The 72,089-nt window shown below is 35.2% G+C and overlaps 2 protein-coding genes and 1 pseudogene across 3 annotated transcripts; all 3 read left to right on the top strand.

The window, feature by feature from the left end:
* Positions 1-9,876: 9,876 nt before the first annotated feature.
* On the top strand, positions 9,877-11,711 carry LOC143550247 (transcription factor FAMA-like). Its single transcript, XM_077040935.1, has 3 exons — positions 9,877-10,589; positions 10,944-11,384; positions 11,456-11,711. Exons 1-3 carry the CDS (start codon positions 9,924-9,926, stop codon positions 11,543-11,545), a joined length of 1,197 nt encoding a protein of 398 aa, XP_076897050.1. The 5' UTR covers positions 9,877-9,923; the 3' UTR covers positions 11,546-11,711.
* Positions 11,712-31,239: 19,528 nt separating this feature from the next.
* On the top strand, positions 31,240-40,342 carry LOC143550246 (beta-amyrin 28-monooxygenase CYP716A378-like; annotated as a pseudogene). Its single transcript, XR_013138292.1, has 4 exons — positions 31,240-31,566; positions 38,218-38,673; positions 39,115-39,302; positions 39,980-40,342. The product of XR_013138292.1 is annotated as a beta-amyrin 28-monooxygenase CYP716A378-like (transcript).
* Positions 40,343-48,433: 8,091 nt separating this feature from the next.
* Positions 48,434-49,072, top strand: LOC143550245 (non-specific lipid transfer protein GPI-anchored 5-like). The gene is made up of 2 exons (XM_077040934.1): positions 48,434-48,776; positions 48,903-49,072. Exons 1-2 carry the CDS (start codon positions 48,434-48,436, stop codon positions 49,070-49,072), a joined length of 513 nt encoding a protein of 170 aa, XP_076897049.1.
* Positions 49,073-72,089: the final 23,017 nt, after the last annotated feature.

Raw genomic sequence — 72,089 nt, 5'->3', positions numbered from 1 at the left:
TCTGAATCTGAAGCATCTTCAACAAGGAGTACATCGGTTGTATTTCCTGGTTGTGGCATAGGATTGATAGGAGCCACACGAGGATCTGCGGGCAATACATTCCTATTAGAAGGGCCACCAGATAAATCAACATCACCCAAACTGTTTGAAAGAGCTTGAATTAACATAGACTGAGGCACTGCAGCTGAGACATAAGCATGCGACTAGAGGGGCAGAGATAACATGAAACTGGTTGAACAAGTAGTTATAATCAAACTTCCAGTTTGGAAAGGTGCTAGCATCTATTGGGTTAAGCTCTTGCCAGTCAACATTGAAGGATTCCACTATCACTCCTTCTTTCTTGTTGTAAACTTTATAAGCGGTCTTGTTGGAAACATATCTAACAAAATAACACTCATCTGCCTTTCCAACAAACTTGGGACCTGAAGTGGTAGTTGTTTGAAGTAGAGTGCATGGACATCCAAAGGTCTTGAAATAGTTTACTTGTGGCTTGGTTTTGTAGCAGACTTCATATGGAGTCTTCTTTAGATGCTTGTTGAGCAGCACACCGTTTTGAATGAAGCATGCATTATTAATTGCTTCACCCCAGAAAAACAAGGGAAACTTTGAATCTTACAACATCGTTTTTGCAGCTTCGACCAATGTTCGGTTTCGTCTTTCAGCAACCCCATTCTGTTTTGGAGTGTACGGGGCATGGAATTGACGGTCTATCCCTTTGGAGTGGCAAAAATCATTCACCATTATGTTGCAGAATTCCGTTCCATTGTCTCTTCGTATATATTTGATTCTTTTGTCGGTTTGGTTCTCCACAAGTGTCATGAATCTGATCGGGAACAGAGTTGTTTCATCCTCATGACCTAGAAGAAAGGTTCAACTAAAACGAGAATAATCATCAGTAACAACAAGATAATAGGCTTTTTGGCCTATTGCCAAAGGTGAAATGGGTCCAAACAAGTCCATGTGCAGTAGTTGAAGAATGGAATCTATAGAATTAACATTTTTGGGCCTGTGAGGGATTTTGTGTTGCTTGCATTTAGAACAGGAAATACACTTTTCAATGCAAGAGAAAGTTTTAACAGGAAAACGCCTCACATGCTCAGCTTTGAGAAGTCTGTTCAAATTCTTAAAGTTGACATGACTGAGACGTCGATGCCAAAGTGATGAATGGTTCTTTGAGGCGTTGGATATCAGACATGAAGCAGTTTTCATAAATACGAACTTCTCATGTCTAAAATATAAGTGTCATTATGCCTTGGAGTACGCATCAGAATCCGTTCCTCTAGGACTTTCAAACCTGATTTCAAGAGTAAACATTCATGTTCAGTAAAGAGATTAGAGGATTGCTTATCACAGATTTGAGAGACGCTGAGCAGATTGTGATTGAGTTGTTCGACGAGATTGACATCCTTAAAAGTCAAAGTGTCATTTGAGACTTTTCCTCTCTTTGTTATTTTCCCTCCCATGTCACCTACAAAAGAAACAGCACCTTCGAATGGTTGAACGTCAAAGAATAAGGATTCATCTCCCGTCATATGTCGGGAACAACCACTATCTAGGTACCAAATATTATTGACAGGCCTCCTTGACTGAACCTACAAGCATTAGCAATTAATTTGACATGGGCTCCTGAGACCAAGTTGTCTCGGGAAGGTTAACAATAAAACCACCAAATTTTATTTTATTTCTAGAAAATGTTTTTATCCTCGGTGAATCATCACATGAGGAATAGTCCTTCGGAACCCAAACATGTTCCTTGTTTTTAACCGGTTTGGACCTTGTTTTCTTTGTTTTCAACACAAAATGCTTAGATTTTCCAACCTTTGGATTTCTTTTGTTTCTTTTTGGAACATTTTTTCGTGTGTTCTTGGACTCTACAGTCATTGAAACCCTTTTTGCTCTCTTCTTCTTGGTTATCCAAAAAGGCTTTTTTGTTTTCTTGATTTTATCAGTTTTGGATCTCACGTCCATTTCACTGGCTTCACTTACAGTTTGATCAGTCCTTGATCCCGACCTGCTAGCAGTTGGAGATCGGGACTGATTGAACTTCGTTTGCATATCCCTTTGTTGTCTACGCCAGTTCTTACAATGTCTTGCAAGGTGAGATGGGTTTCCACACATATAATAACATTTTCTAATAGAGTTAATAGCCATTTTCGTCCATTTGGTTTGCTACTTTCGCCACTTTAGTCCAAAGTTTGAAATTTTTAGTTAGTTTTAGGGGTATTTTTGTCTTTCTCCTGTTTATTTTTAGTTAATGGTCAGTTTCATCCCTGTGGTTTGATACTTTTTCTACTTCAGTCCAAAGTTTGAAATTTGTCAAGTTTATGTTTAATTTATTCAGTTTTTTTTTTGCTACTTCAGTCCATGATGGAATTCATTGGTAAAGCGGTCATGGTAATTCCCTAAAACCGAACTATACCGAAAAAACTAAAATCGTTTCTCTGATTAATGCATAATAGTTAGGGTTTAGAGATTAACATATCGTAGCAAACATCTGGGTCGAATATCCCGCATTTCCATGTTTGCTAAAGAAATCGATGCACTAAATCGCATGTGTGTTCTTCAAATCGTGGTATTGTTCTTGAATTCGTAGAATTCAACCCTAGAATTGTAGTCGATATGAGGAATTCAAGAACAACACCACGATTTGAAGAACACACATGTGATCTAGTGTATCAATTTCTTGAGCAAACATGGAAATGCGGGATATTCGACCTCCTGATGTTGATTTCGACCAAGATGTTTGCTACGGTATGTTAATTTCTAAACTGTAACTATTATGCATTAACCAAAGAAACGATTTTAGTTTTATCGATATAGTACGGTTTTAAGGAATTACCTTGACCACTTTACCAATGAATTCCATCATAGGGGAGAGTTTTAAAAATGTCTAGAAACTAAATACGAGGGGGGGGGGTATGATTATTGTCATTGACAGAGTAAACGTAAACCTGTTTTGGTCAATGCTCGATGGTTTTAGGCTTGGATTATGCTCTTAAGGGCTATAGACAAAAAAAACCCTGAATAAATTAAACATAAAATTGAAAAAATTTCAAACTTTGGACTGAAGTAGCAAAAGTATCAAACCACAGGGACGAAACCGACCATTAACTAAAATTAAACAGGAGAAAGACAAAAATACCCCTTAAACTAACGGCATAGTTGGATGCCGTTAGACGAGAGGACATAGTTGGCTAATGTTTAAAACTATAAGGACTAAATTGATAAAATTTCATACTTTGGACTGAAGTGGCAAAAGTAGCAAACCATAGGGATGAAAATGGACATTAACTCTTTCTAATATAGACCCCATAATACTCATCAGAGCTATAAGATTGGTGACTATGATGTGTGGTTGATCTTTGGAAGAATGAATCATGATTAGTGTTCTATCACACTTTTGACCACGATAATCAAAACTATTTATGTAATAAGATTCATAATTAGCTTGTGTTCTATGACCATAGTTAAAGGTTATCAGTAAAGTTGAATGGCTAAGGATTTCTCAAAAGATCAGTAGTTTGAGAAAATGAATTTTACATAGGTAAACATATTTACTTGAAGTACTAGCTTGATTCTTATTTTTAGAACCTTTGATTTTTGGTGAATTATCCTAAGGCTTACAACCTGATGATGAACAATTTGATATGTTCACAAGAGCAGGCTCATTCATATTTTCATAATTTTTAACAAAGGACTCATCATACATAATTTCACAATCACTATATGAAGTAACATAAACATTTTCATCCAAAATAATATGAATAATTCCAACATCAGCATTGTCACAATTCACGTTACTATCCGAAGATGAGTTTAATGTATTTTGCATGGAAACAGAAATATTTTCATTACAGACAAAGTTGACAATAGATTTTGTATTCACGTCACACTCAAAAAGTGAATTTAAAACATCATTTTTATCACAACTCATGTCATTCTCCAACGATTCCCAATCCGCTAAACCACCTGCTGGACAAGATGAACTAACATTAGAACTAACTTATTCAAAAATTGGATCAACAGTCTTCGGAACTTCAGGGATGAATATCTTAGGCTTTGGTACATGACCAACTCCATAGACCATTTCGTCATCTGGTGGGGTGTTGAAACTAAAGCAGGGTAGTGATGTATAGTTATCATTAAAAGGTGGTGGAGCTGCAGTAAAATCATATCTAATACCCGTCTTTTGTTTCACCCCCATTTGCGAACCAATGATATCATTTAACTATTCTGAGTCCATTTCAAATTTGTCGACAATTATTTTTCTCTAAGCAAGATCTAATTCAAGTTTCTCAATTTTAGCATTTAAAACAGTTATTCGTTTTTATGAGAATCAACTTGTAGGTTTGCTTCAAATAACTTTCGATGTAAGTTTGCCATGTCGTCATAATGAGTCTTAATTCTAGCGGTAAATATCTTTTCAGCTTTCTTATACTCGTCATTTAGATACTTAATGCCAATATTTTCTCTTATCAAACTAGCATTATGGGTCCTATAGTTCTCTACTTTATCTATACACAACTCAGAGCATAAATGTTTGTGTACCTCGGGAATGTCAGGATTTCCTTGGTTGCTTCCTGCTGCAGTGCTTGATGAAACTTGATCATTCACAAACTCCATTCCAGCTAAGTTCATCGGGTTCATTAGCTCATCCATTTGACCCATCCAATCAGGTTCAGAGGATTTCCCAGACCGTGTAAGTAGAGCTTTATCTTCTTTAGTATTTCCTTGGCCAATTCTATGAACTCCATGACCGGATGAACTACTGTGACCAAACTTCTTACCTCCGGCACCCGAATTCTAATTCCCTTCATTATTAGACACATCCACAATCTTCACATCTCCAATAGGCTTTCTTAGGTTTGTGTACTCTCTTGCAAAGTGTCCCATTTCGTTACAATTGTAGCAACAAAGTTAATCCTTGTCATACCCGATGTTGTTGCTGTTTGAATCACGGAAACTGTTATTCCCGTATTTCTTCATGAAGTTTGTGGCCCTGTGAACTACCATGGCCATTTGTTACCTGATGCTAGGGATGAGATCGGCACCGTACCGGTACCGACCGGTCCTGGTCCCGAAAATCACCCATTTTGGTATCGGTACCGATACCAAAGGTAAAAAAATCGGGAAGTACCGGTACCGGTCCCGGTCCCGATACCGAAACTCAAAACTTTGGTACCGGGATTTCGGTACCGGTACAAACCGGTACCAGTACCGAATTTGCCCATCCCTACTTGATGCCCATCTTTTCAAGATCTTGCTCGTTGATATATAAATCAACTTGATGGAAAGACGGAGGCAACAGTTTTCCTTGCAACAATTCTTCATGACTTGCCATAAAGGCATGGAAGTGTGAGATGCGGGAGTCATTAAATTGAGTGGTGGGGTGGCTAGAATTGCTTGACTTTATGTTTGAAGACAGGTTGATGCCATGAGCCCTTAGAGCTTGATTACAGCTTAGCTTACCATATCCTGAATAGAATTTGATGTTGGTGATTCTGAAGCACCTGTGGATGACCTGAAGGCATTGTTCTAATTAGATTGAGAAACAAACTGAACCACCTTTACCCCATTAACTGGATGAACAGTAGGACGTGATTGAATGAGAAAGTCTAAACTAACTCCCGAACCTGTGGAAACATCAGCATGATTGAGATAACTGACGTGGTTATTCATTCGGAGTTTGTCATCCATCTCAAATTATTTGATGGTAGAGGTCAATTATGTGAGAGGTGTTGTGTCCAGATTCTTGGTTCTCTTGATGGTAGTTACACTGCTGCTCCACATGTAAGGCAATGAATTTAGCAGCTTCTTGTTGATCTCAGGCATCTCTCTGATGATACCAGCACTTTTCATTTTGGTGTTCAGTGCTTCATATCTGTTAATGAGTGATGTGATCTTTTTTCACCTTGAACATGATTGAACATATTGGATTTACCATTTAACATTTCCCTACGGCTTTCCTTCATATCCAGGTTTCCTTCAAATTTCTCCACCAATGCACCCCAAAGTCCTTTTGAGTAGTGCATTCTCTTAAGGTCTGAGTGATTTCAGTAGACAAGCACATAGTATGAAAGCCATATGCCTTTTCATCGTCAAGCATTAGTTTCCAATCATTATCAGTGAGACTTTCAGGTGGAACATCAACAGGTCCATCAGCAGTCATTGTTATAGGTTTATGAGGCCCACTCTCAACGGATCTTAACAGTGCAAAGTCATTTATTCTAACAAAAGTCTTGAACCTCCACTTCCATTCATCAAATTACATTCAATGTTCAAAAGTCTGGGAGGTTTGCTTGCAGTTCCAGCCTCATTCTCAAGAATCATGTAGTTCTTTAACAACTCTGGATCATAAGACATCTTCACAAATTTATAAAAAATCAATAAGTCAAAACAATCCTTGAAATTAGCAGATTATGTGAAAAATTCTAACTACTGGGAATCACAATCGCAAAATTTGATGCGAATGCAATTGGATTTTGGAATGCGAGTGCACTGGATTTACAAATGAGAGTGCGAATGGAATTGCAAATGCGAGTGCGACTGGAATTGTTATGCCAGTTTGATTTAACTGCGATTTCGACTGACAAGCCAATGCGATTGCGATTGGATTTTCAGATGCGATTGTGATTCAATCACAAATGCGATTGCGATTTGGATTCAGGAAAAACAGAATCGCACGAGAAGCTGTTTGTTACGGATGTTCACCCAAACACACCCTTTTTGCCGATTTTGAAGCTAACAACAGCCAAAGTAACTTGAAGTACACTTGAGTACACTTCGACAAACACAAAACAAGACCAAAGTCTAAGGTTGTCACCCAAGAACCTCAACTAGTGGAGCCAAAAGCTCTGATACCAATTGTAGGTCCTCAAAAAATGGATCTCACAACGTGTTCTTGAATCAATCTCGGTTGCAAATTAGCGGAAATCATTTACAACTTAACCAAGATCTCGGATCTTGTATGTGCTTGTTCATTTCCATTTATGGTAAGTTTGAGAGGATAGAGAGAGAGAGAGAGAGAGAGAGAGAGAGAGAGAGTAGGTGAAAGTTGATATTTTGCAAAAAAGTTATGTTGTAAGGGCATGTCTCCACTATTTATAATGGGAGACATGCCATGCTTGTTTCCGTTTATAACAGGCCAAGTGGGCCTTATTTACATAGGCATCAGGCTCAAACATACATGAACTAAGAAACGAAAGCATAAAAACGACAAGATTACAAAATAATACAAAAGACTTTATAGCATTACTGGGACCTACATTAACTCTATATAAACACCACATTACTCATTTTTCTCTCTTTCACTCCATCTCACTCAAATGAAATGGTTTAATCCATTTAACTCAATCTCACTCGTATTAATTGTTAATTTAATATATTGTTTTTTTTTGCCTTTTAACCCGTGAAATGCATAATCTATAACCATTTTTTTAACAAGTTTAACACAAATAGGGAGTGGTTTAATTCATCTTTAAAGTGTCATTTACGTCATCTTAATTTATGTTGGACATTAGAGTATACTAGTATGCCTTATAAGTTATAACTTAAAAAATTATAAAGTCCTATGTGAAATAATTATTATTATTATATAGAATAAAAGACAACTTTGGTGCCGCAAGGACCCTCATTGAACCACTTGGCGGTACCATAGTGGCCGATGGTATTTTTATTTTTTTTTTATTTTTCTTATTTTAGTTCTAGAGTCGTAATGAACATAACGTAAACTGGTCGAATATTAGTTTTTTTTTAGTTCCGCCGGTACCGTAACTAACGTGAAGTAAACCGACCAAATTCGTGTAGACTCGCCGTATTTTGTTTTAGTTCCGGTGCCATAACTAATGTAACGAAAACCAACCGAATTCCAAATTTGTTTCTTTTTAGTTCTGGTACCATAGACGCGAACCGACCGAATATGCATAGACTTACCGCCTTAACACACGAGTTTTACCAACGTACTAGTTTTTCTGACTGACGCCACTCAATTGGTCCACCTCAACTTTAATATATTTTTTGTTTTATTTTTGTTTTAGTTATGATACCATAATGCACTTAACCAAAATCAACCGAATTCGCATCGACTTACCGCATTAACGTCTAGGACTAACAACGCTTGGGTTTTACCAACGCATGTGTTTTAATGATGTACGCGGCGCAACGCGCCGGATGTAACATTAGTTTAATATAATGTACATTTAAACGTCGTGCAAAATACAAATATAACATTAAAAGTTGTTAAACTAAAATTCAAAATTCAAATGTTCAAAAGGCGAGGCTCTTAATGAAATAAGCGTGTCAAGGTGAAAAAAAGGTGATGGTGAGCGTTGTGTGCTTGTGACTCACATTAATTAAAAGGTGGTATAAAAATTGAGAGGTGATCTTGTGACGTGCTTATTAATCCATCCATAGGCTCTCTCATGAAATAGAAAAAAATATATGTATATATTCATAATGTGCGATGAAAAAAGTGTAAATAAAAATGAATATAATAGTTTCTTTATAACGAAATAAACAAAGTATTATTTTCGTTAACTTTTTCCTAAAACTCGCAGTTATTTCAAGTTTCAGGAAAAAGTTCATGTACATTTTAATTTTAACATTAGAACATAGGAAATAATATCAATTTATAAAAAATGAGAACGCAAGAAACGATATCAACTACAATATCAATCTACATAAATAATAATTTATAAAAACAAAGAAAAAAACCTAAAAATTACAACCAAAAAATCAAAATCAAGAACAAAATAATAACAGCAAATACTAATAAATACTTATAACAGCAAAAGAAAAAATCTAATAATAACAACACAATATAAATCTACAAATACTTATAATGTCTCATAATTGAAAATTAGCAAATACGAACAAAAAATAACAGCAAACACCTATAAAAATAAACCTAATTATAACAACGAACTGGTTCTCACTGTTTTCATGTTAAGAATAAAATGTATTTGATCATATTTCTTAAGTTTTAATACTCAGCTTTTTTTTTTAAATAGACAATCGAAATTACATCATAATAAATAACTTTTTTATTTAACATAATCAGATAATATACATGTGCCATTCTAGAAAAATAATAGTATGTAACGAGGCCTCATATGTAATTGGTTTGTTCTAATGGTTTGGAATGGGGATTGAGATTTGAGATTTTTTATGGTCTCAGATAGTTTGAAACCTGATTTAAACGGTGTTTTTTATAGATGTGAATTTCCTCTTTAATAATATACTTAGATGAGTTAGGTTTAGAACGTCAAAATAAGCGTATATCGTTTTTAAAAAGAGAAAAGAAAAATAATAATATAAATTATAACTTATAATTCACTTTTCTCTTTCTCTCTCTATATATATATATATATCTATATATATATATATAAGGTTTGGATCAAATACAAATGAAATTAACGTGCTAAACATGAGAATCAAGTATGATGTAATTATTATTACTCTACTTATTACTCTACTTGATTCTCATATTTAGCACGTCAATTTCATTTGTCCGTTAACTTTCTCATATATATATATATATATATATATATATATATATATATATATATATATATATATATAAAGTCAAAGCCATCTTAGCATACCAACTAGGGCACGTAATTACATAGAGATAAACCATGCCTCATCCTGATGCATATTGCAGACGATATATACCTTTGTCTTCTTACTTTGTCCATATGTTCATGGTGTAACCCCACTCCCCTCTCTCCATGATTTCTAAATGATTAGTGTATTCTGGACCCAATTACATTAGGTTTTGTCTTTTAGTTTTCAATTCTTCAAGTCAAAGTCTTTGTTGGTTTGCATATATATATATATAACCAACCATATATGGAGAAAGATGATAACAACTACTCGGTATGAACATATCAACCCAGAATTTATAACCTTGTTTTTTAGTCACCATGTTGTTTTACACCGAGTTCCAACTCTTGCAGGAAGGCTTTCTTGGTGTGGACTTCAATGGTCATGCTCATGAACATGAACATGACCAAGATGACAACCAACAGCAGCACGGGAATCAAATGGTGGATTACATGCTCAACAATCCGATACAATCGGGTGGTTTTTGTAGCTCGAATTCGTTAGACAAGTTGAGCTTTGCGGATGTGATGCAGTTTGCAGATCTTGGACAAAAGTTGGCTTTGAATAAAAACAAAACATGTCATGATCATGATGAAGATCAAGAAACCGGGATAGATCCTGTTTACTTCTTGAAGTTCCCGGTTTTGAACGAAAGGGTTCAAGAAGATCATCAACACTCTCTATTGGCTCCACTTGGAGACAATGAAAACGAGCATCGGATTGTGATTGAAGGAGGTGCTAGAGAGGAAGAAATTAGGGTTTTAGAAGGAGCATCTGTTGGACTTCAATTTGTTGGTGAAGATGTTCATAAAACCCTAGCTGTAGATGGGAAGAACAAGAGAAAAAGACCGAGAACTATAAAGACTAGTGAAGAAGTTGAGAGCCAAAGAATGACTCATATCGCTGTCGAAAGAAACCGAAGAAAGCAAATGAATGAACATTTGCGTGTTCTACGCTCTCTCATGCCTGGCTCTTATGTTCAAAGGGTATGTATGAGTTTATTGATTTATATATATTTTATGAACTCAAATGGAAAACATGATATAACCTAAATGGTACCATGTGTGTCCCATCAACGCAAAGTTATGAGCTCAAATATAATAAAACAGGTATTATGCATGTTTGTATGTCAATAAATATAAGTTAATTTCAAATATTTAACAACGTTATGAGTTCAAATCTTATAAAACATGCATGTATTATGTTCGTTTGTCACTAAATAGTTTACAAGTTCAAATCTTTAACAAAGTTATGAGTTCAAATATTACAAATCATGTATTGTGTTTGTTTAACAAAAAATATTTATAAGTTCAAATCTTTAACAAAGTTATTAACTTTAGGGTGATCAAGCATCAATTATTGGTGGAGCAATTGAGTTTGTGAGAGAGTTAGAGCAACTCTTGCAGTGCCTTGAGTCACAAAAAAGACGACGACTCTATGGTGACACTCCGAGAGTGGTCGGAGATTCGTCGCCACTACCAATCATGCAACAAGCTCAACAAGGTCCACCGGTAGCAATGTTTTACCCTACGCCTGATGATCCGATGAAGCTGGTGGAATTCGATGGTGGATTAAAGGAAGAGACGGCGGAATGCAAGTCGTGTGTGGCTGATGTTGAAGTGAGGTTATTAGGGTTTGATGCTATGATCAAGATTTTGTGTAGGAGAAGACCTGGTCAACTTATTAAAACAATTGCTGCCCTTGAAGATTTACAATTTGATATCCTTCATACCAACATTACCACCATTGAACAGACTGTGCTCTATTCGTTTAATGTTAAGGTATAACCATTTTGTCATGTTTTTCACTTGTGTTTTTTATTCTCGTAATTGGATGCGATCGATTATTGCAGGTTGCTAGTGAAGCCAGGTTTTCTGCTGAAGATATAGCGAATTCTGTACAACAAATTATTACTTTTGTGGATGCAAACACAAGTACTTGATGCAAATACAGTCTCATCAATATTAGGGTATATAATGTCGTTTGTATAAGTGGTACATGCTCTTCTAAGGCGTAACTTTCTTATGTTTTACATGCAATATTCTATATAGTTAATGTACGAGTTCTTTACACTAGATGTTAAGGTAAAGGGTACACTCTTGTAAGGATTTACAGTACCAACGAGTCCATCTAAGTTCTTATCTATATGGAAATATTATGGTGGTCGAGTCAATTATAATAATAATAGTTAATTCGGGGGTTGTGTTTTGTTTGAGGTTGAGCGGAGACAGAGAAGATAAACAAAGAGATGGGTATCCAAAATTTAGAAACTGCAACTGGTAATTGAATATTGAAATTAAGGACGTAAACAAACACTCTAATCAAGTAAAACAAGCACACACTAGGAATGCAAATATTGGAAGCTGCGAGAAAGGTTTTGGGGGGGGGGGGGGGGGGGGGGGTTAACTTTTTAAGATGGTGGAATTCAGGTTAAAGAGTTGTGTCATGCCAATAACCACTCAACGAAGTTCTTTCAAACCACCCATCTAGGAAATTATGGATCGAGAGTTGTGCCAAACCGCCTATGTGTTTTGTCACATGATCAGGTTGTTGAAACCTTTCCGTTCGTTACTTGAATATGAGTTTTGTAACTCCACCCGTACATAGCTAAAATTAGAATGCTTATATATATTGGGTCTTGTTCAGTCATGTTAGCCGGTTAAACTGATTCAAACAGAACACTAACTTTTATAGCAACTCCTTATCATTCTCTTTTAACAACCCTTATCATTATTAAAATTTTAAAGAATAAAAACAAATATCTATAAACTATACAAAAAAACATAGTCAACCAGTTACATATAGTTTAAAATATCTTAAACTACTATAAACACACTATGTATGTCTAAATAGATGTATATTGAATAATACAATGTTATAATTACATTTCTATAAATTAATTACTTTTAAATTGAAGAAAAAGGACAAACATAATGATTGAATCCAACCCATTTTGAATGAGATATGTGTGGCAATAAAGTCTTCGTTTTCTTGGTAAGAGCATCTCATATTATAATTACATGCATTTGAAGGGGAACTCGAGCCTTTCGATCACTTAAAACACATGTAAACAACTATAGTTATTTTTGTCGACTTGGATACTTATTATCTTAAAATAAAAATGTCAACGGGGCTATTTGGTTATAAGCTAAGATACAAGTTTGACCTGGAAGGGGTTTGACTTGTCAGAATTAATGAATTTGGAGGTATTACCCTCTCCATTTCCAAACATCAGAACCAACCCATATGCCTTGTCCCTCCCTACAATTAAGATTGGGATGCATATGTTTATTTGCTTCTTTCATAGCCAAAAGAAATGTTAAATATCAAAGTCTCAAAATGTACGTGTACCATTATTCATACACATGTATTTAACATTAAAGTAACTTGCAATAAGGTAATGTGACTTTGTGATACGTAAAAGAATCCACTAAAACATGATAAGCATTATTAAGACTTAAAAGTGTACCATTAATCACACTCATGTCTTTATCACTAAAATATCGTTTTATAGTCTAATATGACTTTGTGAAACCCATACGAACCCGCTAACATAGGGTAAGCCCCATTATAACCAAAATGATGACTTGCGACCCAGTGGCGAAGCTTGAGCATAGTCACAACAGCGACTGAAGTTACAGACTTAAAAATTTTCGGTTCAGGTCGGGTGGTGATTCAGCTCGGGTCGCCGATCTGGTTTGGGTCGGGTCAAACAACAATATGATATCTAAATATCTAATTTAATTTTCTTCATTTATACAAATGATTGTTCTTATAATAAAAAATAATAATAATAACAAAAACTAGATGATTTTTTAACCAACAAAGACCTAAAATATTCATGATAATACGAGAGGAATAGTGCGGTCACTCAATGTTGCGGCGTGTGTGGTGTCTCCAAGGTTGAAGGCGTTTGTAACATCTGGCACATCGCACCACCAATATTGTCCGCTTTGCCCACGAAGAGCTCACGGATTTGTTTTTGGTTGCCCAGGTAGAGACTTCCCAGGAGATCACCCATCCTGTTACTATTCCCACCTGAGCACGCTTTACTATGGAGCTCTCATCTCGTCCACTACTATTAAGCCCAGAACCCAACAAACCACATGAAAAAATGCCTACTATTATACTCATCCCATGGTCACTCGTTCCAAATTCGGAAGTTTCAAACCAAAATTACATAGCCGACTTTGCCTCCCTTACTCATGTAAAACCCCGACTAAAGCGAAAACGGCCGAGTGTGACGTACAGATTGTTAAAAACACATGTGACACTATTAAGTGATAATATTATCATTAATTAATTTACAAGTCAAGTACACAAGTTTGAAACAAGAAATACAAGGGAAAAAAATACAACTAAACATTTTGTCCATTTTTTTAAATAACCTAAGTCTAGTGTCTTCTCCAAGTGTCATCCTCTAAACTTTGTACCTGTAGCATATGCATAAAATAATGTCAACTATATGAATAGTTGGTGAGTTCACATAGTTTGATATAATACGTAAAAATCATAAAATTCCATGAAACTTGTGAGAAGTATAACTGCAGTGCATGCAAGGGTTCTTTACACTCGAATCAATGGTCCTGAGTGTAAAGAATAAACGAAGGTCCTTTCCAGTTGGATCAACCAACGTACTCAGATAATGAGGTCCCTTTTCCACTTGAAACAATTGTCATGAGTGCAAAGGGGGGCGTATGATCATACTTATTGAGGCAACCACTTGAAATTGAAATCAACGTAAGTAGGCAAGTAGCACACAAGTCCATGTAACGAATTGTAGTTTGTAAGCAAAATCGTAAATAATTGAATTTTGTAGGATACATATGCTACCCCCAAAAGTAATAAAAGAGTAAAAAGGAGGTGTGAGAAAGTCACTTTAGGATTGAAGATAAACATTACAATGAAAACCGAAAGCATGATAGTGAAACCGAAACAACCGAAAGTGCGTTAAAGAACCCGGAACAATTGGACTTCCCGAACTGTAATTAAAACAAAACAAAAACTCTATCGGGATTGAAAAAGTTATATATATTTGGCTAACGGGATATTGCACTGTTTTAATATATTTTATTAGTATTCTATGGCTTCTTATATTATAATATTATATTTAAACTTTTAACGAAATATTTACGTTTTAAATTAATTAAATAAAATTTTAACTACATTAGAATAATAGTTTAACACTATAATGAGGAATGTGATACTTGCGAATTACGAATTTAGTGATAGCTTTAACTCGAAAAAATGATTATGTTAACGAATAATAACGGTTATCGAAATCGAATTATAAAGTTAACGAAAAGAGATTATAATATTATTTAAATGTTATCTCAGCTAACACTTTATGATATGAGGATTTAATTACATTTACAAAGTACTAACTTTGGCGGAATCTTGAAAATGATTTATTTTAGCGTATTTCACGAAACGAAATTATTAATTAATATTAACAATTTAACGAAATTTAAGGTTGACGAAAATGATTGGTTTTTGTATGGAAATTGGTATAATATATTTATGATAAGTTTATTTAACTAAAATAATTTTATTTTATTGTTTAATAATTTTTATTTTATTTATTTTATTAATATTATAAAAAAGGTTAAAAAGATATATAAAAAAAGTATACCGGGTCTAATGTATATTAGACTTGTGTCTTTACCTGCTGCTCTAGTATAACTTTTGATAAAACGACAGAAACAGAAAACCTTTTGTAAGATCCCGATCCCAGTAACCTTACATTCGGTGTTGGATTTACTCATAAACTCAGTTTAATACAGCGGAAGCATAATCAATTTGCAGCGGAAACTAAAATTTTTTTTTACATAACAACCTTATTCTCTAACTATTCTTCAATATGGATAGCCTCGTATGCGCCTCAAGCTTGCCACGTCATCAATAATAGCTGCATGCATACTAAAAGTCAGCTATACGCTGAGTGAGTTCTAACATTTCTTTCTTTAAATAAATTTTGAATTATAATTTAATCACATTCTTTATTTATACGCGACGTAAAACTCGTCTATAACTGGTCCCGTACATACTTGCTCATAATTGAGCCTTCTATTCTTACTTGTAATCGAACCATATCAAATTAAAGGGATTTTCCATCCTAACTTGCTGCGCGTGCATGAGGCCCGAAGGCTCCACGCACGAACATGCAATCATTCATTCACATCAATATACATATTGTCATTCTATGCAGGTATTTGATAGGACTTGTCCCCTACCTCATTTCTGTTCTATCCACCGACTTTTACATGTACAAATAGTATCCATAGTTGGACCATGCATTCACACAGAACGTATATCTATGCATTTAAAATTGTCATGCCATGCAATCGTACTACATATGCACACATAATTAATAGCTACTGTACTTAGTATCCATAATTGGACCACCTATTCATTGTATCTATAACTGAACCAGCCATTCATTGTATCTATAACTGGACCACCTATTCATTGTATCCATAACTGGACCACCTATTCGTTGTATCCATAACTGGACCACTTATTCGTTGTATTCATAACTGGACCACCTATTCGTTGTATCCATAACTAGACCACCTATTTATTGTATCCATAACTGGACCATCTCACCCTAGTATCCATAACTGGACCATGTTATACATATTATTCTAATCAATCAATTCGTTGTATCTATAATTAGACCACATTGCTATCACAACACGTGCCCGAACACAGTATATGCTTTTAATCCTTTATTGTGTTCGTGCATGTGCTTTTCCGTCCATACACTCTACACAAGTATTAGTAGGGCTTGCTCCCTAACTCTTTCTATTCTATAAACTACCCTTCAAACATTTAAATACATATTAATGAATTAACACGTAATCATGTCCTTATAAGATATATATAATTAATTACAATTACATATATCTATTCTTTCACATAAGAGTATGCATACAGCCCCAAAAACGTTTAAAGGAAAAAAGGGGGCTAGAACTCACCTGTAGACGATTCCTTTCTGAGTTAATCGTAATGCGTTCCTTCAACTGTGCTCGACCAACTGTTAATAACGTACACACATTAATCTCTATATCTATTTGCTATTTATTTTCTTGAGTTAACGGGTTAACTCCTAAGCTAACCGAACCGACATGTATTCTTCTTTAGCCGATTCTTATTAACTCAATGTACTTAGCCTTTGTTTTATTGAGGAACCGTCTTCATTAATTTACATCCTTAATGATATTTATTATTATTATATATACATATATTTATTATTATACTTGTTTTATTATCATAAGTTCACATTCGTAATGCGTTAATAAGTTAATGTTTCTTTAAGCGAGTTCGGGTTCGTGTCAGGGCTACACCTAACTTCCTTAAAGATTTCACTTCTTTAACGGGTGGGTTCATATTCAACTTCCATTCCTTTGCTTGAGGCGGGTCACGGGGCTCTAGACGAGTCGGGTCTCGGGTTCAGGTTTCATTTATATATATCTATTTTTTTTATCATTTACTTTACCATTATTATTATTATTATTATTACTTATTATAAATATTAATAGTATAAAAGGGTTATTTAGTTATTTACTAAAATACCCCTCAAACCTAACTATTTAATCAACCCACCCCAGCCCACCCCCTCGTTTCTTCTTCTCCTTCTTACTTCTGTAACCACCGCCGCCACCATTCGCGCCGGAAACCAGGCGCCGGCCACCGTAGCCGCTAAGTCCCAGTCCCACTAGAACTCGCATCGGGTTCGCGTGGCTGGAGTTTCGCATCGGAGATTCGCGTCAGAAACTCGCATCAGAATGCGAAATCAACATTTCGCATAGGCTGCGAATTCAAGATTTCGCATGGGATACGAAATCCCCAAGTTCGCATGGAGGGTTTTCGCACAACCGGGTTTCGTATGGCCGGAAATTTTGCATGGGTTACGGTTCGCGTAGGGGTTGGGTTCTGGCTCTGGTTCTTCGGTTCTTGCCTCAATCTCAGATTTGGTTCTTGTCTCGGAGCCTCGACCTTCAGATCTGGGTTTCATTTGGTTCCGCTTGCACCTACGGATCGCCGGAGCCGCGCCTTGCCTCGTCGGGGCTCAGATCTAGGTCACGAGTCCGCTGGTGTCGGGTTCTTGTTTAGGCCGAGCTATCGGGATTCGGTTCCGTCGGTCACTGGATTTCGTTTTCATAACCACTCACTGTTATTATTTTTGTATCATTATATTATTGTCTTTATTATTAAATTCCATTGGACTTTGTCTATAACGAGTTTGTTTATGATGGTTTGCCTTGGTTCGTTTCGTGTTTACTTTCAAGCTTGTTCGTTCATTCGTTATAAATTTTAACGAAGGAAAACGAATTAAAAATGAATATAATGTTTACCTCTAGGTGTGATTGAACTAGATCTTGGATAAGGATGGAAAGATGGATTTGTGTATATGGGTGTGATAAGGATTGGATAAGGGTGGTGAAATGATGAGGATAACGATGATTTAGGGTTTTAGGGGTTTAAATAGGCAAAGCCCAAAGGCGTTTAGGCCCGTAATCCCTCTTAGGTCTTTTAACTTTCTATTAATATTATCCATACACTACATATTATTTAATTAATCTAGATGACATCTCTCGACACGATAACTGAAATAAGCCGAGATACTTTATTTATTTATTTATAGAACGAGGACGTTACACCTTTATAATATAACCCAAGTTCATCCTCTTCCCTAAAACCCTAGAATTCAATATGGTTAATCCCCTCCATCTTTGATCAATTAACGTTAAAGGTTTTGTTTATCGGCTCAAAATTAATCAAAACCATATAACACTTACCTGGTATCATTGTGATTTGACGATGAACGAGAGCTTGGTCGGAACGGATTTTGGATGAACAAATTCACGATTTTGAGTGTGTTTTAGTATAATTAGTTATTGTGAAAGAGTTTAGATGAATATTTAGGGTCTGTTTATACTTGTAATTGGAGCGTTTATCGATTTATTGTGCATTATTGCGTTTGAAAATAGGTTGGCCGTTTTGGCTTAGATTACGGCCTAAATAGATTAAATTATACGTTATAATTGATGATTACGAGTTAAATATTAAGGTCTAAAGCCGTTATGACGAGTCAATTGAATTAAATCACGCGTTAATACCTGTTTTGGGCTCGTCGGAGCCGAATTCAGTCGGCCGGAACCTATTTGCTGGAAAAGCGCATCAGGGTAGGGACGGGGGTTGGTTTGGGATTATTTTAATTATAATAATTTGAATAATTTACATTTTGACCCTTGATCTTTAAAGTTATATTATAACAGGATTTAAATATAAATTACCAAATGAACCTTGTACTTTAGAATGTTATTAAAGATTTTTTAAAAAACTATAATTTACAAATTAGATTCCGAACTTTGAAATAATAAGTTATAAAGCTTGGATATTATATTATACCCGTAAAGTTACGAATTTTTTAACTTTATAAACAATTTAAATCCCGGAGTTTTGTGAATTGAATAAAATGAAAAGGAATTAAACGAATGATAAACGTAACTCATCGTGAATATAATATTAATGATAAATAATGAACAAGAATACGCATAAACGATAAATCACGTCTACTTATCGAGTTCAATAAAAAAAATCGATGAATATAAAATACATTAGACAAAACTTGAGATAATACACACACCACACACACACACACACATATATATATCTATATATATATATATATATATATATCTTGATAAACAAACCCAAAAATTTGAAATGGGTCGGGTTTTATGGTTTGAAAAGTAACGAATGTTACACTCATCATTCCTTACATATAGCCTTGTCTTCCATTGTTGAGCCGCGAGGTTTCAAAAGCGCTGCTAAAGATCCGATATGGTTAGCCGCCATGCATGAAGAATTAGATGCTTTACACAACAATCAAACATGGACTTTGGTCCGACGACCTCCTGCGTCAAATGTTGTCGGCTCAAAATGGGTCTATCATGTTAAGTACCATTCAGATGGGTCTATTGTGCGTTACAAAGCTCGTCTAGTGGCTCAAGGATTTACTCAAATACTACTCGATTACTCCCACACATTTAGCCCGATCGTAAAGCATCCTCTGTTTGTATTGTGCTTTCGCTAGCTGTTTTGAATCAGTGGAAATTGCATCAACTTGAAGTTAAAAACACCTTTTTGAATGATTATCTGAATGAAACTGTGGTCATGGAGCAACCACCTGGCATCATTAATCCCAAGTACCCGGATCATGTGTGTAAACTTTCAAAAGCCTTATATGGCTAGAAGCAAGCCCCTCGAGCTTGGTTTCAACGATTGAGCTCTTTTCTTGTTTCTTATGGCTGTGTTTGTAGCCGTGCTGATACTTCATTACTTATGACATTCGTGACAAGACTGGTTACACATTAGCGTTCACACATCGAATAAGCGATTAACTACTTATTGCGTAACAAACAAATGATTAACCGAACGGGTCTAGTTATGACCCAGATTTCCCGAGGGGCCATCTATAAGTAATATATGTCTATTATAAGCCATTATATTGATATTAAGGCCTTAGTATGATAGCAAACCGGTTTAAACGATAAAATGCTCTTTTAACCACCCGCTATGAACGTAAACGCGAAAAAGAGCTACAAAACAAGCATTGTATCATCCGCTAAGCCGAAAATGACTTACAAAACACTTATTGGGAATGTTTTAGGCGATCCGTGAAAATATTTTTGATTTTTACAAATAAATGGTATGTTTTTCTGAATTTACAAGAAATTGGGTGAAAAAGACTCGTTTTCGCACTATTTGGCGTACACGGTACATTTTTCGATCCAAAAACCGAACCCGAAATAAATTTGGACTCGGGATTTCACGTTCGGGCACGTAAATCAAGAAAATTGGGCCAAATGGGCTCCAAATGCGGCCCAACAAGCCCAGCCCCGCCAAAGTTGAAAAAAAAACCTAAATATTATTAGTTATTGTAGTTACTTCCTATTTAAACTACTTAGGATATTTTAACATGATTATTATGAAAAGTTCTGGAGTTAGCAGCTGTTTTCTTCATAAAGACCAAAAACCCTAGGACCTATACTTAGCTTATATAGAAGCACAAGAACCCAGAAATCGGATTAAGAGAGCGAAAATGGGCGAAAACAGCAAAGAGACTAAGTGATAACAAGGGAAACAAACCCCTAGCTGACCTCTCACTGAGTGCCTACAAAACTGTTAGTTTCATGACCCCTCTTTTCAAACTATTTATAAACTTTTTGGGGTGAAAAGCATAGTTAGATACGATATCTATCTGCAAATGGTTCAGGATATAAATCACCTGAACGTTTAGCTACAAAAAGTCCCTACAAACATAACGATTGATTACGTGAGAATGAATGGTGAATAATATTGTTGAATGATAAATTCAGTGGACATGGTACGAATACCAAAACATAATGAAATTTCACATGACAACACGTTTATACAAATACGATGTGTACTGTTAAACATAACAAGCTGGGGAATAACGTGGTCTGTAATGGCCATGGGTGAATAACATGGTCTGTAATGGCCATGGGTGAATAACGTGGTCTATAATGGCCATGGGTGAATAACGTGATCTTTAATGGACATGGGGTGAATAACGTGGTCTGTAATGACCATGAGGAATAATGTGGTCTGTAACGGCCATGGGGATAACGTGGTCTGTAACGGCCATGGAAATAACGTGGGCAGTGGAGGCCACGAGGATATTGTCGGCGGAAGGGGGGCCACAGTGTTTGGTGATACGTGATAAATACTATATATATATGTGTGTGTGTGTGTGTGTGTGTGCTATGTGAATAGACATAGGAAATAATGTGGTGTAGGAAATACTAATTATTTGTATATGCACTCTTTAATGTTGGATTTCACGTGGAACCCTTGTGGGCGGAAGGGGGCACAGTGGTTGATGTTACGTGGAACCATTGTGGGCGGAAGGGGGACCACAGTGGTTGATTTTATATGGAACCGTTGTGGGAGGAAGGGGGTCCATAGTGGTTGATTAAACACGAAAATTGGAAACACGTAGTACGAACAAACAATCACGATTTTATCGTAATTTCAAATTTATATTATAAACTTACATGCATACACACAAAGACACAGCTGTACATATATACAAACGTAAATAAAAATTTTATATACGCGCGTGCATGCAAACTATGACTGTGTGGTACGCATAACTGATTTCGTTAAAACTTATGAAACTCACCAACTATTCATAGTTGACCTTTTTAAGCATGCTTTTCACGTAATCAGAAAGGTAAAATAGATTGATTATATGTTACTTATTGGATTGTGATCGATGCTGTGAGCATGCGAGTATGAAGTGAAGTAGTTAATGGACTAGTTTTGATTGTATGACTTAGTTTGTAAAAGATGTTAGAATGATGTAATGTATTGTAAATTAGTTAGTAGTGTTTCTTTATGAACAATGTATTTGATTCATAACAAAAAATAATCCAAAAGTTAATCCATATTAAAAAATAATACAAAAGCACTCAATTTTAAAAAAACAGTCATAAGGTTTACACGCTTGAATATTAATTGTTGGATTAAAAGTAATTTTGAAAAAATATGGGCCGCAAATATCAAAAATTTCTTGGGCATAAAACCGGTTTGCCGGTAAAAACCGATATTTTAGAAAAAATCGCCGTTACGATGTTCTAGCAAACCGACCAAAAATACCGGGCTCAAAATACAGAGCTGATGTGCGAAATCATGTTTAACCGGTTCGACCGGCCAGTTTGAACCGGTTTTAAAACACTAGGTAAAACTATAACCGTTAAACAAACTGTTCAAAACTACCCTCTCAATCTAAACAACTAGCTATTCACTGTCAATGCACTCCCGGTGAAAGTGAGAAGTTGTTATGTAATAGTCAGTATGGACTAGTTAGTTGAGTTCAAACGGAAGTTGTATATAGAGATAGAACCATTATACTACCTCTTCTAGATAAAGAAGTGATCCAGTACACGAAACAAAACTTAGTACCCTAATGCCTTTCGTATACCTGCTTTAAATAATATATTATAACAGTTACATCAAAGATTCATGTAAACCCCAACGAGTAAACACTTTTCCAGTGTTACCAAAAATTTATCCTCCTAATTCTAAAAGGACTGAGATTATGAATGAAAGTTAAACAAAGTAATAGCATATACCCCCACCCAATGACTAAACACGGATGAGAAAAACTATACTATCCTTAACCGAAATATGAAACGCTTGCTTTTATACCCAAGATCTGGGGGCATTACTTGTATACTACTAACGGTATGAGTTACACAACCGTAAAGACCTACAAGTTATAAGTAATCAAAGCAAGTCAAATAAGAGGCAATGGAGATTAAGTGGAATTGTTAAAACAATCATAACTGTGAAAACCGAAGAAGTTCCTTACTACAATAACCCAAACTTGAAATTCAAGCTTTTATAGCCTCAACAACTGGGTGATGAAAGAAAAAAAGTCAGGCCAGATGTTATATTAAGTATTAGTGTAAAGATGTAAGGGAAATTTATGGACGAACTGGTATGAGAAAGATCATAGGCACATGTGCTGTAAAATTGTACACTATAATAAGTAAGGTGGAATACTAAAAATCCTTGGGGACGTTACAACAGTTTGAAATACCCCATTGGAAGGGGGAACAAACAACAATGGATCTCTTAACACATGCTCCTAAAACATCCTGAGAAAGCAATGCAAGCTGAATGATAAGTTCCCTGACTAATCCACTCTGAATACCTTCTTTTGATTTGTAACAACTACCCAACTGAAAAAACCCGCCTTAACAAAAACTTATCCTTGGTGAGATGTGCATGAAAATTTAAATCCCTAATCGACCTGAACACGGTCTGTAGTCCTCTAACAAACAATCAAACCAAATAAACTATTCAAACATTAGAGGAAAGTGAGATGGTAATTTCAATCCTCGTACACTAACAGCTATCGTAATATTATACAAGCGGGTATATACTACATTACATGAGCAAGAATATAACTCGCCACTTTATTCAATTGAAAATTGGCGACCCTCAAAATACAAAAATCCGTATCGATTTCTGAAACCATAGATAAGGCTCGTAATATTACAAACAAACTGACAGCCGCCTGAGGCTAACGAAAAGACTATACCGATATATGGGAGAAGATGATGATTCTTGAAAGGCATTAGTTGAGTTAATGAAACCGCCGAGTTAACTTGAAAACTGTACCAAATTGCCTCGAAGATTAACCCCGTAACGTATTAAACAAAATTATTTCACTCCCGATATTTTATATATATCGAATAAGAACGAGTGCCTTACTAACAGGGCGGATGTAGTACCACCTGAAAACTTGTATACAACTAAACTCTATAAAGGAACCCATGAAAATGATGAACGGGGAAAATCAAACAGTTACGACTCAATAAAATTTCATTGAATAAGTTCGGTGGAATCCGCATCGGGGAATCAAACGTGTTCGGAAACAAAAAGAATGAATTACGAAACAACTACTTATAAACTATTCCCTAAAAGGGCATAGTTGGCATATTGAATTTTGGGGATGAAATTTTTTAACTGGGGGAGAATGTGACATTGGTGACAAGACCGGTTACACATTAGCTTTCACACATCGAATAAGTGATTAACCGCTTATTGCGTAACAAACAAACGATTAACCGAGTGGGTCTGGTTATGACCCAGATATCCTGAGGGGCCATCTATAAGTAATATATGTCTATTATAAGCCGTCATATTGATATTAAGGCCTTAGTATGATAGCAAACCGGTTAAACGAAAACATGCTCGTTTAACAACCCGCTATGAACGTAAACGTGAAAGAGAGCTACAAAACAAGCATTGTATCATCCGTTAAGCCGTAAAAGACTTAAAAAATACTTATTGGGAATGTTTTAAGCGATCCGTGAAAATATTTTCGATTTTTACAAATAAATGGTATGTTTTTATGAATTTACAAGAAATTGGTGAAAAAGACTCGTTTTCGCACTGTTTGACGTACCCGGTACATTTTTCGCTCCAAAAACCGAATCCAAAATAAATTTGGACTCGGGATTTCACGTTCGGGCAGGTAAATCAAGAAAATTGGGCCAAATGGGCCCTAAAGGGGGCCCAACAAGCCCAGCCCGCCAAAGTTGAAAAAAAACCTAAATATTATTATTTATTTTAGTTACTTCCTATTTAAGCTACTTAGGATATTATAACATGATTATTTTGAGAAGTTCTGGAGTTAGCAGCTGTGTTCTTCATCAAGACCAAAAACCCTAGGACCTGTACTTAGCTTATATAGAAGCACATGAACCCGGAAATTGGATTAAGAGAGCAAAAACGGGCAAAAACCGCAAAGGGACTAAGTGATAGCAAGGGAAACGAACCCTAAGCTGACCTCGCACTGAGTGCCTACAAAACCGTGAGTTTCATGACCCCTATTTTCAAAATGTTTATGAACTTTTTGGGGTGAAAAGCATAGTTACATACGATATCTATCTGCAAATGGTTCAGGATATAAATCACCTGAATGTTTACATACAAAAAGTCCCTACAAACATACCGATTGATTACGTGAGACTGAATGGTGAATAGTATTGTTGAATGATAATTTTAGTGAACATGGTACGAATACCAAAACATAATGAAATTCATGATAACACGTTTATACAAATACGATGTGTACTGTTAAACATAACATGCTGGGGGAATAACATGGTCTGTAATGGCCATGGGTGAATAACATGATCTGTAATGGCCATAGGTGAATAACATGGTCTTTAATGGCCATGGGTGAATAACGTGGTCTGTAACGACCATGGGGAATAACATGGTCTGTAACGGCCATGGGGATAACATGGTCTGTAACGGCCATGGGAATAACGTGGGCAGTGGAGGCAATGAGGATATTGATATATATATATATGTGTGTGTGTGTGTGTCTATATACATGCTATGTGAATTGACGTAGGAAATAATGTGGTGTAGGAAATACTAATTATTTGTGTATACACTGTGTAATGTTGGATTTCACATGGAACCGTTGTGGGCGGAAGGGGGACCACAGTGGTTGATTTTATATGGAACCGTTGTGGGAGGAAGGGGGTCCACATTGGTTGATTAAACACGGAAATTGAAAACACGTAGTACGAACAAAAAATCACGATTTTATCGTAATTTCGAATTTATATTATACACTTACATGCATGCATATTTACACACAGAGACACAGCTGTACATATATACAATCGTAAATAAAAATTTTATATACGCGCGTGCATGCAAACTACGACTGTGTGGTACGCATAAATGATTTCGTTAAAACTTATTAAACTCACCAACTATTCGTAGTTGACCTTTTTAAACATGCTTTTCAGGTAATCAGAAAGGTGGAATAGATTGATTATGTGTTACTTGTTGGATTGTGATCGATGCTGTGAGCATTCGAGTACGAAGTGAAGTAATTAACGGACTAGTTTTGATTGTATCACTTAGTTTGTAAAAGATGTTAGAACAATGTAATATATTGTAAATTAGTTAGTAATGTTTCTTTATGATCAATGTGGTTGATACCAGTTGTATCTGTTACATTTCCGTTTTACGCTCCCGCAAATCGCTTAACAGGGTGTGACATTATTTGTCCATAAAAAGGCCGATTGCACTATGTATCTTTTGGTTTATGCGAATGATTTTATCCTTGCTGGTAACGAAGAAAGAATTATTGGCTCGTTTATCTCGCGGCTTAATGATGAATTTGCTATAAAAGATCTTGGAGATCTAAACTACTTTCTCGGTCTCGAGGTCGCCTACACGGATGAGGGTATATTTTTAACTCAATCTAAATATGCATCTGGCATTCTAAAGCGGGCTAATCTTTATGACTCCAAACCGGTTAGCACTCCATTGGCACCTCATGAGACCTTTGTTACAAACGGTGAGCCCTATACGAATCCCACTTTTTATTATTCTTTAGTTGGGGCATTGCAATATTTGACTATTACTCGACCGGATCTCTCTTATGCTGTTAATCAGGTTTGTCAGTTCCTACACGCACCCATTGTAGATCATGTTCAAGCAGTTAAACGAATTCTTCGTTGTGTTAAAACCACTGTCTCCTTTGGTCTTTCTTTTACTCGCCCACATAAAGCCTCACTGGTTGGTTATTTCTGATGCTGATTGGGCAAGATGCCTAGAAAAAAGACGTTCCACTTATGGTTATTCTATTTTTGGGGGCCCGAAATCTTGTGTCATGGAGTGCTAAGAAACAACATACTGTTTCTCGATCTAGGTGTGAATCTGAATATCGGGCAATGGCAAACACGGTCGCTGAGATTGTTTGGATAACTCATTTATTGCAGGAGTTAAATGCCTTACCACCTGATCGCCCTACTCTTCTTTGTGACAATAAGAGTGCTTTGTTTATGACTCAAAATCTGGTCTCGCATAAACGTGCCAAACACATTGACCTTGATTATCACTTTATACGGGAACTGGTTACTTCGGGAAAATTGTATACACGTTTTGTTCCTATCAATCTTTAGGTGGTTGATATTTTCACCAAAAGTCTTCCACGGGCATCGTTTGAAGCTTTTCGTACTATGTTACGTTTTGGACCACCACCATTCCGATTGAAGGGGGTATTAGATGATAAAATTAGAATATTCGTAAATTAATTTAATTGATTTATTTCTTGTATTTGTTAGTCAACCTCCTATAATCAAAGAGTGATTTGTGTAACCGATTCTATATATATATATATATATATATATATATATATATCATTCAAACCTCAAGAGAATATTGAGGTTGATTTTACCAAACTCTACAAGGTCCCTTTTTGTAGCTGACGAAGGGTATCACGAAGGGTGTGCATCCTTTCAATGGAAGGATGACTGTAGGCATGCTCAAGTGCTTGCCAAATCTGATAGGCGGAGGAAAGGCCGATTGTTTTGGCCATAGATTCTTTCGTGAGGGTTGAATGAAGAAGGAGAAGCACACACTAGTCAAGTTCCTCCAAATAGGATACTCTGGGTTGGGAATGATTTTGTCATTAACGACAAGGTTTTCAGGTGGTGCAACGGACGAGCCATTGACGTGGCCAAGTAGATTGAGATAGGATAGAACAGAGTAGACTTGATATTTCCAAAGGAGGAAATATGTTGACGAGAGTTTGATTGTTATGAAATGTAGTAGAGTATGGAGAGGAGTGGTGTTTGGATCGGAGGAGGTTGAAGAGCTTGTCATGGTGGGAAAGGAAAAAGGTAAAGGATGGATTGAAGGTGAGGATCCCTAGGCGAATGATACCATGTGAGGATAAAATTCTTGATGGTTTCCATTAAACGTAAATGCAAGTTATATACACAAAAGGTAGCATAAAATACGGAGAGAATATATCTTTACAATTATTATGGGAAATATAACAACATAATGACTAGTCAAAGGTATTTAAAATTTCGAATTATGTTAGACGGCTATTAGTGCATGCAGCTGATTTGGCTCCTGTCCGATGTGATGGTGAGTGAATTATCGAGATTTTGATTCGTAATTTTAGCGATCTGAATGGATTCTCATTATCATCAATTACTGATTAATGATTATTGTTCTGAATTTTATAAGATGCGTTTGTTGGATTCCAATCGATTCGTTTACAGTGACACTATTAGAGCTGGATTAGGTATTATGTGTGATTAAATCTGATAATCTGTTTCAAATTGATCTGTAATTGTGGTTGTAAATCACCTGTAGGGCTTAGTTCAAAGCACCGTTTTGCACTCCATAGTATTGACAAAAAACTTTAGGTTATAGATTATGTTTAAATCAGTCAAGTTTTTTGTTGAATTTTTGGGAATAAATGCTAATTTATGTGGATTTGTTTATATATTTATGCATGCAGGCTTCATAGAGACACAGCAGGATATATACAGTTAATGAGGTTTGCTGGGTGACGTAATTAAGAGAATCTCTTGTTGCAAAAGTTGCGTATGCAAGTTCTTTTGGGACTATAACTCACACTGAATCTTTAATGTCCACTTGGCATAGTTTTAGAATTTCAAGACCTGGTGTCTTAAGTATTTAAGTCCACAAATTCTAGTAGGATGCATAGTATTGACAAAATAAAGTAATGCTGTTTTTATTAGACTTTAAACTTTGAGTACTATATATGATGTATTGTTGTTGGCTTGAAGACATAACAACTTTGGATCTGGTGGCTCGAAATATTTCTCCATTTCGAAATAAATATATTGGCACAGCTAAAAGCCCAATTCAAAAATTCAACTCTAACATAGATTAACATTAACCCCAAACTAATTCTATTTAAAGTAAACGCAATAAGCATTTTAAAATACTTCTACTATTATTTATTTAAATAATCAAATTCGTAGGTGTGATCAATAATACAGGTTTCGTTTGGTTATTTAAACTAATTATAACTAAATTTAACAAAACTTGATTTTTGAATTGGTTTGATTAAGATTTAATAAAACTGATAGTCACGATTGATATTCTATTAATAAAAAGTATGATCACATCTTCTTGGTTTTAGGTTTAGAAGCGCAATATGCAACCAGGTTAATATATCAAGTTAATTGGGGGGCAAATATAATTTTAATGTCAAGAACATTTTGGTCATAATTTGCAAAAGAAAAGGGGGAAAAGAAGTCAAATAGAATGGTTCTTTGCAAAATAATTTGGGGCTTAAACTTTCGGATATTTGCTATGTCTTAACGAGTTCAAGATTCTATTTTTACAACATTCATCGTCATTCTAAAATTTGAAGCTGGACAATTTGGGCTTTGAGTATTCGGAGAATGCTTCATTAGATGGGGACAATGATCTATAAGGTTGGATTGAATGATAAATCAAGATTATTTGGGGGTTTTGAACCTAAAAATGTGGGCTTATTATATCATAAATAGGGGAAAAGTATCCAAATAATCTTATTCGATTTAAATAATCTTTTCATTGGATTAAAAAATCAGGTTACTCGGAATTGATTAATGGAAGTTGGAACTCTTATCATATGCCTAAACACTTATGTCCAAAGGTGGATAAGAAGAGTTGAATTTGTTCAAAGTTTAGGATAAGCTTAACGTAAAGGGGAATACCGAAGTGAAAGACGTCAGGTGACCGGACTATTCACTTTATGTGTGACGAAGTCAAACTCAGGTTGATATCATAATCCAAGGAAGGGGGGGGGGGGGGATTGTTAGGTTTTAGATATATGGATTTCAATATCAAGCAAAAGCAAAAATTGAGAAATGAACTTGCAAAGTGAAAACCTTAAATCATGCGAAAACTACGAGCTTGACACATTTGAAGAGAGAAATACATGATGCGAGAACCATCTAGAAGTTTACACAGTATAAGAGTTTTCACAAGAATAGGAGTTTTCACATAAAGCTTGATAGTATATATGGGTTTTCATCTTGTAAACTTAGATGTGTGTGTTATTATTATTTTTTTTAACAACTAAAATTTCTTTTTTGTCTACTAGAACCTGCAATCTTTTGGTTCAATATCATACTTCTTTGCCACTAGATTAAGCTATTGGCATACCCTATCTGTGTGTTCATTTGATGTGTGTTTTAGAGGTGTGAGATAGAGAGGCCACCAAGAGGTGCACAACTTGGTGGCCGGTAGGGGTGTTCTTCAGGTTTTGGGCTTCGGGTCGAGTTCTTCGGATTCCAAAGTTTTAAATTCAAACCCGAAACCCGACCCAAATCTCTCACGGTCTCTTCGGATTTGGGTAATTTGGGTTGGGTTAATCGGGTAGTATCCTAAGAAAAAAAACTTGCTAAATTTAAATGTAACATATTCTTCATTACTCATAATGTAAATAAATCAATAATAAAACAAAAATAAACCGAAAAAAATCCTAAAAAGAGTAAAATTTGACAAAGTTCAACCATAATAAACAAGACCGACATAATCGTCTTCGGTATGTCGTTATTAGGTGCTGGGGCTGGGTTATAGTTGTTTTTAGTTATAAATTGAAATAATAATAAACAATAAGCAATTGATTCATAATAGATGGAATGAGATCAGTCAATTTCGACTAAATTCTGATGACGTAAGCGGCTAAGACTTAATTAGCCTATAATACTAAATTCTGATAAATGGTTTTAAAACTAAAGGTTTATTCGGGTTTTGGGTCAAGAATTTGAACCCAAGAACCAACCTGAATTACTTCAGTTTGAGTCCGGATTAGCTTTTTATCGGATTCAGGTTTCTTCAGTCGGGTTAGTTCGGGTACTGGTTCTCTCAGGCTAGGTTTCGGGTAAAAGTGGCAGCCCTAGTGGCCAGCTTGAGACTCAAATTTACATTTATGTGAGTATGTATGGTCTTGTAAGCATTTGGTTAAATATCAATTCATGTGATTAGATCTTAATACATATTATATCTTGTTTGTTATTATCATCGCACATCCGTCTCAATTATATATAAAGTGCAATACAGTCTATGGAGTGGACCTTGTAGAAATATAAGCTGGGTGGTGTATACTGTATAAGAAACTCAAGTCAAGCTTCACCTATGGAGAACAACATATTAAAATAAATAACACGTGGTTGAAACAACAAAAAGTATATATCAACATGCTCGTACCTGCCCATGCCAGTGTGTGGCCATCAAACACATGTAATGTTTCAACTTCTAACACCTATTCTCCTTCTCATCATTTCATATGTTTTTTGTAAAGTTTACATAAACCATAAACATGGAAGAACCAAAATAAATCTTCCACCGGGAAGCTTCGGGTGGCCGTTCATTGGCGAATCTCTCGCATTTCTACGCGCGGGCTGGGATGGAGTTCCAGAGAGATTTATTCAACAACGGGTCGAGAAACACGGCAGTCCTCTAAGACATCGTTGCTCGGTGACCGTATGGCAGTTCTGTGTGCTTTTGTTAATCACTATGCTGCTACCATGGATGCCGTCACCCGTCGGCATATCGAACTTCACTGGCGAGGTAACAACTTTTTATCTTTTAGTAAGGATATAATTTTCTATATCAATGGTACGTTTTCAATGGTTCTAAGAGAAACCACAACGCTCGTGATGTGAGTGCGGTTTGTGTGACTTGGATCATGTGTGGACGAAGGATATAGAGTTAGGAGCAATGTGGAGAAAAGTCCGTGGAGCCAGGTATGTCGCGACGGACTAAAAGATGTACGGGTTGTGGGGCACACCCCACCCAACCCCACTTAAAAAAGCTCTTAAGTAATTATTTTTTACTTTAAAAAAAATTATAGATTCTTTTTTTTTCATTATTCTTAGACGTTGATGTTGATATAAAAACAAAACAAAAACAACCTTATCGGTATAATGTATATGTGCAATAGTATGTATTGCATATATACAAAGTGTAATTGTATTGCATAAAATACAACACTATTGCACATATTTGATACATGATGACCGTCATGCGAGTCATGCAAAACTTAATTAACCTGAGCAGATAGGGTAAACTAGGTATCATATCCACCAGGAGTATGTAGTTGTGTAATCAATTTCTCAAACTCAATTTATGAAGTAAACAGTTATGAGTGCTTATAACACTAGTAAGAGGTTTAGTTTTAATATCAAACAAATAAACAAAGCAAGTTTCAATAATAAACAAGACAAATCACACACGGGTTTCAAGCAAGTAAATAAACAGTAATCTCATGTCACTTAACATATTAATCATTAAAATCAAATCAGATTGATTGCTAGGCAAACCTTAGGCATCAACAATCGCTAACACACGACACTGTTTATCAAACGGTCCATGCCAATGTGACCTAACTAAGAGCAATTGTATACTTCATCATATTCAAACTAGTCAAAACAACCTTATAAGCAATTATCATAACAACTGGCAAAATAATAGTTCTGATCGAAATAAACCTAAACCGACTGAATGTACAATAATACCAAACATCAATACTCATAGATTAATCGAGAGCAATTACAAATCATTTGTTCTTAACGCATGAGAAAAAGTGTAAAATACAATACTCTACATCCCGGGTATGATTCGAGAAGATTAGCCGAGCATCGTCATCGATAGGTTTTCAATTATGATGAGGAAAGCCATTAGGATTGATCAAGATATGATTGGTAGCCCTGGAATTCACCCAAATTCGCCTAACAATGGCGGAAATTCGTGATAACTGATTAAGGTTCGTAAAACCCGTTTTTTAAGTTAATCGCTTATGGTGATGGCCAGACACTCATGTGGTCACGATACGCGACCAAAGATAACCTCATTTTTGGATTCCTCACGTTGAGAAACCCACATTTCATATATTATGGGTCCCGTAACTCATTTCTAGCCCAAGATATGCTCGTTTTACTTCTTGGTCACTTTTTGTCAACCTATCTTGTTCAATTTTAGCATCGGCTTCAGGTTTCTCATCCAAACTCTTCCTAAATCATTTTAACACTTGACTCCAAATCATTCTCCTGTCATCCCGATATATCATTCCATGCTCGTACAAGTCTTCAATTTATCATCTCTAACGATCAATGACCTGAAATACAAAAGCATGTATGAAGTACCAAAGTTCTAACAATATACTCAAGAAAACTACATAATTAACATACTAATATATGTACAAAATACCCGACCGTCAATATATACTATTGTATATATGCAACACAAGACTGATGCACACATCGAATACACACTAGCACATATGAGTAATACAAACAGTAATGCACATGTACACTACATCAACTTTATTTATTTATTTATTTATTTTCATATGATACAACACTATTGCACATATATATTACAAAATTATTGAATATATGCAATTAAACACTATTGAATATAAAAATACAATAGTATTGCATACTAATGCATATGTGTACTACATCGAATTTTTTTAATATTTTTTATTTTGTTTATGTGAAGAGTAACAAAATATAAAAAATAGAAAAAACAAAAATTTGAAAATATCTTTTTATTTTTAATTACAAATAATCCTTTATGAATTTCTATGTTTTTTATTTAAGGAAGAGTTTTCTTTTAATCATCTCCCAATAAATATATATATATATATATATATATATATATATATATATATATATATATATATATATATGGGACGGATCAAGAGAAAACTTATCTTTAAAAAGTCATAAAAATTTATTTTTAATTAGAAATAAAAAAAAATATTTCAATTTTTTTTTCTTTCATCCTTCTTATATTTTGATATTTTTCATCAGAAAAAAAATAAAAATAAAATAAAAAAGTCTATGCAGTCCACAAATGTAAAACAGTGCAATAGTACTGTATTACATATGTGCAATATTGTGTATTTTATATGTTCAATAATGTTTAATTGTAGATATTTAAAGGTGTGTATTATATATATGCAATACTGTTGTATTATATACAAAATAAATAAATAAAAGTCTGTAGTGCATGTGTGCGAAACTGGATAAGTGAGGAACTGTAAATCATGTATTTTACATGTAAAAAAATATAAAAAAAATTTACATGTATAAAACACATTTTTATGTAATCTTTTTAGAGTTTTTACATAAGCCGTTTTCATAAAAAAAATATTTTTTTAAATCATCTAAAAAAAGGTAAAAAAAAATACTTTTTTTATATAATTAAACTTTTTTATTGAAATGTCTTCTACATGTATTTATAAGCAAAATCTTTCAAAAGGTTTATACTAAAATTAATTTTTTACATGTGAAACGAGATTTATATTAATTTTTTTATATGCAAAATACATTGTTTCCTAGTTCCCTAGTTGTTTGAAGTTTCCCATTGAACCCTTCTCTCTCTCTCTCTATATATATATGTGTGTGGGGGGGGGGGGAATAAGGATCCTAAGAGAACCATTGACAAATTGAGAATTTTAAGAACCATTTTGGACTATTAAAAAAACCTCTAAAAAATATTTAAAAATTATAAAATAAAAAAAACAACGTCAATGGTAGAAAAATTATAATTCATGACTTGCAAGTTCAGTGTCAATGTCAATGGTAGAAAAATTGGCTATTTAATCATGATATTGGAAAGATATGTGAATCCGTAAGGGAGATGGGGGAGTGAGAGAGAAATACGAATATAAAAATAAAATTATTTTTTAATGAATTTGACTCAAAACTACGTAGTTTTGGGGGTTTCGCATCTAAGGTTAGATACTTAACATCCCCATATTCACTTTCCCCTATATTATATATATAGAGGGGAAGGTTAACGTACAATAATCGGTTATTGTACATTAGGTACGCGAGCTTTTTGAACGTCGATTTCAATTTCACGCGGTGGCATAATTGTAAATAACTTAAATTTAATTCTATGATCTAATTTGTCAATTGATTCATCGAGCGTCCATCCATATCAATATAATTAAACCGTTGATCAGTATTAAACTAATTTGCAGATCGATATCAAACTAATTGAGTTAATTATCTAACCCTAAAAATGTTCGTTACCTGCAAATAAAACAAAACGTTTTATCAAAACGTATAAGAAGAAATCAATTTTATTTCAAATCAGAACGTATTAAAAGAACTTATTATCAAAACGTATAAGAAGAAATCAATTTTATTTCAAAACCAGAACGTATTATCAAAACGTATTATCCAGAACTCAAAATTGATCGATTGAAGCTTCAAATTGATGACTAATTGAATCGATTTCAAAGATTAACCGATCAATTGGTTTCAATTTCAATTTCAATTTCAATTTAACTAAACAAACCTGTGACGAGTTTTGCGTGGAGACGGATTGAATCGATTAATTGAATTGAATCGATCAATTCAACTAAACAAACCTGTGACTAATTGAATCGATTTCAAAGATTAACCTTTTCTGATGAGTTCGTTGTCGACGGCGATGATGGTGATGAAGAGTGTTGATGGTGAAGAAGGTGTGCTGATGTTGGCGACTGGTGGTGGAGACGGATTGAGGGAGAGGGACGAGCATATGAGTGTAATTGTGATTTTGGGTTTTGAAAATCTGACGGTTGGAAGTGTCGCGTACGTAATGTACGATAAAAGATTATTGTATTTTATCCTTTATATATATATATATACACACACACACATATATATACAGGGTAAGGTTAAAATGAAAACCCACTTAAGTTGTGAAAACCCGTGAAAACCCTATGTAACATCGTTTTTTTTGTTACATGTAATATATGTTGTAACATTTAATACAAAACATCGAAACATCAAAAAAAATGTTTTGCTATTTTTTAACATTTTTTTACTAATTTTTATATATGTTTTTAGAAGAAAGAAAAAGTTATATTTATATTTACATTTTTTATTCACTTTATTTGTGTACCACAAGATTTAAATATTAATTAAAAACATGTGGTTGAGAATGGATTTCTAGAGTTTTCACAACTCAAGTGAGTTTTTATTTTATACTTAGCCTCTCTCACTCTCTCTCTCTATATATATATATGGAATGGTTATACTAAAAAGAATTAGTTTTCTAGAAAGATTAGGAATAAATCATAGCCATTGGATCATGTTAATCAATTGTTGAGATTTAAAATTATCAAAAACCAACATAGTTTCCTAAACTTACTCTTTCACCATTAACCAACATAGTTTCCTAGAATTATTCTTTCACCATAGGTTATAATGACACATGTCAAAAATCTATTGGTTTTACTATTCCTAGGAAACTCCTTATTCTTATTTGAACCCAATTCTATATATATACTAGATTTTATCCGCCGTGTTACGGGGGTTGTTTTACCGCTTTTAATATTTATATTATATTTGGATTTTAATTTTATTTATTATGTTAATAATTAATATACTTGAGGTTTGAGATAAAATGGTTTCACAAATAAATAATATGTTGTAATCTGGTTTAAAAGCTATCTGGGTTTGGTGATACTCATTACCCGTTGGTTTTCTTTATTATAAAACTAGATTTTATCCCCGTATTACGGGGCTTTTTTTACATTATTCGATTTTAATATTTATATATGTATATTTAGATTTTAAATTTATTTATTATAAGAAAGTTAATAATTAATATAAATTAAGGTTTGATGATGAAATTGTTTCACAAATAATGATATATTATAATCCGGTTTAAAAGCTATTTGGGTTTGGTGATACCCATTACCCGTTTATTTTCTTTATTATAAAATTGTTTCTTAATTATAAATAATATCTTTTTTTTAATAAAATAGGATATTAATTTTTAGCATATCCCTATTTTATAGGATTTTCATATCAAATATTTGATGAGATTAATTTTTATTATAATGAGATGTTATAACCCGTTTAAGAGCTATGTGGGTTTGGTGAGACCTTTACCTGTGAATTCAGGTCAAATGCTTGAGAAGCCTTCATTTGCAAATAAAGCAATCTGATGGCTTGAGAGAATGGTTGTTTTACATTTTTCGTTTTTTAATATTTATTTTTCGGATTTTAATTTTCTATATTATACTTAGGATTTGATGATGAAAGGGTTTCATAAATAAATGATATGTTATAACCGGTTTAAAAGCTATTTGGATTTGGTGACCCATGACCCGCTTATGTTTTTTACTATAAAATTGTTTATAATTATAAATAATATCTTTTTATTTTTAAATTGGATATTAAATTTTAGTATATCCCTATTTTATAGTATTTTCATATCAAGTAATTGGTAAGATTAATTTTTAATTTAATGAGATGTTATAACCCGTTTAAGAGTTATCTGGTTTTGGTAAGACCTATACCCATGAATTTGGGTTAAATCAATGAGAGACCTCTATTTAAAAATCAAGCAATCTGGTGGCTTCCATAAAAGGAGGGAGCGACCACATTGTGACACGTATGATTTTAGAGGTTTCGTTTATATATATTATAGATTGTTTCTTAATTATAAATAATATCTTTTTTTAAAAATAAAATATGATATTAATTTTTAGTATATTCCTATTTTATAGGATTTTCATATCAAATATTTGATGAGATTATCTTTTAATATAATGAGATGTTATAACTCGTTTAAGAGTTATCTGGGTTTGATGAGACCTTTATCCGTGAATTCGGGTCAAATGCGTGAGAAGCCTTCATTTACAAATAAAACAATATGATCGCTTGAGAGAATGGTTGTTTTACATTTTTCGTTTTTTAATATTTATTTTTTGGATTTTAATTTTCTTTATTGTAAGAAAGTTAATAATATACTTAGGGTTTGATGATTAAAGGGTTTCATAAATAAATGATATGTTATAACCCGTTTAAAAGCTATCTGGATTTGGTGACCCATGACCCGCTTATGTTTTTTACTATAAAATTGTTTATTAATTTTAAATAATATCTTTTTCTTTTTAAATTGGATATTAAATTTTAGTATATCCCTATATATTTTATAGGATTTTCATATCAAATAAGTGGTAAGATTAATTTTTAATTTAATGAGATGTTATAACCCGTTTAAGAGCTATCTGGTTTTGGTAATACTCATATCCATGAATTTGGGTTAAATCAATGAGAGGCCTCCATTTAAAAATCAAGAAATTTGATAGCTTCCATAAAAAGGGTATGAGTGACCACATCGCGACACGTAACATTTTTGGGTTTTCTTTTATATATATACATTATAGTATCTATAATACTGATTTTGAATGCATGTATTTTTTAGGCAAGGAAGAGGTGAACGTGTATCAAACTGTTAAACTGTACGCCTTTGAGCTTGCCTGTCGGTTATTTATGAGCCTCGAGGACCCAAACCACATCGCAAAACTCGGTTCGTTATTCAACATCTTCTTGAAAGGAATGGTTGAGCTACCTATAAACTTCCCGGGCACACGATTTTACAAGTCGAACAGAGCAGACGCAGCTATTAGGACCGAACTCATGACCATTATTAAAACAAGAAGAGTGGAACTGCAAGAAGGAAAGGCATCATCTTCACAAGACCTGTTATCACATTTTCTTTCTTCTCCAGATGAAAACAACAAGTATTTAACTGAAATGGAGATCGCAAACAACATCTTGTTACTGCTCTTTGCTGGTCATGACACCTCCACTGTTTCGATCACGTTGGTTATGAAGAAACTCAGTGAACACCCGGATGTTTATGACAAGGTGTTGAGAGGTTAGTTATGTTCTCCTGTCTTTTATCCCTTTTTTTTTTAAGAAAAAAGGGTTATTTTCGAAACACGCCATGAGAAATGGCTGAATGTTTTTTTTGGACTTCAAAACAGGGTTAGTCGCTATTTGTCATGTAACATAGCGACTTCAATACATAACTGAAGTCACTGTATTAGATGGCAACTTTGAATTTATTTATATTCAAAGTCGATATTGTTATCTTAGACAACGACTAACATATATTTGATATCCAACCGAGAAAACGTTTCTTTCGTTATCATAGAATCGCTATCAGTGTCTTAGATAATGACTAACGTAGACTTGAAATCCGACTAGAAACCACTTTTTACCATCCTATTTCAAAAGAAACTTTTTTTTTCTGGAAAAACTATTGTGTGTTGTGGGATTGTCATTTAATATACGACGAATGGCTAATATTTTCCAGAGCAGTTGGAGATTTCTAAGGAAAAAGAAGAAGGTGGATTACTGAAATGGGAGGACATACAAAAGATGAAATACACTTGGAATGTTGTATCTGAAGTCATGAGGCTAAACCCACCTGTCCTAGGAGCCTTTAGAGAGGCGCTAGTTGATTTTGAGTATGCAGGTTATATCATTCCCAAAGGATGGAAGGTAACAATCGATCTTATTATATGTGTAGAGACTCATATATATGTTCTTTGTAATATATTTTTTAATTTGATTTTAATATTCCAAACAATAATCTATTTGGCCGATAAATTATTTTACACTAGCAAGTTAACAAGGGACACTCTTAACAGTCATTTTCGTACTAAGGAAATATCACTTTCATATTAAATCATAATTTACATTCGACATCTCACAGATACTGTATGTTTTCCATTTGGCTCATAATCATCCATGTGAGCGAATCGATTGGAAATCAATTGTGAATGTATGATGATTTTGCGAGTTAGATTGATCTTGCCAACATCTAAGTGTAATGGATCATGTTGTCCCCATGGATATCATTAACCAATAAGCCATTGTTCTAATTATTAAAATACAAATTATCTTCAGTGTCTTAAGAATTAACAAAATTGAAATATAAGATGAAGATGAGCAAGCTTGTCTTGTAGCCCTTAAAATCAACTTCAATTAAGACAAAATAGAACTCTAGTATGATATATTGGCAACTACTAGATACAGAAGTTGCTAGATATATCAACTAACAAAATTCTAAAACAAGAAAAAAGAATGACCTCATTTGTTATTATGTCATCTGAAAATAACCCATTTAAAGATGAGGCTAACTTTGAAAATGTGCTAAACTTCTATTGCATGTTCAGCTATACTGGAGTGCTGCATGGACACATAAAGATGAGGCTAACTTTGAAGATGTGACACGCTTTGATCCATCAAGGTTTGAAGGGGCAGGACCAACTCCATACACATATGTGCCGTTTGGAGGAGGGCCTAGGATGTGTTTAGGGAAAGAATTTTCCCGAATGGAAGTACTTGCATTCCTTCACAACATAGTCACCATATTCAAATGGGATTTGTTGATACCTGATGAGAAAATCGTATATGAGCCCATGGCTACACCTGCAAACGGGCTTCCAGTTCGTCTGAATCTTCATCGCGTTTGATAAGCCGATCTAAGGTAAATTGTAACGAATCACCCAAATACACTAGTATCTATGTAATAATAACGGTTTGATGCGCATGTCATAGAACTGCAGGTGTGTTTATATCTATAGAAGGCCAGTGGCGGATCCAGGAATTTTTTTTAGGTGGTTCCCTCTTAATTTATAAGGTGGTTCCTACGCGTCTTCTATATATCCGTACACTATTATTTCGAAACTCGGGTGGTTCCGGGGAACCACCCGTTTATATGCTGGATCCGCCAATGTAGAAGGCATAATATTGTGTGATCTTACCACTTACATAAATAATCTGGTTTCTTAAGCTTACCCCCACCCTTAATTGATAAATGTGCACCCACTTGAACTTTTATTTCCCCTAATATTTGTAATTGACATGCTACTCCCTCTTGTTTTATTTTATAATTTTCTCAAAATATCAAATAAAAAACTGCTAAGTTTTTATTTTTGTTTTATAGTCTTTTTATATATTTTTATTATTGATTTTCTTATTTCATTTCTCTAAAATCTTATTATTTTATTAATGATTTTATTATTTTATTTCTTTAAAATCTTGTTAAAAGTTTGTTTATTATTTACATGTACTAAAAAATTTTGTATACTTTCTCTAGCTAGGCTTTTATTATTATTGTTATTATTATTATTATTATTATTATTATAAGATGTATATTTTAAAAACAATTTTGAATTTTTGTTGTTATGTTCGGGTACATGAGATTAATGTCACCTTAAAAAAGAGCAAAATTTATTTATCAAGTTGTATGTTGTTCAACCCTTTTATTTAAAAAAAACAATATGATTTTTTATAAAAGAATGTAAACTATCTCTCTTTTTTTTAAAAAAAAAAAACACTCTCCAAAAAGATTAAAAGAAGTATAAAAAAAAATATTTTTTATAAACAAGAAAAACAGCGTTTATTAAATATGAAGAAAAAACGTTTTTCTAAATAAGAAGAAAATATATTTTTGTTTTAAAAAAATGCTTTTTAATATATACATAAAAAGATAAATAAAAAAACCTTTTCATAAAAATAGAAAAAAAATGTTCTTTAAAAATAATAATGATAATAAAAGATAACAAAATGACAAAAAAAAAACTGCAAAAAAGTTTGAATCGTATTAACATAAAACTTAAGCGAGGAGATTTGTTTAGTAAAATTGAATAGGAAGTATTAACTAAGTTGTTCAAAAAACAAATTATGCATAAATGTGTAAGAGTTGGATGTTAAGTTGTCACTGAACTGTATTGGTTTGCATCATCATCATCATCGTACTCAGTATATCTCACCAATAGCATAGCTATGGTAAGGTCTGAGAAGGGTAAGATGTAGACAGCCTTACCTCTATCCCGTAGAAATAGAGAGGCTGCTTCCAGTGAGACCCCGGCTTAATAGAGATATATTATGGATCATGATTTCACTCACTAACTATGGATCATGATTAAAAAAAAACTATGGATCATGATTTCCCATAATAACTGGTTTTATTTATTATAATTTAGGTTAGAGAAATCATGATCTCACTCAATAACTATGGATCATGATTTTCACACATACTAAAATAAGATATATAAAATGTTGGTAATAATTTACTAACCTCAATTGAAAAGTAAGTGAGACTGGAGAACCAACTTTGACAAGATGGTCAAAGTTTGTTTAGTTATCTAATCAAGTCTAATTAGTATGGTAATATGTTGGATAATAAGTTATGGTTATTTTATAAATAAAAATACAAGTTTTGTCCTTTAAACATAGTCAATTTATAGAATAGGTTATTTAAAATGTTTACTTTCATTCGTCGTCCTTTAAATAATAAAGTGACTCGTTTTTAGTTTTTTTGACTAACAGCCATCAAAAATCTCAGTTAACTGGCATCATGTGCCTCGCATGTGATGGGTAAAAACCTAATTTCAGTCCTTGTTATAAATAAATAATTATTTTAATAAATCTAAAACCAATAAAGTAAGCACCATTAAATGAAAATTGTAATAAAAATATATGGATTCTATCACTTTCTTTCTTCTTCATCTCTAAAAATAAACCCAACTCTACCGTCACCAACCACCATGCAAGAATCGCCACCACGATCATCACCATATCTGAACACCACTCAATGTCGGAAACCGCCGTCACTAACAACCCCGACCTCAAAACCGTCTACCAATCTCCAACTACACAACCCTCTACCGAAATCTCCGACAACACAACCGTTCACCAACATCTCCTACAACATATATGGAAAAATCCGTCACGATTTTTCCATCAACCCCTTTGCTCCTCGAAGATGCCTTTCTCTCCGCCGGTTTGTTCCTTTCACTAGTCTTCTCCGGCGTACCTGCAACAGTGTCACCGCCATCTTTGATATAGGGTTTCAAAGATTAAAATGTTAAAACGCACCATCAGAAGCTTCAATCGACTCAAGTTTTCGGATTAAAACCCGCAACAGTACCGCCACCATTTAATCATCGGTGATTCCTGGTTTTCCGGCGATGAAAAACAAGCGGTCGGTAATAAGGACGATTTGAGTGGTCGTTGTTGTAAGGTGTGGTGGTGGTGGTTGGGCTATGAGCGGTGGCGTTTTGGGTGTGGCACTACAGGTTGTTTCACAGTGCCACAGTGGTGGTGGCTTTTTAGGGGGTGGTTGGCCTAGCTTTTATTTTTTTTTGCTTATGTTTATATTTCAAAGTAGCTTATAGCTTATTTTCTATTATTTGATAAGCTTTTTTTAAGTGTTTGGATTAGCTTATATTCTACAAGTTGATAACAAGTGTTAAATCCATCATTCTTTAATTTGTTATAGTAATAAGTTGCTTCAATAAATATTAATCTACCACAATTTGAGGGCAAATAAGTAACTTACATCCTTACACAAATAAGTTTTTTCAAATAAGCTAAAAAACCATCTTCAAATAAGCTTCTTCAAATTAGCTTATATAAGCTTATAAGCATAAACTTAAAAAGCTAAACCAAATACTAAATTAAGCTTATTTTGTAAAAAAATAAAGAGCTAAAAAAGCTGTAAGCTTAACCAATTAAAAAAGCTAGGCCAAACACCTCCTTAATGAAGAAGATGACTTGGGGTTTTAATTTTATTGATCTTTTTATTAAAATTTTTTAATGAATTTCAATTCTAATTTATGTTGTTTTAATTTAATTGTTAAGCGGGTCCCACTTTTAAAATCAGAGAGGGTATAAATAAAAGTGAATTTACCAATTTGCACATCACATGCGATGCACATAATGTCAGTTAACTAAGATTTTGGATGACAGTTAGTCAAAATGACTAAAAACGAGTCACTTTATCATTTAAAGGACGGTGAATGAAAGTAAACATTTTAAAGGACTTGTTCTATAAATTAACTATGTTTAAAGGACAAAGTTTGTATTTCTGTCTTATTTTATATAAACCAAGTTATGATTTAGAAATTGTATTCAGTTTTTTTCGCAACATCTTTAGTAACTTTATAATATATTTAATTGTAAAAAACACGGTCCTATTTTTTTACTATTTAAATTGACAACATATTTTTTTACTCAAAGCGTTTGTCATTAGGGATGAGCTCGGTACCGTACCGTTACCGACCGGTACCGATACCAAAAATACCGATCCCGAAAATCGCTAAATTTTGGTACCGGTACCGAAATATTCGGTTCGATGCCGGTACGGTACCGGTACGGTATAGGACCGGTACCGGTATTTAAAGTAAAATTCGAGAAATACCGGTCCCGAAAACTCAAAACCTTGGTACCGATTCAGTACCGTACCAATCGGTACCGTACCGATTTTTGCTCATCCCAATTTGCCATCCTATATACTTTTCAAAGATTGGCTACTTTACAAACAGTAGTAAAATTTTAAATTATAGATGTGTGTCTTTGAACCGTCACAAGTGCTTCATCATCATCATAATCATAATCATCATCATCTATATTCTTGTCCATGACCATTACTTGGATAATGCTGATTAATCACATGTCTTGCTTAAAAGCATCATCTTTAACTCCGATCATCAAATGGTTTTCTTTTTTGTGAACATCAATTTTTTCTCAATATAAAATCTTTCAAATTTTGCACTTGTAAGGGTTCAAATCCATCATCTTATTTTTTTTATAAGAGAAGACACTATACGACTAGACCAATAGATCGAATACGAGTGAAGAGAGTGGTGTTCAATGTTACGGCTATGAAAACCAAAAATTAAAAAAAAATGTCATTATACAAGTAAGCATATTCATAATTCATAACAAAATTCTTATTTACCGCAAGTGACTCTTGGATTCACAAATCTATACTAATTAATAAATAAATGTTTCCTTACACTACGTGTCCTCTTTTTAGCCCATCATTCCTCTCAAATTCCGCCTTCCACCACACTCCTTTTACAAACCAGTTCATATCCTTACCCGACCCAATTAATTACTTATAACCCAAAAAAAAACATTGGCGATTTTCCAGAAACCCTGTTTCTTACCCCTTTCCTAATGTTTAACATCCCATAAAGCTCATTCACAAAATCCAGTCTCTCTTCTCATTGATCCGACAATTCGTTCCCAAATTCCAAAATCATCGGCGATAATACTTCGAATTTCATATTCAGAAAACTTAAATCAAAAACTTTTAATTTCATCTTCAAAATCAACGGCGACCAGAACTAATGACTTTGTTCGATTTCTCCCATATCATATCAGAAGCCCTAAATCATTTTTCTGCAGTTTGGTAAGGTTTCTTCAAGAAACTGTAAATCAATCTTTAATTACAGAAAAAAAATATAAATCATCATCTACTCAATCATCATTTTTCTTGTGTCTAAGATATCATATATAAAAAATTCCTAATCTTTCTGAATTTTTAATTGCTTTTATATTATAATTTAATCTATCTTATACAAGTTTAGCCAATTTTGATTACCGTGTTTACAAATATGTATTTGTACTAAGATTTTTTTATATGAAGTTATAGCCAAAAAATAGTTTTGAAAAACCCATAGCACCGCCATGTTCTTGACTTTGTAACAAAAATGAAATTATATTTATGAACTTTTTTTTTTTGCTGCAGGCCTATAAATCTTCTTTTCTTTTGACGTAATCTTTTTGTTTTTTTGCTCCTCAAACAATTTCACTACAAATATTTAAAGTTATACTTAAGCAGTTAAGCGTAAACACTTGCATAACTATTTGATGTTTGTTTTTTAATTTTAAATAAATGTTCTTTTTCAATTTTGTATGATTTTTTGTTCATATGATACTTATTCGATGTTCTTTTTCGAAATTTTAAATAAAATGTTTTTTTCTTCTTAAAATAATAGTCAAAATGATAATTAAGTGATTTTTGGAAGAGGTGAAAGTTATAGCAAGGTATTCACCGGACCATTATCTATCTTTTCTAATGATTTTAATTTTATCTCCAAATATTGTATATCACATAATGATAATACCAATCTCTTCATGTATTGATTTAAGAGTTATTTTAATCATTCATATTGATAATAAAAATACTATGTGATAATTGTTTGCATAAAAATATACTTTTAAATAGGTGAAGTTAGATACCATATTCTTAGCTATACTTATTTATGCATTTAATAAAAAATTGGTTCAAGTTACAATACCTGCTACTACAATTCCATATTTTATGACATATAATAATAATAATAACGATTTAAATTACACGACCCCCATGCTAATTACATATGGCATTTAATTACCATTACCATATTTAATATGTAACCAAAATGTAAATTTGTAATCTACTTTAATTACTTTTACAGTTTATTTCATTAACACACCTATCAACAATCAACAATTACAATAATCGGTTTCCAATTTCAAACCCAAAATATACCATCTATAAATAGATATTTTAATTTCAGTATCTTGTCATTCTACACCTTAGTTATAGTCAACTAATGTAAACATACAATGTAGCTTACTTATTTATTTAAAGATACAATACTGTTAGAGCGCGTCAATGTTGATCTGAAGTGTAACTTTGAAGATGTATACAAAATTGACGACTCATTTGCTCTATCGTCAACTAATCTGCCGAAGATTCACTTAAAGGATGTGTCCGATGCAACTTGCAATAATAAATTGTTAATTCAAAAAACGGAGAAGTAGAAGGTTTTTTACCGTTACAAATAGTTTCTTTTTTTATTATCCTTTTTCATTGTTTGCTCATATTATGTTTCTTTACAATTTGTTTTGGGATTGTGTTTTCCTGTTATCAGATGTCTGACTGACTTTATGGAGATTCTTTTTTATTGATGAAATGGCATGATTGTTTTATGAAATTTTATCTCTTTAATTTTATACTCCATACGTCCCATTAAAAGAGATAAAATTAATCATTATTGTTTATTAATGTTAGCTGTGTGTGTTAAAACTTAAAAATTGGCTAATAAATTTTGAAAGTGGACATCTGTAATAGGGCAAATAAAAAGGGAAATATTGACACTTTTAATGGGACAAAGGGGGTATTATCAAAACATTTGATGTTATATGAAATGAAACGCGATGTTTCATATTGTTTGGTACTAAGACATCCTTTGAATTTTTAAAATATAATAGCATTAACTTTACGCACTTACTATAGTTGTTAAATACTATTAGAAAGCACCATATATTTGTACACAAAAAAACATATGGTAAAATTATTTTATCATAACCTGATTATGAAATTTAACATCATATTCTAACTATTTATAAATTAATTATTTGCTTCATATTCATGTATGTTATGCAACACTAAACTTTTAATTGCTATTAAAAACAAATTATATTTTACTGTTAAGTAATATAGTTACTATAAAAATTAAACTTCTAATTGCTATTAAAAACGAATTATTTTAGTAAAATATAATTATAAGTTTACGTATTTTTTTTTAACTCTTGGCATGATTATTTTGTATCATATATATTGTATTCGATCATATTATATTTTGCATATCGATCAATATATTAGTAAAAAAATATATTATTTAACTGTAATGTATGTTTATATTTCTTAATTTAATACCAAAATTTTCTTATCATGGCTTTTTATTATTTATATTTCGAATATTTTGAACTTATAAAATTAAATTTTTTAAACTCGTGTTATGCACGGGTAGCTAACCTAGTGTATATATACACACAACATATTGATTACTGTGAAACCTTTTACTTTTTTTTATAAGAGAACATATAAAGTATTTGAATTCATGTCAGATTCAATACAATCGATCTAGTCTTTGATATAGTTGTGTATACACTCAATTAGGTTAACTGTGTGTTAGTGTGTGAAAATAGTGAATTTCAGCAGAATAACGAGGCAAAACGAATAATAATAATAACGACTTGTTAATTAACAATAAGATACAAGGGTTTTTATAGAAGATGACTCATTCGCTATACATCATATAGTGAATGAGCATCTCATACGCTACACCATTCGCTATACAACCATAGCGAATGGCCTCAATACTTTACATCCCATTCGTTAAACATTCTTTAGCGAATGTGGAACAAAACTAATGGTCTCATTCGCTATACAACCCATAGCGAATGAGCCTTACATATAATTGCCAGATACGTTAAACGAAGACCTAGACGAATACTTATATGTCTTAACAGTATTAAATATAATCGTCACCAATTGTAGAAGATGTGGAAAACAATCACTTAGAGCATTCTCAGTCCATTCTCCATCTTCATTTCTATAATTACATTAAAAACACTATATTTTCTTTCTCATTTTCAATTAAATAATATATTTTTATATTTTTATCATTACTTTTTCTCTCTCCTTCACTCACAACCACTTTAAAAAACATTATAAAATTATAGAGGTGAACAGTATGTTTCTCCAAATTTAACCATATATAGTAATATTTTCTCTCTCCTACTCTCACAACCATTTTTAACCATCTCTAAAATATAGAGAACTCACTCACATAATTTAAAGAACCTACTGAAATGCTTTTAGGTAGTTAGGTGGGTAAGTTGATAACCTATATGCAACCCCGCCTATTTCATGTTTCAACAGTTTACTTTGACTTTTCATCTCCAATTTCCATATAAATAAAACCAAAACACACTTGCCCCGATCAGATTATCAACACGCACTCTTTTTTACTTTTTCAGCAAACAATCTTTCCATTTCAATGGCACAAAATCAAACACATGACACACTCATTTCAAGCACGATGATCTTCATGATCATAATTGCCATGTTGTGTGGTTGTGGAATGGCGCAATCATCTTCCGGGTGCACAAATGTCATAATTAGCACGTCTCCATGCCTTAACTACATTACGGGCAACTCTACGACTCCTTCTTCCGGGTGTTGCACCCAACTCGATAGTGTGGTCAAGTCGCAGCCGCAGTGCTTGTGTGAGGTTTTAAACGGCGGTGGCTCGTCGTTAGGCCTTAACATAAACCAAACTCAGGCTCTTGAGTTGCCTAAGGCATGCAATGTCCAAACACCTCCAACTAGTCAATGCAACGGTAATAAAACAACATATTATTTAGAAATCTGTTGATAGTCTCATAGTCATCTCTTGATAGATAGAATTCGAATCAGTGTATATATTTTTGTCCTAGTTCTTACATAATGCTTTTGAAATGGAACAGCTGCATCTCCAGGCGGCTCTCCAACAACACCATCTACTCCAAACTCGGGTCGTGGATCAAATACCGTTCCATCAACAGATAATGGTTCATCAGATGCGATCTCTACACGATTGGCCCTTGTTCCACTTCTGTTTTCCTTACTAGCTGCCTCATGTGTTGTGAGATTCTAAGTATTAGCCACATTTTTCCTGGCTATCGGCTGCGGTTTCCGCCTTTTGATCATCTTTATTTAGCGTTATTCTTGGTTGACCAGAGTTATGTTCGCATCGTTATATAATGTAACATACTCATTCTTTTTATGATTTGAATTTGTACGTTGATGGAATAAATATGAGATTGTATGTGTGTATCCCGTGGCGGTTTGAAATTTGAATTGAGGGTTGATTGCAGTTTGCAACCCATATATTTATTTAGAGATTTTTACATATAATCCTTTGCTAAACTCATTAATTACATATTTCCCCAACATCTAAACATTAATTACATATTTCCCCTTTTAACATCAAATTACCCATTTACCCTTGAATTTACTTTACAATACCCTGTTCTTTGTAAATTGTTAATACAATTCAGGATTCCAATCGGAAAGTTTTTGAAAGTTTCTACATGTCCGGTGGGATTTCATTTTTATTCAAATTTTACTCCTTAAATAACATCAAAAGTTTTCTAACTAGTGGACAGTTTTGTTTTTGGTTTATGTGATCATATTGGATTATGCTTACGTATGTTTGGATTTTTAAATAAAATTTGGATTATGTTTCGCGGGTTGTAGAACTGATGAGCCATCTCCCACATTTGCGGGACCCTCAATGCGAGCTTCTTTTGCTTCGATCATGTATGGGAGTAGGTAAGTTGTTGTTCGGCCTCAGAACATGCCAGCCCAAGTATGTGGGGGAAGCTGTTTCTGTTTTTGACAATGGCCTTCGGGGGGCGGTTGAGGACATCGTGGTTTGTGGTGGTGCCTTATTTGGAGATTTTCAATGGCGGTTGGCATCACTTCCGATTCGTTTTGGAGGTTTGGGTTTATGTTCAGCTTCAGACGTATCTACATATGCGTTTGTGGCCTCGAGGGCACAATCTTGGAAATTGCAAGACCACGTTCTTCGAGATTGTGGTATTGACGGGTTTGACTCCGATTATGGGAGTGCGATAGATCGATTGAATATTTCACTTCCTGATTTTAATATTAGCGGTTTCTCTAATAAAGACACCGCCCACTTAAAGCCCAACATGCTTTGGCGAGTGCCCGTTATAGTGGAATCATCTAGAGTTTGGAAGTGAAGTTTGATTTATCTCCTCGTCAAAAAGCGGTGTTTGAGTGCCTTCGATCTCCACGAGCTCAAGATTTCTTAAGTGTTGTCCCTATTGAAGGACTCGGCCCACATATGTCGGCCTTGGAGTACCGGACCATCCTTAAGTATCGGTTAATGATTCCTTTGTTCCCCGTAGATGAGCCATGCCCAGTTTGCCATAAGGTCTGTTTGGATTCTTTTGGCGAGCACGCAATTCATTGCAAAGAGTTATTTGGGTTTAAATACAGACATGATTTGGTGAGGGATGTTCTATGCGATGTTCTTAAATGGGCCGGAATTTCAGCTAAAAAGGAGGCTCCCGTAAACTTTCTTACGGATCCTCTTGAAGGAAGATCTACGTTACGATCGGCCGATATTCTTGTTTTTGGGTGGGTAGGGGGAAACACGCTTGTGTGGACCTCACAGGAGTCTCCCCTCTTGTTGGGCTAAGGGACAATGGGTTTGTTGCCTGTCAGGCAGCATTGAAGGTGGCCTCGAGTAAGGTTGTTAAACACGAGAAAGCTTGTTTGGAGAATCAACACGTGTTTATCCCCTTTGCCTTTGACACTTTTGGTTACTTAGCTCCAGATGCCGTGGACCTTCTAAACAGAGTTCAAAAAGTCATGCATAGCAATTTATCGGCTCATAAGAATCAAAACTTTGTTTTTAGTAGGATTGGGTTTGCAATCCAAAAGGGGGTTGCGGCGCAGCTTGTTGCCCGCTTACCTGCCACTTCATTGTAAAGCGTTTGGTTGGTTTTATCAAAAAAAAGTTGTTACTTATTAGAAAAAAAGAAATTTGGCTTTGTACTTCTGGATACTTGGTTCCTTTAGTTTTGTATGCTTGGATATTTTTATGCATTTATAAAATTATCTGGATCTTATTATTGAAATACGTAGATACTAAATTACTGGAAAAATATTGTATGTCCATAAGTTGGTTGCTAAATTGGTTTTTCGGTTGCAAAATCAATTGTAAGTTGTGTTGTTGCACTTTTGGTTGCTAAAAGTTTGGTTACAATATCGGTCACAATAAGTGTTCGGTCGCAACAGTGGTAAGGTCCGGTTGCAAATTCGGTTGTAAATAGTTTGGTGGCAATTTCGGTCGCTAGTCAATTAAATTTGGGGAGATTAGCTTCGATATGTCCCTCTTAACACTGACTCGGTTTGAGTTTCAATTGGGGAGATATTTAATTGATGCGTCTAGGAATGAGACATGTATATGATTCTTTAATTAGTTCATTAAGGGTAAAATAGTCATTTAATAGGTTACTTTTAATGAAATGGGGAGATATGTAATATATGTTGTTTAGGGAGGGGAAATATGTAATTGTCTTTTAAGGGTTGGATAAATATGTAATAAAGGAACTAGGAAGAGAATATATGTAAATGGCTCATTTATTTATATGAAAAACTAGTTTGAGACCCGTGTATTACACAGGGAATTAATGAAAATTACAATAGTTAATCGTTAAACAAAATACAATCAATAACACAATTATCATATATTGTTAATACAATTACAACTTTCATTAAAATTACAGCAATTACAAAGGAAAACATTACGCAATGAGTTTACAAATAAGAAACCCTAAAAAAAGTTTGTCCGACACTAGATAGATTTATAGATTTAAAGAATAGGACAATATCTACATTTATTAGAAAGTATTATTGTATATATGTTTGGTATGTTTTTATATTTGCTAAGGTGATATAGGTTTCATTGTATAGTGGCTAACTTGTAAAGTACATTTGTAGTTGTTTTTGTCAGATTACCTTGTTTATCAAGAATCAGAATTTTAAGCCCAAACCTGCTTGTAACTCTTGACAAGGCGACACATAGCTATCCATGTGAGAACACGGGTTCTTTCAAGTACAAACCAACCCTAGATAATGATTGACCTTGGCTTTTGTTTATGGTCATCGCAAAATATACTGCAAGGGGAAACTGTCGTCTTGAAATTTATATGCTATTTTGTTGTCTGTTGGAGTCAGTGGTGATCTGTAGATCAAAACTGTATGTCCAATATTAGTTCCAGAAATAATTTTTGCTTCAACTACACGAGTCCCCAAAGATATAATTTGTAGTCGAGTACCGTTACATAAGCCTTCTTTCTGGTTAAGATTTCTAGGGAGCATAACAGGAACACCAACTTTTAGCACAAGCTTGTGGTTTGGTAGTCCGGATATTCTTAGACCATTAAGCAGTTCAGGCGAGTATAAAGTTGCATCAACCTTGTCATTGATATATTCTGAACTACATATGATATCTGAACTTAAGTACTCGACTTCATCATCTGGAAAAAACTTGAGCAAACTGTCATTAATCTCATCAACAATAAGATGTCAGAATCATTAAGCATATAGAATGTCGTTTTGCAAATTTCTATCTAAAATAATATGAATAAAAAAACTAAAATATAAAATAAATAAAATAGTTTTCATCTTGTTTTTCTTCATATTAAAAAAAAAGGTTTTGAAAATTCTTTAAGATAATAGTTATACAATATTTAACCTTGAATTGTTTCATTAAGCATATAGAATTAGTTTAATAATACAATACTAACAAAATCATGCTCAATACCTAAAACAATAATACTTATTTGTGACAGCTCACATCGGTTGGGGAGGAGAACTGCACAGTTAAGCGTGCTCAGGTGGAAGTAGTATCAGGATGAGTGACCTTCTGGGAAGTCTTCACCTGGGCAACTAAAAGCAAATCCGTGAGGCGATGGTGGTACGTCCCGGCCAAAGCGGACAATATTATGGTGCGGCGGTAGCTGGGCTGTTACATTATTCATGCATCATATAATCAACTGTAACTGATAATCAGAATCATTAAGCATAAATAATAATGCTAACAAAAAGATAAAAAAAACTATGGTGGTACGTCCCGGCCAAAGCGGACAATATTATGGTGCGGTGGTAGCTGGGCTGTTACATTATTCATGCATCATATAATCAACTGTAACTGATAATCAGAATCATTAAGCATAAATAATAATGCTAACAAAAAGATATAAAAAAAACTACTAACCTGTTTGCCATAGTGGTTCTCGGTTATTAGAGTGTTTGTTAGTATAGTAAAGTGTTGTGTTTTATCTTATATATATAGTACATTTATAATTAGTATATTAGGATTGTTTTGAAATTTAAATATGAATTCCGTTAAATTAGGTGATAATTTAAGAAATTGTTAGAAAATATATTTGAATTGATTATATCTTTCCATTTAATTTTTTAAATTGGTTGAAAAATTCGTAAATAAACAATATTTTCATTATTCATGGTAACATACAACTTTGGAAAAAAGTTCTATCTAAAATTAGACGAATAAAAAAAATACAAAAGTTAAAAAAAATAGCTTTTATCTCAATTTTTTAAGTATATTCAAAAAATAATTTAATCATATAATAAGATGTCAGAATCATTAAGCATATAGAATGTCGTTTTTCAAATTTCTATCTAAAATAATATGAATAAAAAAAAACCTAAATATAAAATAAATAAAATAGTTTTCATCTCGTTTTTCTTCGTATTAAAATTTAACCACAATATAAAAGTTTAGTAAAAAATACAGTTTTGATTTATATATTTGATTTAAATCTGATCCATCTTATTTTAGATAAATTTATTTAATATAAAATATTCTTTGCCAACAAAAATAAAAGTGAAAAGATAGAGTTAGTATATGCACATAAGATGCGCACTATGATTTATTATAATAATTAATAAATTGTGATCATCTTTTCAATAAAAAAGTAAATCAAATAATTTGTTGATTTATATTTAGCATAATTGGTTGTTTATCTAGAATATTATATAAAAATTATCCAATTGACTATCAGTGACCTGGCTATGTTATTAAAAAAATACAAACACCTCTACAAAATATATAAAAATGATATCTACTTCATGTTATAAATGCAATGTATAGTAACATAGAGACGTGACCAAAGCACCTACTTCACAATTTATCCTATAATATTCAGTTTGATCACTAAAGAAAACAATAACCAAATATGTAGAGATTAGTGACGTCAACTTAGAGACTACTAAGATTAGCAATGTATGATAACATAGATACGTGACGAAAGCAATCAACATATCAAATAACCAAATCACACTAAACTCGAATAATAATAATAATAATAATAATAATCACCATCATCATCATCTTACTATGATCTATATTGATTAACAACAATATTACGATTACCTCAACACGAGTAGGCTGGAAGTAGATGAAGAAATAATATCCCATCACAATTGTAATCGAGACTCCAATTCCAAATCCAAAGGTGCTAGCAATCGTAGTCACTATCCCCATCCTTAGTCTGGATCTTCGTCCGAATATCCGTCAAAATCCATTTCTCAATCAAAGTAGTCTCATAGCCTAATAGACAATCATATTAATAAAACATTAAAGCACTTTTAAGATCATATGCATAAAAGTACCATACTATTCATATCATCACTGAATGAAAACAATAGTTACCTTATCGGGGCTGAACTTAAGCTTGTATCTAGACAAACTATGTTATAAACCTAAGCTCATTGGAGCTAAATATTATGCACCTAAACTGGTTATGAGTTAGGTCAACTGACTTCTTACTCTCGTCCTAAGCTCCAAAACACCTTGGTTACGAACACAGTTGATTTGCTGCAACAATTAGATTCAAGTCAAAACTAAAAATCCAGACATTATTGCATATTTCTTTTAAAAAAATAATAAAATAAATTAAAAATAATGGTCCCATATTTCCAATAAATAGAGCAATTACTTTATATTACTGTGGTATTTGCCTCTTTGGTGGCACTACTATTACACACAGCACAAGTCGAAATAAGTTATGTTCTATATTAGTATTTTGGAAAAAAGGGACCAAGGTTGACACAGAATAACTGTTTTATAAACGCATCATGTTCAGGTTGTGAACAAACAGTTTCAATCTGCCAACATGTTTACATAATCACGCTGCATGGGTTATATATGTCTAAAATCTAAATTAAAGTTCAACTTTTCGGCACAAGTATGTGGACCTTCAAAAGGTTATTTGCTTTGGCCCAACTGACTTCTTACTCCTGTCATAAGCTCCATAATACCTTGGTTACGAACACAGTCGATTTGCTGCAACAATTAGATTCAAGTCAAAACTAAAAATCCAGACATATACTTATACGGAGTTATGAACACAGTAACACCTTGGCTACGAACACGGTCGATTTGCTGCAACAATTAGATTCAAGTCAAAACTAAAAATCCAGACATATACTTATACGGAGTTACGAACACAGTCGATTTGATGCCCAATAAATAACATCAGTTAAAAAAATGCAAGCAGAAAAAAAACTCGAATAATAATAATAACAACAACAACAACCACCACCACCACCACAACAACAACAACGATTACGATTACAGGAGTAGGCTGGAAGTAGATCAAGACATAATATCCCCCCAACATTCCAATCGAGACTCCAATTCCAAATCCAAACGTGCCGGCGGTGGCGATGACTGTAGAGACGTGGTATCGTAGGTGGCGATGGTGGCGGCGAATTGGAAACCTCATGTATCGATGGCGATGGAAGAGATGAACGGCGGTTCCGGGAATTAGGGTTGTAGTCTTTGGTGTTGAATGAAAAGAATGAACGGCGGCAGGGCCGGCCCATAGGGGGGCTGGGTGGTCGACGGCCACAGGCCCGACACCCTGATAGGCCCGAATTTAAAAAAAATATATATGTATTTTTATTAAAACAATATGTATGTTTAGTGTTTAAACTTATTTGCATAAACTCATTATGGGTTCTAGTCTTATATGAGACATATTTAATCCTATTTTTATATAAAAATTTTTTACACAACCTGAATTATAACCAATTTAGCCCATATCAAATTTAAATTGTTTAAATCCAACAAAATACTCATTTTATTTAAGGCCCAAAAATTTTTTTGCCTTCGGCCCAAAATTTTTTTGTTTTCTCGGAGCCGGGCCTGAACGACAGTTTCGGGAATTAGGGTTTGCATCTTTGGTGTTGAATGAAAATAATGAAAGAATAACAAAAATGGATCTAGATAGTATTATTGGGGCGGGTTAACCCGAAAGAGATACCATTTTATGAAAATGGGTTAAAAATTATGAGAGTTAAGAAAAGATTGACAAATGACATATAATAGTACTTATTTATTATTTATTAGAATAGTAAGATGTCAACTCAAATACGATCACACGTTAACTTATGTTACCAAATATGACCTATGTAAATTATCTATTTAAAGTTTTAAACCAGTGTCATATCCATAAGTTTTGCTATATAATAATACTTTTTGGTCCGTTTAGGTCTAATCGGGTCAGGTTACATAAAAAAAACTAAATTTATATAATAAACAAAGGTGCGTCAAATGTCATTAAAATTACATAAGGAACTGAAATTTGATATATCTAAACTCGTCTACTTACGTAAACAATGTTTTAAGTCTAAAGTTCATAACTTGTTTAATTTTTCAAACCCAATCCTTGTTCACTAACCATATAAATTGAAGCAATAAAATTAACTATTAAATTTGTGATTCACTTACTCACTTATCTAAAGTTGAAAGTTTGGCCAGAATTCAGCCGGTGAAGGGATCTGGTGGCGAAGAATGATGATCGGCAGTGGGTTTTGTGTTGTCTGTCGTTGCTCGTTCTTTTTCTTTGCGATTGTGGCTGGATTTTCTTTTTTTTTTTCAAATTTTAATATGGTTTAAACTAGGGATGGGCAAATTCGGTACTGGTACCGGTATCGGTACCGAAATCGGTACCGATTTCGTACCGTCGGTACCAAATCGGTACCAAAGTTTTTGAGTTTCGGTATCGGGACGGGACCGGTGTGACATCTGCCCCGATCCGACCCGACCCAGGTACCCGTTTCTCTGACCCGATCTCTCTTTTATTATTTAATATTTATACTTATATTTTACTTTTAATAATAATATATATTTTCCTTCCCGCCTCTTTCTCTCTCTTTCTTTCCGCCGTCCCGTCCCTCTTCCTTCTCTCTTTCCGCCTCCTTTTCCCTCTTGTCGCCGTCCCACCCTTACGCCTTGTTTCCCTCCTCTTTGCTTGTCCTTTGGTTCTTCCCGCCTAAGGATGTCTGCAGCTCCACGCGCCAGACTCCTTACATGGAAGCCTGCGTGAAGACATCTTGTTCCTGCGATGCGTGAAGAGAACTCTTCTCGCAGCGCGCTAAGAATGCATGTTCTTCCCGCAATGCGCTAAGAATGTATGTTCTTCCCGCGATGCGCTTAGAATTCTAGTTCTTCACGCGGCACGCTAAGGATCTGTGATTCTTCCCGCAGTGCGCTAAGGATTGTTGTGCCAGCCTTCGCGCTCGCGCACTCAGCCTTCCCGCGCTTAACCCTTGTATCTTCTGTTTATTCCAGCCTGTATGCTTTTGTGTTGTCTTATCTTTTGAGCTGTTGACCTAATCTGCTTTATGTCTGAATAGTTACTTTCGGCGCAGCATGCGTACCAACCCCCATTGGTTGGTAGAAAAAGTGACTGACATTATCTTTTGAGATCTGCTTTTGCCATGCTTGACCAGTACCTTTATCTGAACCGCCCATGCCTGTTACTGTTCCCTGTCAGCTTTATCTTGCCCCCTGCAGCTGCCATATCTTTTGATATCTTTTGCTTTTGGAATCTTTTGCTTTTTGAGATCTTTTCCCCTTTTCTAGGGATTATGTCTCCTAGGGTTTTTTTCTATAAATAATAATAATATTTCATAACACATCACACACAAAACACTTAATCTCTCCTGTTCTCTTGCTCCTTGCTCTCTCTGCCGTCTTCCTCTCTGCCTCCGTCTTCCTCCTTGATCTTCCTGCTTTTCCGGTAATATATATTATAATTTACTTATTAATTATGCTAACTTATAATCAAGACTTAAAACAAATCGTTAAAACAATAATCTTTAATTATAGGTTAACTTTGCTTGTTTAAGAGTTGATTCTTGCTTTATCTATCACCGCATCGTTTATCATGTGAGTTATCTCGTATCTAATCCCTTTTTATTTTAAATGCTTTGGGATGTTCATGTGTTCATACAAAACTTGAGTCTTAAACTTGTTTATGAACTTTAGTCGCGCAGTATCCCATGTGTTGAGGACGTTTACTTGGCTGTTTATTTGCATGTGTGTATCATTAACCGCTTTGTTCGGCCTATTCCGCAGTTCTGTTGGTACCATTAGTTGAACACGGGAGACCTATCGTTTACGGTTTTCTTTGTTTACACTTGCACAGATGTTTTCTCGTTTTTATGCTCAATTGGGAGCATGGATTGAACTATGATCTATGAACTATCTTAGGCTTGATCACAATCTGATTACACCCTTGTTAAACTCTAGACATACACGTGTTGCGCGCAGATTTACTGTGATTATCTATGATTATCTATTAAACTTGATTTCTCACCAACACGCAAGTGTTTGACGTTTATTTTAACACATGTTCAGGTTTGCAGTAGCTGTTTTGGAGCTTGTGGACACGTAGGACGTTTTTACTTTTGGACCTAGAATTAAAATGTATCAAGACAAGTTAATGTTGTTTGAATGTTATAATTTATAATATATTGATTTATGTTTGATTTATGTTCTTTATTTTCCCCGCCGCGCGTGCGCGATAAAATGTGTATTAATAAATATTGACACCAATAGTGTCGCGAGTAATGAAGCAATATGTGGCGCCCCGATGTATAATCCGCCTTTGGTCGGGATGTTACAGATTGGTATCAGAGCTCGTTGACTTAGGATAGGTGGTTAGACGTAACGGCCTAGAATACCTAAGAGTCCCTTCTCGCGCATGAGAGAAATCTCATGTTTGCGCGCTTATTGTTAATTACTCGTTATTTATGAATATGCTCGCGCCTGCGCAGTATATGATTTTATGTTTTATTTCGCGATATTTCGATTTTTGTTGAATTTCGATTTTATTGATTTTACTTACATATTCGTTTGTTGGGATTTGAAGATCCGAAAAGTCATGGTGATACATGAATAGTTGATTTTCAATTTCCATTTACAATTATGTTCTGAGGTTGGAGACTTGAAAAGTCATGGTGATACATGAATTGTCAACCTCCAATACTCATTTTCTTGTATATTTTATATTGAAGATTGGAAAGTCATGGTGATACATGAATCGTCAATCTCCAATACTCGTTTGCCCGTATATTTTAAATTGGGAATTCGGAAAGTCATGGTGATACATGAATCGTCGATTCTTGATTCGAATTTGTTACCTTTATTAAGTCTGCATTTAGGATCATTTATTTTACTTTAACTTTTGATAGTATCTAACTCCGTGAAACCAAGCTTTATAAGATTAAAACTTTGCGCTAAAACCAAGATATTAACTAAAATTAAAATTTTTATAGAATGCCTCCGCTATCTCGCCGATTTCAGAGAAGAGAAGCCTCGCGCATGCGTAGACAGCAACGTTCCCAGGAAATGGCCACCGCAATAGCCCAAGCCTTAAACCAAAACAATACCAACACCTCGAGTTATAACATTAAGTCCTTTAATGCGGGTAACCCTCCGAAGTTCACAGGTCTTGAAGGAGCCACCGTGATGCTCCAATGGCTTGAGAAGATTGAAAACACTTTCCTCCATACCCAATGCCCCTCAGAAAGACGAACCCTATATGCTTCCAGTGTCCTGGAATCCAGAGCGCTTACATGGTGGAATGGAGTAGCTCATGCGCGTGGCGCAGAGGCTGCTTCTAGCATGACATGGGAGGAATTCAAGGAAATTCTTACGCGAGAATTCTGCCCTCCCAACGAAGTTAAGCGCCTGGAGGAAGAATTCTGGAACTTGAAGCAATACAGCGGTGAAGCGCGCGAGTACGCGACGCGCTTCCACGAGCTAAGCTTACTGGTCCCTCACCTTGTTACCCCTTCCCGCCGAGCCATAGAGAAATTCCTTGGGGGTCTCCCCATGGAAATTCAAGATTCTGTATGGGCCAGAAACCCAGTTACCCTCTCTGACGCCATCGAATTGGCCGCTGTGCTCAGCGACAACCATGTCAGAGCAGGAACCCTGTTCCTGCGGGGAACTGAGAAGACCAAACCCAAGACTGTCCCTGAACCAACAGAAACCAAACCAGAACCCTCAAACCATAACCAGAAACGTAGGCGCAGACAAGCCTATGCGCTTACCAACCCGCCCATTGTCCAGCAACCAATTTATCAACCAGTTTACGCGCCTAACCCACTGTCAACCTACCCAGCACCTCCTGTAGTCCACAACTATGCCTTAACCAATCCAGCACTTACTGCCCCGCCAACTAAGAAGCCTTACACAGGAAACCAACCCTTTTGCCCAACCTGTAGACTTCATCACCCACCTCAAGTCCCGTGTCGACAATGTAACCGATGTGGCCGCGTAGGTCACTCCGTTGAGTACTGTAGAACCCCTCCCTCCAATCCGATTGCGCCAACACCACCAGCCTACCCGCAGAACCCACAGCCAACTTACCAAAACCCACGACCCAGATCGTGCTTTAACTGCGGTGATCCAAGTCATTTCCGGAACGCGTGCCCAAGGCTACAAGTTCAGATTACTCAAGCGAATCCGGTGAACCAAATTTCGAACCAAGTGACGCGTGGCCGAGCTTTTAACATAACCGCGCACCAAGCGCAAGCGAATAACGACGTAGTTAATGGTACATTTTTGCTTAACGGATTTTATGCTTCTGTACTTTTTGATACTGGCGCCGATCGAAGTTTTATCTCTCGCGCCTTTGAGCGGAAGCTTGCGCGACCGCGCGATAACTTAAAAGAAGATTTTTCAGTTGAATTGGCTAATGGCGAAACTGTTTCAATAAACTCGGTAATTAAAGATTGCACGCTTAACCTTAACGAAAACGATTTTCTGATCGACCTCATCCCTATGCCTCTTGGAAGCTTTGATGTTATCATTGGTATGGACTGGCTCTCGAAGAATCGCGCCGAAGTTATTTGCGCCAAGAAATTGATTCGCATACCTCGAGAAAATGGTGATCTTCATATTTACGGCGAAAAACCCTCCAGTGGTCTTAAACTTATGTCTTGCGCCGAAGCCCAAAGACTCGTGCGGAAGAAGTGTATTGCGTTTCTAGCCCATGTGGTTAAACCCGATGAAGGAAAGAAGCTTCGCGATATCCCTGTTGTGCGTGATTTTCCTGAAGTTTTTCCTGATGATCTTCCTGGTATCCCTCCCGCTCGTGAAGTCGAGTTTCGTGTTGATCTTGTCCCTGGTGCTTCCCCCGTTGCTAAATCTCCTTACCGTCTTGCACCCGCTGAGATGCAAGAATTGGCCAGCCAACTTCAAGAGTTGACTGCTAAAGGATTCATTCGCCCTAGCTCTTCGCCCTGGGGTGCTCCGGTGTTGTTCGTTAAAAAGAAAGATGGATCGTTTCGCATGTGTATTGATTACCGCGAGTTGAACAAACTCACCATTAAAAACCGGTATCCCTTACCGCGTATTGACGACCTCTTTGATCAACTCCAAGGTGCCTCTTGTTTCTCGAAGATCGATCTCCGTTCTGGTTATCATCAGTTGCGTATCCGCGATGAAGATGTTCCGAAGACTGCTTTTCGTACTCGTTATGGCCATTTTGAATTCTTGGTCATGTCCTTCGGTTTAACCAACGCACCCGCCGTTTTCATGGATCTTATGAATCGGGTGTGTAGGCCTTTCTTGGATAAATTCGTGATCGTGTTTATCGATGATGTTCTGGTGTATTCTAAGACCAAGGCCGAGCACGAGCAACATCTTCGGTTGGTGTTGCAAAAGCTTAGAGCTGAGCAACTCTATGCTAAGCTTTCCAAGTGTGAATTCTGGTCTGATGAAGTACAGTTTCTTGGTCATGTTGTAAACAAGATGGGTATTCATGTCGACCCATCCAAGATTGAAGCAATCAAGAACTGGATTACGCCATCCTCTCCTTCTGAGATCCGTTCTTTTCTGGGCTTAGCTGGTTATTACCGGCGCTTCATTTCGAACTTCTCGAAGATCGCTTTGCCTTTAACAGCTCTGACGCACAAAGGTAAACCGTATATTTGGGGCTCGAAGCAAGAAGAAGCCTTTCTAACGCTCAAGCGGTTGTTGTGTGAAGCTCCTGTTCTTGCACTACCTGAGGGTAATGATGATTTTGTCGTGTATTGCGATGCATCCAACCAAGGTCTCGGTTGTGTTCTTATGCAACGAGGCAAGGTTATCGCTTACGCATCAAGGCAACTCAAGGTTCATGAAAGGAATTATACAACTCACGACCTCGAGCTTGGTGCAGTTGTTTTTGCCTTGAAGATCTGGAGACACTACCTTTATGGTACTAAGTGTATCCTCTACACTGACCATAAAAGCCTTCAGCATATCTTTGATCAAAAGGAACTTAACATGAGGCAACGCCGATGGAACGAACTCATCAGCGATTACGATTGTGAGATCCGGTATCATCCTGGTAAGGCTAATGTGGTAGCCGATGCGCTCAGCCGAAAACCCTGCCAACTTAACTGTATTTTGCCGCGCACGCATCTTCACTTTGCGCCGATTCAAAGCAACCTTGAATCGCGTATTCGTGACGCGCAGCGCGCATCCATCAGTAATGGTAACCTTCGCGCCGAGTTAGCGTGTGGCGCGGAAGCACTCTTTGTCCCTAATCTGAGTGGAATTCTCTGCTATCTCAATCGCATCTGGATCCCTTGTGATGAGAATCTTCGCGCTGATATCCTTTGTGAAGCGCACAAATCTCGGTATTCCATTCATCCCGGCGCTGATAAGATGTACAAGGATTTGCGCATAACTTATTGGTGGCCCGGTATGAAGAAGGATATTGCTGTGTTCGTAGCTAGATGTCTGACTTGTTCTAAAGTGAAAGCTGAACACCAACGCCCATCTGGTTTGCTCGAACAACCAGAAATTCCTACGTGGAAATGGGAAGGTATAGCGATGGACTTTATTACCAAGTTACCTTTGATAGCAAGCAAACATGATAGCATTTGGGTAATAGTGGATCGATTGACTAAATCTGCTCACTTTCTGCCCATTCGTGAAAACTACCGTGTTGAGCATCTCGCGCAGCTTTATGTCAAGGAAATTGTCTGCCGCCATGGTACTCCTTTGAGCATCATATCCGATCGCGATGGCCGTTTTATATCTCGCTTTTGGAAATCTCTCCAATCTGCACTAGGAACTCGCTTGGACATGAGTACGGCATATCATCCTCAGACTGACGGTCAGTCTGAGCGAACTATTCAAACTCTTGAGGATATGCTCCGATCTTGTGTTCTTGACTTTGGAGGTAATTGGGATTCACACCTACCTTTGATCGAGTTCTCTTATAATAACAGCTATCATTCCAGTATCGGTATGGCCCCATTTGAAGCACTTTACGGTCGTAAATGCCGCTCCCCCGATCTGTTGGAGCGAAGTGGGTGAAACTCAAATCACAGGACCCGAACTTGTTCAAGAGACAACCGATAAAATCGCTAAGATCCGTGATCATTTGCTGACTGCCAGAAGCCGACAGAAGAGCTACGCAGATCGTAGGCGAAAGCCTCTCGAATTTCAAGTTGGTGATCTTGTCCTCCTCAAAGTGTCGCCTTGGAAAGGTGTTGTCCGCTTTGGGAAGAAGGGTAAGCTTGCTCCTCGTTATGTTGGTCCATTCAAGATTCTCGCGCGTGTGGGAAAAGTTGCCTACAGACTTGACCTGCCGCTCGCGCTCAGTAATGTGCATCCAACGTTCCATGTTTCCAATCTCAAGAAGTGTTTAGCTGACGAGAACCTTCACATTCCACTTGATGAAGTTCAAGTTGATGAATCCATGCATTTCATTGAGAAGCCTGTTGAGATTATGGATCGCGAGGTTAAGCATACCAAGCGCAGTCGTATCACTATCGTGAAAGTTCGTTGGGAGTCCAAGCGCGGAGCCGAGTTTACATGGGAAAGGGAAGATCAAATGAAGATCAAGTACCCGCACCTGTTCTCTGCGCAACCTACTTCGAGATAAATTTCGGGACGAAATTTCTTAAAGTAGGGGAGACTGTGACATCTGCCCCGATCCGACCCGACCCAGGTACCCGTTTCTCTGACCCGATCTCTCTTTTATTATTTAATATTTATACTTATATTTTACTTTTAATAATAATATATATTTTCCTTCCCGCCTTTTTCTCTCTCTTTCTTTCCGCCGTCCCGTCCCTCTTCCTTCTCTCTTTCCGCCTCCTTTTCCCTCTTGTCGCCGTCCCACCCTTACGCCTTGTTTCCCTCCTCTTTGCTTGTCCTTTGGTTCTTCCCGCCTAAGGATGTCTGCAGCTCCACGCGCCAGACTCCTTACATGGAAGCCTGCGTGAAGACATCTTGTTCCTGCGATGCGTGAAGAGAACTCTTCTCGCAGCGCGCTAAGAATGCATGTTCTTCCCGCAATGCGCTAAGAATGTATGTTCTTCCCGCGATGCGCTTAGAATTCTAGTTCTTCACGCGGCACGCTAAGGATCTGTGATTCTTCCCGCAGTGCGCTAAGGATTGTTGTGCCAGCCTTCGCGCTCGCGCACTCAGCCTTCCCGCGCTTAACCCTTGTATCTTCTGTTTATTCCAGCCTGTATGCTTTTGTGTTGTCTTATCTTTTGAGCTGTTGACCTAATCTGCTTTATGTCTGAATAGTTACTTTCGGCGCAGCATGCGTACCAACCCCCATTGGTTGGTAGAAAAAGTGACTGACATTATCTTTTGAGATCTGCTTTTGCCATGCTTGACCAGTACCTTTATCTGAACCGCCCATGCCTGTTACTGTTCCCTGTCAGCTTTATCTTGCCCCCTGCAGCTGCCATATCTTTTGATATCTTTTGCTTTTGGAATCTTTTGCTTTTTGAGATCTTTTCCCCTTTTCTAGGGATTATGTCTCCTAGGGTTTTTTTCTATAAATAATAATAATATTTCATAACACATCACACACAAAACACTTAATCTCTCCTGTTCTCTTGCTCCTTGCTCTCTCTGCCGTCTTCCTCTCTGCCTCCGTCTTCCTCCTTGATCTTCCTGCTTTTCCGGTAATATATATTATAATTTACTTATTAATTATGCTAACTTATAATCAAGACTTAAAACAAATCGTTAAAACAATAATCTTTAATTATAGGTTAACTTTGCTTGTTTAAGAGTTGATTCTTGCTTTATCTATCACCGCATCGTTTATCATGTGAGTTATCTCGTATCTAATCCCTTTTTATTTTAAATGCTTTGGGATGTTCATGTGTTCATACAAAACTTGAGTCTTAAACTTGTTTATGAACTTTAGTCGCGCAGTATCCCATGTGTTGAGGACGTTTACTTGGCTGTTTATTTGCATGTGTGTATCATTAACCGCTTTGTTCGGCCTATTCCGCAGTTCCGTTGGTACCATTAGTTGAACACGGGAGACCTATCGTTTACGGTTTTCTTTGTTTACACTTGCACAGATGTTTTCTCGTTTTTATGCTCAATTGGGAGCATGGATTGAACTATGATCTATGAACTATCTTAGGCTTGATCACAATCTGATTACACCCTTGTTAAACTCTAGACATACACGTGTTGCGCGCAGATTTACTGTGATTATCTATGATTATCTATTAAACTTGATTTCTCACCAACACGCAAGTGTTTGACGTTTATTTTAACACATGTTCAGGTTTGCAGTAGCTGTTTTGGAGCTTGTGGACACGTAGGACGTTTTTACTTTTGGACCTAGAATTAAAATGTATCAAGACAAGTTAATGTTGTTTGAATGTTATAATTTATAATATATTGATTTATGTTTGATTTATGTTCTTTATTTTCCCCGCTGCGCGTGCGCGATAAAATGTGTATTAATAAATATTGACACCAATAGTGTCGCGAGTAATGAAGCAATATGTGGCGCCCCGATGTATAATCCGCCTTTGGTCGGGGTGTTACAACCGGTACCTGTATTTCCCGATTTTTTTACCTTTGGTATCGGTACCGAACCGAAGATTTCGGTACCGGTACCGGTACCAAAAATTTGCGATTTTCGGAACTGGGATTTTCGGGACCGGGACCGGTCGGTACCGGTACGGTCCCGATCTCATCCCTAATTTAAACCTTCAAAAATCATGGGCTAAGGCCCGAGGGTAAAGATGTTAAGTTTATGATCATTGGACTAGTAAGGTTTAAACAATTTTAGCCTAAGTCACAATAATTTAAAATTTAAATATTGGTAATTATATAAATTATGTTAATCATTAGTTTATGTATCAAATTTATATTTAAGAATTTATGTTATGGACCCAAAGCTCAGAGTTTAAAGCAAGATTTTGAAGATGGAAAGTCAAGAAAAAAGAAACCTTTGGATGTTTTGAAATTGTGATAAGATTCTTTTAATGTTGTAGTTAAACTAAGCCATGTTCCATTATATGATTTATATTTTAGTGTTTAAACAAGATACTTAGTGTCGATTAAGTTATAATAATCTTTTGCTATCACGTCCTTTAATTAATTCCGTTACGTTAAGAAATTACTAGTATATATCAACAAGTGGCATATCGTCAGAGATCCCATCACCGGAGGGTGAGGCATGACAATCCATCTGGCCTTGGTTACCTAGATATTGAATATTTATTAGTTAATTATAATCGAGCGACAATTTATGATACTAGAGTGAAAAGGTGAAACATAAAGATTTACATTTTTGTACATGTTAACAAGCATAAGGTGCTACTTATGCTTGTTAACATAAATTGTGTAACATAAAGTGATACATTTGTGTACATGTTAACAAGCATAAATTGATACTTATGCCGGTCTAAGAGGGGCTAGTTGCATTGGGCGACTGCCAAGGGTCTACTCTCTCTTCGCGAGGAGAAGGCCGGGGTGGGGGTGGGGTGTTCGAATTTTTCTTTAAACCTAATAACCATTTAACATTTGATTTAGTTCAAACCCATTTAAACCTATTTTAAATTATTATCATTAGCCATGCATTTATCTACAAGTACCCAATTACACCCATTATCTTTAGCCAATTTAAAGTTTAAATCATAAATTGACCATTACTATTAATCCAATGAAAGAGGAATGGAATATAAGAAGGAATGGGATTGATAAAGGAATGAAATGACTTATTACTGTTCATTTGTCATGTTTAGATAACCTATAAGAAAGGAATGATTTATTATTTATGTTGTTTGGTAGCAAAAAAAAAACATAACAAAAAAAAAAACCGTATGAATGAAATAGAATTGGTCAGGCAGAGATAGTGATGGTGGCGGTGGTGGTATGGCGGTGACGGGATTGGTGGCGGTGGTGGTATGGTGGTGGTCAGGTGGCGGTGGCAATGGTGGTGGTCAGGGTGGTGGTGGTGGTTGTTGTCAGATGGTGTTATCTAGAGAGTAAGGTGAAAAAGGAATAGAATAAAAAAACAGAAAGAACGGGTGGGAAGGAATAAATTTGATGAAATGAATTTCTTGTATAATCGTTGATTTTATTCCATTGACCAATCAAACACCCTTATTGCTATTGAGAACAATATATTATAAAGCATGGATTAAAAGAGTTGACCGAGAGCTTTTCTTCCAAAAGTGTTAGGAGAACTTCACCACTCGTTTAACTATTTAAATCAAATAAACTAGATATTTCCCCTCACGTGCTGCAGCAAGAGCGCATATGGATCTTGTTTCATTATCAACGTATGCGTCAAGCTTGTGTCGGGTGTATGACTTGTCCATAACCATAGGAAAGCTAGCTTCACATCACTTTCAAAACTCTAATTTTAGTCAAATAAATGTATTTCTCTGTTTTCTCAAACATGTAAAATGGGAAAACATGTAAAATGTATTACTGGGCATCCTCTATGGAACCTTAGGCTTCACGGTCAAATTTCATAGTTGCAATGGTTGCAACCACAGTTGGTTCGAGGCCTACAGCCTGGTGCTCTTGTTGTCAATATGTTTCCAAATGGTTAGGTAACAATATAGGTGTTGTTTTGAAATCAGAATGAAATCAATACACACAAAGAGGATATCACGATTAAAGAACAATCACACAATCGAAAGATTCAATCTCTTATTACTACTCAAGAAATACAAGAACGAGAAGCGAATTTGTTATAGATAAAGAAAGTGAATGAATGAACTAACAAACAGAATGAAACCCTAAACTCTGTTTTATCCCCAATCTGTTTCTACCATCTAAAACAGAACTTTCAGCTAAGCTGTCACAACCAGCCCCTGGATGTTTGGAGAACATCCATTTAACACCCAAAACTTTGTCAACTATTAACATTGACATAACAAGTCCCTGTGTTACAACAGCTTGCGTTGTTGACATATTGCACATATTATAACAATCTCCACCTTGTGCAAGTCAACAAATTCCCAAAAGACCAATACAGTCTTCAAAACTATTACTTGACAAAGCCTTTGTCAACATATCTACTGCATTTCCTTTAGTATCAATCTTTTTCATTGTCACATCTTTAGATTGAACCACCTCTCTGATAAAATGCATCTTAACACTTGTGTGTTTAGTTCTCTCATGGAATACTTGATTCCTAGAGAGTTGCAAAGCCCCTTGACTGTCACAGAAAACAGTTGCGGTTACACCTGTCACACCCAACTCACCTACCAACCCCTTTAACCACATGGCTTCTTTCACTGCTTCTGTAAGTGCAATATACTCTGACTCAGTGGTCGATAAAGCTACAATATGCTGCAAAGTAGATTTCCAACTGACCAAACTCCCTTTTACCATAAAAGCATAACCAGTAAGTGATCTTCCTTTGTCTAAATCCTTGGCAAAGTCTGCATCAACATTTCCTTTAACCACTGATTCATTATCTTGAATTCTACCAAAATTCAATCTCTAGTGACATTCAAATATCTCAATATCCATTTAACCACCTCCCAATGTTTCTTACCAGGATTGGACAAATATCTACTTACAATGCTTACAGCATATGCTATATCAGGCCTGGTACACACCTTGAGATACATGAGACTGCCTACTGCACTTGCATAAGGAACACTTTCCATCTCCTTGATGTCTTCATCTGTCTTGGGACTATCTTGACTTGAAACTTTGAAATGCTGAGCTATTGGTGTAACAACTAGTTTGAAATTTTCCATTGAGAAATTCTTTAGAACCTTTCTCACATAATTTTGCTGTGTCAACACCAACAAACATCTTGATCTATCTCTTTTTATTTCCATACCCTAAATCTTTTTAGCATTTCCCAAATCTTTCATTTCAAACTCATCCATCAACAGCTTCTTAGTTTCATTTACCTGTTTCTTATTTTTACATGAAATTAACATGTCATCCACATACAACAAAAGGTAAATGAACTCACTTTTGCTATATTATTTAAAATACACACAGTTATCATAACTGCTCCTTGAAAAACCACATTTGATCATATGATCATCAAACCTCCTATACCATTGTCTAGGAGATTGTTTCAACCCATATAATGACTTTTTCAGTAGACATACCTTATCCTCTTGTCCCTCCACCTCAAACCCCATTGGCGCTTCATGTAAATGCTTTCTTCCAACACTCCATGTAGAAAAGCAGTTTTCACATCAAGTTGCTCCAACTCAAAATCATACAAAGCAGTTAATGCCAAAATTACCTTTATTGAGGTATGTTTGACAACAAGAGAGAAAATTTCATTATAATCTATACCTGCTCTTTAGGTGAAACCTTTAGCCACTAACCTGGCTTTGAATCTTGGTTTTTCAACACCTTGAATACCTTCCTTTAACTTGAAAATCCACTTGCAATCCACAAGTTTTTGATTTTCAGGTTTATCTACAAGAATCCAAGTTTCATTCTTTTGTAGAGATTCCATCTCATCTTCCATGGCTTTAATCTAGAGATCTTTCTTTACAGATGTAACAGCCTCATTAAATGTAAGAGGCTCAGTAGAATCTTCCATCTCAGCAACATTAAACACAAAAGCTGAAATATCTTCTGGATTTCTATATCTTTGAGGTGGCACTATATTTCTTCTAGGTCTCTCCTTAGCCAAACTATAACCAGTTTGATTATCATTGGAGTCACTAGACTGATTCGAGCTTTCACCATTCTCAAAATTTTCACTAGTACCCTCCATCTCAATCTGAATCCCATGATCAACATAGTGATCATCTACTTTTGTTTTCCCACTGTTAATTACATCTTTTACATAACATCCTCACTAAATTTAACCACATCTCTACTTATCTTAATTCTTTGACCCTTCTCATCAAGTCTCCACAATCTGTAGCCTTTTACCCCTTCAGGATAACCTAAGAAGATACACTTCTCAGCCCTTGGTTCCAACTTCCCTTGACTTACATGAGAGTAACATAATGACCCAAATACCCTCAAATTATTATAATATGTGGACTCACCTGTCCACATTTCCATTGGTGTTTTTAAGTCAATGGCGGTGAAAGGAGACCTATTCACTAGATAAGCTGAGGTAGAAACAGCCTCAGCCCAAAAGTTTTTAGGTAACCCTGAACTAACAAGCATACATCTAACCTTGTTAAGCAGGGTTCTATTCATTCTTTCCACAAGTCCATTCTGTTGTGGCACCTCGGGAACAGATAAATGTCTTGCTATTCCTTGTTCTCTACAATACTTATTGAACCACCCACTACAAAACTCTAATCCATTGTCAGTCCTTAGTTTCTTAATTTTCTTACCAGTCTAATTTTCTACAAGGGCTTTCCATTCTTTAAACTTATCATAAGTTTCATCTTTATGTTTCAAAATATGAGCCCACACCCTCCTTGAGTAATCATCTATCAAACTTAAGAAATATCTAGCACCCCATAAATATTCCACTTTGGCAGGACCCCAAAGATCAGCATGCACATAGTCCAAAATTCCTTTTGTGCTATGTATGCCTTTCTTGAAACTAACTTTCTTAGCTTTGCCCAATACACAATGCTCACAAAAATCAGTTTCTACCTCTTCTAATTCTTTGAACAAGTTTCTTTTGTTCAATTCATGTAGTCCTTGAATACTAATATATCCTAACCTGTTGTGCCACAAGATAGCAGAATTGCTTTTCTTGTTATCAGCAACACATACTAATGATTTCACAACAGATCCATCTAGCACATAAATGTTATTTATTTTTCTAGTACCAGACAACATTATCATAGATCCCTTAACTACCCTTGATTTCCCATTTCTTAAACTTACATGATATCTTCACTTTCAAAAGTAACTAAGGATATTAAGTTTCTAGATAATTCAGGGATATACCTCACATTCTTTAAAGTGAACTCTGCTCCACCTTCTACTTTCAATATGACAGTTCCATGACCAACAATTTTACAAGGCCTATTATCTCCTAATTGAACACTACCAAGATCCTCCATCTTTAGTTCTTGAAAGAAATTCTTATTAGGTGTCATATGGTATGAGCACCCAGACTCCACAGAATCCATTATCCATTCTCCTTTAGAGTCCATTATCCATTCTCCTTCAACTGGACCTTTGGACACCATCATAACATCAGAACTTTCATACCCATTCTCTAAACCTTCTCCTGAACCACTTCGACCCTTTGAAGAACTGCCTGAATCTTTCTTTTTCTTCCTTTCTGGGCATTCCCTCTTCAAATGTTTATTCGAATTACAAATGTAGCATCTCTTTTTACCTTTGGACTTGGATCTACGTGGTTGCTCTGATACCAATTGATGTTTTGAAATTTCTTTGTTCAGATCTTCCTCTAACAAACAGACCACTACCTAAATCTTCACTTGTATCAGGTTTCTTCTTTTGAAGTTCTTTAGAATTAACTGCTGCCAAAACCTCCTCCATTGACAGATTTTCTCTACCAAAAATTAAGGTATCGACAAAATGTTCATAAGAAAATGGTAGAGAAGTC

The sequence above is a fragment of the Bidens hawaiensis genome, unplaced genomic scaffold (assembly GCF_021521415.1).
Source record: "Bidens hawaiensis isolate Kalapana, Puna unplaced genomic scaffold, B.hawaiensis_p1.1 tig00015978_1, whole genome shotgun sequence".
In the NCBI taxonomy this organism is placed as follows: Eukaryota; Viridiplantae; Streptophyta; class Magnoliopsida; order Asterales; family Asteraceae; genus Bidens; species Bidens hawaiensis.
This window is presented reverse-complemented; position numbering and strand designations above follow the sequence as displayed.

What these genes read in the sequence shown, in the direction of transcription:
- LOC143550245 (XM_077040934.1), top strand. Translation starts at nt 48,434, where the DNA reads ATGGCACAAAATCAAACACATGACACACTCATTTCAAGCACGATGATC. An exon ending in TCCAACTAGTCAATGCAACG is followed by an intron (nt 48,777 to 48,902) that starts GTAATAAAACAA and finishes GAAATGGAACAG; the next exon opens with CTGCATCTCCAGGCGGCTCT.
- LOC143550247 (XM_077040935.1), top strand. Translation starts at nt 9,924, where the DNA reads ATGTTGTTTTACACCGAGTTCCAACTCTTGCAGGAAGGCTTTCTTGGT. An exon ending in CTGGCTCTTATGTTCAAAGG is followed by an intron (nt 10,590 to 10,943) that starts GTATGTATGAGT and finishes TATTAACTTTAG; the next exon opens with GGTGATCAAGCATCAATTAT. An exon ending in TCTATTCGTTTAATGTTAAG is followed by an intron (nt 11,385 to 11,455) that starts GTATAACCATTT and finishes CGATTATTGCAG; the next exon opens with GTTGCTAGTGAAGCCAGGTT.